The 69,393-nt window shown below is 59.1% G+C and overlaps 2 protein-coding genes across 2 annotated transcripts; both read right to left on the bottom strand.

Annotated features, from left to right (window-relative positions):
* Positions 1-7,479: 7,479 nt before the first annotated feature.
* On the bottom strand, positions 7,480-43,155 carry FOXO6 (forkhead box O6). The gene is made up of 2 exons (XM_065650678.1): positions 42,718-43,155; positions 7,480-12,244 (listed from the first exon to the last, which is right to left on the bottom strand). The coding sequence occupies exons 1-2, from the start codon at positions 43,153-43,155 to the stop codon at positions 10,832-10,834; spliced, it is 1,851 nt and encodes a 616-aa protein (XP_065506750.1). The 3' UTR covers positions 7,480-10,831.
* A 58-nt stretch (positions 43,156-43,213) lies between these two features.
* Positions 43,214-44,922, bottom strand: LOC135997601 (basic proline-rich protein-like). The gene is made up of 3 exons (XM_065650305.1): positions 44,619-44,922; positions 43,948-44,437; positions 43,214-43,790 (listed from the first exon to the last, which is right to left on the bottom strand). Exons 1-3 carry the CDS (start codon positions 44,920-44,922, stop codon positions 43,580-43,582), a joined length of 1,005 nt encoding a protein of 334 aa, XP_065506377.1. The 3' UTR covers positions 43,214-43,579.
* Between the last annotated feature and the right edge of the window lie 24,471 nt (positions 44,923-69,393).

Below are 69,393 nucleotides of genomic sequence, written 5' to 3' on the forward strand. Positions count from 1 at the left end.
GGTACGGGGCGGCTGCTTAAGCCAGTCCCAAACACACAGTAGATTCGGCACCTGCAAATTAAAGTTGCTTCTTAAAATGTCTCAGCACCCACCCCAGAATGGGTCATACTGGGAATGCCATGGTCTCCCCCAAGACCTGGGATATAATCCCCTTTCCTGCTGCTCTCAGCCTTGATGGGACCTTAGCAGTGATGTGGAGACACAGGCTACGTGAGACCAGGACACCCAGCAAACACGGAGGTGTTTAAAATCCTCCTTAGTGCCTTGTTTTGCATGAGATGCCCCAGTTCTGGAGACAGAAGATCAGGCGCTGCTGCCCAGGACAGTGTTTCTTGCTGCGTGGCCGGGGCTGATGGTAGAAACAACGCAGAAGGAGCATTTTGGCTGGAAAGGACCTGTCCAGCCAAGCTCAGGCAAGAGGGTCCGACATGCTTTTGGATGCAGGAGTAAAACCCTAAATTGTGGCCTTGGCAGCCGCTATGGTGGGAGCAGAAGATGGCCAAACTCCATCTGTACCAGGCCCGAGCTCTGCCCAGCCTCAGCCCACAGCCACCCCGCTCTGACTCCATCACATTTTACAGTTTTGGGGTTTTTTTGGTGGCTGACACTGTCCTGACATTTGTTTTCATTGTGCGAGAGCCAAGGGGGGGTTGGGGCCTGAAGTCCTCCTGGGGATGCAGTGAGGGTGAGCAGTTGATAAGACCTCACGATGTCTGTGACACAGTGAGTTCCAGCGTGTCCCAGGGCTGGGACAATCTCCACCACAGCCCCTGTGGCCGCGGGGCTCGTGGCAGCAGCAGGAACCTGGAGCACCCGAAGATGATGCTCACTGGGAGCATCCCTGCACCCCAGTGAGAGCAGGGGAGGGTTTCTCAGGACCCTTTTCAATACGGGAACCAGCTGGGATACCCACAGGCCATCAGGAAAGGCAGAGGCTGGAGCTGGAGGCTTGGATGGGTATCAGCATCAGACCCCATTAGCTAACGCCTTCGTGGTGGCGTTGAATTCCCTGCACTGCTTGCGCTGGAGATCAAGGCTGGGAGGAGGGAGGGTCTTTCTTCACTTAGGTGCTGGAGAAACGTCTCCTCCGATGATATTTCACCTTACCTCTCCTTGCCACATCTGTCAACTTCTGCTAATTACCGAGTTTGCTATCACCCTCCGCACTGATGTGAAGGGTAGGAAAAAGAGAAAAAGGAGGTTAAGGGATTCTACAATTATAAATGATGTCTGGCAGGCTAAGGTACCATATAATGCATTATAAGCACTTAAAAAGCTAACCCATTCTGTCTTCTTTCTTTGGCATAAATAATGGCTTTTTTATGAATAAATCATGCAGCCAAGGTCTCTGAAAATAGCAGGAACCTGGAGCAGAATGTCTCCATCCTCATTTTTGCTAGGACAGCAGAGAAGTCAGCAATCCACTCCATCACTGCTGATAAACCGGGGTGAGCGCAACTCCCGGTAATGAAATAGGGAGATAAAGTTTCGGGAGGGTGAGCGGGGCAGGGGGATATTTCTGCCAAAGCACCGATTGCACCCGGGCTCCAAATGAAACATAATGGACTCTGAGGAGATAAGCACTTTTTTTCTGCCCCATGAATAAAGCAAGACCTCATAACTCATAGACAGGCAAAGCTGCCAGCAACTTAAAAGTGTTTCCTTCTGCTTCTGGTTTGTGTTTCCTTTTAATGAAGCTCCTCCAAAGCCGGGGGGGGGCTCAGAAGTGGGGCTGGAAGCCGGCCCGGCCTTGGCGTGCGCGCAGTCCGGCTGGCGGCGGCGGGGAGGCCCGGCTGGGCGGCCGGAGCCACCCAGACCTCGGCACAAAGGGCTCGCAGCTGCTCTGCGTGCCGGAGAGCCCGGCCCGGCCGGGAGGGGGGTCCTGGGCCCCTCCGGGCAGGCGTGACGGCAGGGGAAGGGCTGCTTTCCCCTGCCTGCCGTCCCAAACGGGGGTTGAGCAGGGGCGTGGGGGCTCTGCTCAGCGCCGGCTCCCACTGCACTCTGCTTTTTACCCCCCGATGGCTCTCTGGGGAGGGGGACCCGCAGGCGGTTCCCTTGCAAAGGGTCCTTCCCGGCTCCCTGGTCTGCCTGGAGATCATAGAATGATAGAATGTCCTGACTTGTAACGGACCCACAAGGATCAGGCCTTATTCCTTGCCGGGACATAGTTTCATAGAATCACAGAATCATTTTGCTTGGAAGAGACCCTTAAGATCATCAAGTCCGATCATAAGCAAATCTAGCGCTAACCCATGTCCTGAGAACCTCATCTCCGTCTGTCCAACCCAGGACAGAGCTGTGGGAGAGGCAGGTGCCATGTCTATGTTATTTATAGAATCATTTTGGTTGGAAGAGACCCAAAGATAGAGTCCAACCATAGCAAAACTCTAGCACTACTCCATGTTCCTAAGACCCTCATGTCCGTCTGTCCAACCCTCCAGGGATGGTGACCCCAGCACTGCCCTGGGCAGCCTGTTCCAATGCCCCACAGCCCTTTGGGGAAGAAATTGTTCCCCAGATCCAACCCCAACCTCCCCTGGCGCAACTTGAGGCCGTTTCCTCTGGTCCTGGCGCTTGTTCCTGGGGAGCAGAGCCCGACCCCCCTGGCTCCAAGCTCCTTTCAGGCAGGTCAGAGATCAGAAGGTCTCCCCTCAGCTCCTGTGCTCCAGCTGAACCCCCAGCTCCCTCAGCCGCTCCCGTCACCCTTGTGCTCCAGCCCCTCACCAGCTCCGTTCCCTGCTCTCAACTCGCTCCAGCACCTCAAAGCATCGCCCGTGCTGCTCTCCGCAGTCTCTGCGTTCAAACCTCTGCAGCAGCAGCAGCGCGGGGCGGGCAGGAAGACGGTGAGCCCGCAGACTCACTGACTATTAATCAGGCAGCCACAAGCCCTGAAACCTGCTCTGGGGGCTGGGGATTAAATTGTGGCTTCGTGAGGGGCCGCAGGGCATGGGCTGTCCAAAGCTGCAGGGGCCGGGGTTGTGCTCGGGGCCGGGGGTCAGCGCTGCGCAACGCCCACTGCAGCAGCCTGGCACAGCAAAATCCAGCCTGTCCTTGGAGGAGGATTAAGGGTAGATGGAGGGGAAAATGGAGCAGAAAAAAAACCAACCCCAAAACAATTAGTAAAGTGATCAGGGCTGTAGTGAGCAGGGCCAAATGCTGGGGCACCTTTGCACAGCTGGGCTGTCCCCTTGGAGGGAGGTTTGGGAGGCAGCGCTGCACCCTTGTCCTCCCAGGGGACACCTGCGTCTCTGGGGACATTATGCCATGCCCTGGGCTGTGTCCTACTGCGACAACCTCCCTGCGGGGTAAATGGCACCTCCCTGTGCATGCACGTGCCCATGCATGTACAAATACCTGCACACTCTGTTCAGAGATCCTCTCTCCAATTATTTTGGGGGACAAGCTCAGTGAGAGCTCAGCATATGTGGGCTGAGCCCAAATGCACCCCTGTGCATGTCACTGCGGCTGTGGTACACGCAGCCACCAGCACCTCCACACCAGCCACGGCTCCGACTGGAGCTGGATTCCCTTGGAGCTGCCCCTGACCTGGCTGCTCAGCAAAACTCCCTCGGGGGGCTGTGAAACGCAACACGGCTGATGCGAAAGCGTCCGGGCTGTGTACATATAGGTGCATGCTCACCCACACCCCGTGCAAAATGTACATTCGTCCTCCCACAGCCACCTCCCCAGGGAAACGCGCGTTTGCACAATCTGTGCTCCTGCAGCGCGCCTCGCACGCCCAGCAGCACCCTGGCCCTTGCACAAGCTCACGGGCTGCAGACAGAGGCTCTTCGTGTTTTCCAAGGTCCCCACTGCTTTCCCAGCAGATCCTTCCTTCTCTCCTCTCTTGCTTTTGCTGCAGGGGAATTAAGATTTCCTGGGGACAGCACAGGCAGGTCACCAGCAGCGCAGCCCTCACCGAGAAGGTGCGGTGGCGGATGGAGCGGAGGAGCAGCTTGCACCGTCCTCGTGCCATCTTACCCGTCCTGCCTGCGCAGGCAGCCCCCAGGCCAGGTGGTTGAGTTGCTTCCTTGGGCTTAATTCAGCAAAAGCAGCTTGTGATGTTTCTCCTTCTCCCTGGGGTGGGCTGCTCATTTTTGCCCCACAAGACAATGCCCTCTTTCAAAAACAAAGAAATTATAAAGTACATATGAACATATGGTAACATATATTCTAGGCTGCCTATGTGGCCAATTTTCTGTATGTTACCATATGGTGCCGCGTATTTAGCAAAAATATAACTTGACTGTTTCTCTTTCCATATGGGGATTCTTTTGCCTTAATTAATAACATTGAGCAAAAACTCTTTCTAAGGTTTCCAAGATTTCTGCAAGGGAATATCTTATGACAGACACATGCTCCTGAAGGCTTTCCTCCTTATTTGTCTATAGCCTTCTGTCCTCATCCTCTTCCGTGTGCTCCAAGGGCGTCTGTGGATACATCTGCCCGTGGGATGGCGGGGAGGGGGATGCTGCGCTTGGCTCCCGTCCCACCGGCGCCTGCGGGAGCCCCTGTCCCCTCCCCAGGACCTGACATTCAGCTCAGGGATAAAGCAGCGATGTGTCTGTGCGCTGGATCCCTCCAGCTCATCCAGGAGCTTTGTAAAGCCCAGTTAATGAAACACAGGAGCAACGGGGAGGACACTGGAGCAAAGAGAGTGTTCATGGCCAGGCAGGGACTACTGTCTTCAAAGGAGCAGAAAGCGGTGCGCTTTTGCAGCTCTCCAATTAAGCGTCTCAAGTGCCAGTTATCTCATATAATAGTAAAATATGTCAAAGTATCCTCTCAGGACAAGCCTGCAGCCATTGCCAGCGAGATGAAACCAGCCCCGGCTCCGCCGAGGCGGGATGGGGTGGGAAGGGCTGCAGGCACGGCCCCAGCTGCTGGGGACCCTCCCGCTCTCCCAGCCAGAGCCTGTGAATGGGGACAAACCTCTGCGCAGCTCCAGATGTGTCCCTTAGCCCCACAGGGACGTCCCTGCCTCGCGGGGTGGAGAGGAGCTGGCGAGGGGACAGCAGGAGATGCTCGATCACAGAATCAGAATAGTTTGGGTTGAAGGGACCTTCAAAGCTCAGCCGGTGCCACCCTTGCCATGAGCAGGGACATCTGCACCAGCTGAGGTTGCTAAGAGCCCTGTCCAGCCTGGCCTGGGATGTCTCCAGGGATGGGGCATCCACCACCTCTGCCTGTCCCTGGGGTCTTGGTGGGGATGCTGATCTCTCTTTCGTCCTCCTGAGGATTGAGCCCGGGTCTCTGCCAGCTCACTGCCACCTGGTGTGCCCTTCACCTCCAGCCGATGTCCATCCTAGCTGAGGACCTCTCCAGTGAATCCTTGCAGACTGGGACACAAGGAGAGCAGACGGAGCGGTGGTCACCGGCACTGCCAGCGCAGCCTGTCCCTTGGGATGGCTGCGGAGCGGGATGCTGCCAGCACCTTGCGTGCAGCTGTCCCTGGCTCAGGACGGTGCAGATGCTGCGTGGTCCTGCTCCACCATTTCCTCCCCTTCCCCAGAGCAGGACGGCAGGTGGGACACGTGCAGAGCAGCCCATCTTCAGAGTCAGATGGAAATCATCCTTAGCCTGAGAGTCACACTGGGGAGAACATCTGGTTGACCGCTTGTCCATTTGCAGGGCGGCTTTGAGCTCAGATCCACAGACCGGGACACCAGCACATCGCCAACACCCTGGCTTCCTAAATCTGCGTGATGGGCTGGTTGCATCCAGGGCATCCATGTACCATGACAGAGGGAGTGGTGGGATCCAGTTCTCTGCCCTGAAGTTGTGATGCTCATCTTCTCGTCTGGTGCAATGAGGTTGAGAAGGGGGCAGGAGAAGAGAGGAGAGGACAAGAAGGCAGAGCAGAAGAGCTGCCAGAGCACAGAGAACTGGAGGTGGAGACCTGGGAGGGTGAGAGCACAGCGAGATGGAGTTGAGGACATGAGCGGTGCTGAGCATAAGGTCAAGGGAAGGTGGGAGAGGTGAAGTTTGGGTTTTCACCATGTTCCAGGTCAGAGCAGCCACCGACCCATCCTGTCCGACCTCTTGGCACAACATCAAATCCCACCCTCACTCACGCTTGCATGAGGGCTCTCGGTGAACCAAGAGCTGAGCCTGCCAGGCTCCTGGTGACGGCGGTGGCATTAGGAGATGGCTCTGGGAGAAGGTCAGTGCGTGCAGAGCAGACAGGAGCTGTCAGCACGCAGCTCTGCTGAGCGTCTGGAAGGAGGACAACCATGGAGACCAAAGAAACAGGCTCTGCGCTGGAGCTGCCGGCAGATGCCCGGCGTTGGGGCCTTGCTGTCTCCCAAGCTGGACAACCATGGGCCAGGAGAGGCGGCTGAAGCACGTCCTGGAGTGTTGCCGTTGGCCTTTGGTGTGGGGCAGCGCGCACGGGAATTTCCAGGGCCCTGGATGAAAAGTGGAGGTCGGCCTCATCTTTTAAAAGGGGAAACAGGACGACGTGGGTAATTACAAGTCCGTCAGCCTGACATTGATCCCAGGCAAAATAATGGAATGGCTGATATGGAATGCAATGAATAAAGAATCAGAAAGGGTGATATAATTAATGCCAATCAACAGAGATTTGTGGAAAACAGACCCTGTCAAACTAACTTGACATCTTTCTTCCTGTTGTGTGTGTTGCTTTTTTTTTTCTTTAAATCCAGGATCACAAGTTTCCCCGGTTTGCTGAGGACACAGAGAACAGTGATGGGTCACCTGGGCGCCATGTGATGTTTTCTTACAAAACCAAGGAAACCCAAACCACCATGTGGGGTGGTTTTGGACTGGAGAGGTGATGGGATCCCCTTTTGGGGGCTGACTGAGGGATCTTAGAGCAGAGACCCCTCTCTGAACCTGAGCCCTGAACCACAGAGGTGTTTTCCCAAACTACTCTGCCGCAAGACCCTAAATCATCTCCCAAAATAGGAGCCGCAGCCTCCAATCGCTTTGGTATTTTTTTCCAGGGCAGGAAATAAACTCACCCACAAGAAAGTGAAGTTTCAGTCTAAACAGATGCGACAGCTGCTGAAAAAGGGGATTTCCAAGCCAGTGGCCAGGAGCTGCACCCAGAGAGTGTCACCGGGAGCGAAGGGGCTTGGGGCAGTGGGTGCAGGGCACGAGCACCTCCCCGAGCTGGACAATGTCACCCGCACTGTGCCGGGCAGCGGGGACATTGGGGCAGGTTGTCAGTCTCAGAAAATACTGGTAGAAGTCAGTAAATAGGTATATTTATAGACTGCCCAGGACAACGTGCAGAGGTCGGTGTCCAGGTGGGACAGCCCAGCCACCCCAGTGCTGGCTGCGACCTCATTTTCACCAAATGTCTCATCTTCTCCTTGGTGGCTCTCCCCACGTCCCCCCCAGCTTCAGCGGCCCAGCACTGCCCCTCCCGTCCCAGCCCAGGCACACGTAAGCATTGAAGGCAAAAACCACACCTTGTAATATTTAAAACAATTTTATTCATGAAAATATGCTGTACAATGCACTATACACAGTTCTTTACATTGCCACATACACAAACTCTAATAGCACGATCAAGAAAGTTACCATTGCCTACGATAGATGCGTGGTGAGAGAATGACGCCTGTCAGAGACCCCCCCCCCAGCCTGTACAGTTATAAATATGAGGGAAAGGACGGACCGAAAACCGCCGTATGAAGCAAACCGGTGGGGCCCCTTCGGCGTGCCCTCAACGCCGGCTCCTCGCTCCGCGCAGGGCTGGGGACGGGCAGGAGCAGGGCTGGGAGCAGAGGATGCTCCTTGTCCCCAGAGGCTGTTCTATGGGGCAGGGGGGGCCGGGAGGGGGCGCGGGTGCTGGAGGGGGGACGCTGAAGCTGAGTGAGGTGGGACGTGAGGTGGCCTGTGCTCGGGGAGCTGTTTCTAGAGCTAGAGCCTGGCGTCTCGGCCACCACTGAGATAAAGCCCAGGGTTCCCCTTCCCTGCGCTCACAGCAGCTCCAGGGGGCACCCCCAGGACCCGCCTGCCCCACGGGCCTGGGGCACGGCCCCGACACCCCCGTGCCATCACCACCAGCCCAGCCGGGCACCCCTCGGCTCCGCTCCCCTCCACCGCGCGGGGCCAGCCCGTCTCGCCTCCCCCGGGGTCCCAGCCGCTTTTGGGGGGGGGCTCTGCACCGCTGCCCGCCGCCCGCCGTCCCTCGCACCGCACGACGACTGTACACACGACGCTTTACCAACACGACTCCACCGCACACAACGACAACCCCACGGTCACGAACCACAAAGACAGCTTGGCAATGGGATGTGCCCCGGGGGGGGCCCGGGGGCACCACGCGTTGGGGCAGGGGGAGGCAGGTGGGGAGGAGCGGGGCAGGTGTAAGCAGGGGGGCTTTTCTCTTACAGCTGGTGCGGCTGCCCCTCCGCCACGATGGTCGGCCCATATCTGTGACACCGGAGGGGTTTTTGGGGAGTTCCTGTGCCCGAGCACCCCATCTGCAATGCCTGATGGCGGGGGTGAGCCCAGCCAACCCGTGCTGGTGCTGCTGGATGTGTGTCTGGAAGAGCCGGGACCCCTTCCTTTCCGCCCCTGCTTGGGGGGCAGAGCCCCCGCTTTGTCGGGGGGCAGAGCCCCCGCTTTGTCCCGGGGCAGCCCCCGCCGCCCTCCCCGCCTCTCCTCACCAGCAGTCCTTCACACCCGCCTGCAGAGCTGGAGTGCCGGGGATTAAATAGCCATTTACATCTGGTTTCCAACCATTTAAATATGCCTGAAACGAGAGGTGGTGTATAAAACGAATGCAGTAATGATCCTGACCAAAGAATAATCCTTTTTAAAAAAGCATTCAAGAAAGATTATATATAATAGAATATATTAAATTCTGTACATGATCAAATAATGTAAACATAATTAATTAACCTGTAATAATGTCTTTAGAGACTATGCCCGCCGTGTGGCCAGGGCGGAGGTGAACAGTGGCACATGGGGCTCCTGTCACACTCTGCCACAGACACGGGGGTCAGGGGAGGAGCAGGGGGTGCCCACCCAGGGGTCCCACCCTGCCCCAGCTCCGAGCAGCCGACCTTCCCCGACGGATCGGTGGGACCCAGCACCTGCACCGTGGTAGAGGAGGTGATGCTGGAGCGAGACGGGAAGAGCTGGGCCAGGAAAATGTGCTGGTTCAGTGGACTAACCCTCGCTGCAACCCAGGGGCAGGGGGCTAGAGAAAGTCTGTGCTGGCCAGGGGGAAGACGGGCCATGCAGAGCCCGGGCGGGCCAGAGCAGCAGCTCCCCCAGCCCCTCCATCCCCATCCAGCCTGGCTGCCCCACTCCAAAACCCTGTTGCACCTGTGACGGGCAGCCCTCGCCCCACTGTGCAGGGTGGCCCTGGGTCCCTGGTCCATTGCTGCCCTGCAGAGCTGCCCTGCCCTGCCCTGACACACACCAGGACCACATCTGACCCGTGGTCCCCATCCCCATGGAGCACTGGCCCTTGGCAGACAGGTGCACCAGGGCTGACCCCTCCTGCTGACACCCCCCCAGATCAGCTCCCCTGGCATCCTGGGGACAGACAGCGAGCCCCTGGGGACAGTCATGCTGGCTGAAGTGACTCCTGAAGCCAGCAGTGACTCCCCAGGGGCCCCACGGCCCCGGCCGTGAGCCCAGTGGCACCTCCCTGAGCTCCACACACCGGGGACGCAGCGGGGGTCACCCGGGCTTGGGGCAGGGGGGACCCCACGCTGCCTCTGGAGGCCTGGCCACCGCCCCCATTCCCTCCTCACACACGCACAGCCCCTTCTGGAGGATGACCCACATCACAGCCCCGAATTCCACCCCATCATCCATCACCCGAAGCCATGGCCAAGCCAAGACGGGACATGCAATGAGGCGCAGCCCCCGGCATTGCCCACAGCTTCTCTCTTCCTCTCCCTAAGCTCGACCCTTTCTTCCTTGCAATGCAAAAACTCAATGGCAAAAGAGTGCATGAAATCAAATAAATACGCCTCCCTCCCCGGCCCTGTGAGCTCCCCCTGAGCCTCCAGCATGGGGGACCCCGGCCAGCAGCTCGTCACTCCCAGCAGGACCATCCCGTGCTGGGCTGTGCACCCCATTTGGGGCTGTGCCCACGCCTGCTCCGGGCAGGGTACCACAGTTCTCCCACGGGCAGGCGTGACCGTGGCACTGGTGGGCACTGGGCTGCCATCATGCTGTCCCCAGGGCTGCAGGTTGCACAGCCCTCCCTCCATCACCAACCCCCTTCTCACTGCTGGGTAACAAAACCTGCCTGGAGCCACGCGAGGAGACCCGCAGTGTTTGCTTGGCAGAGCTCAGACCTCCACCAGGATTTAGGGGTGACAAGCCCCACCTCGCCCTGGGGGGTTCCCCGCTCTTGACGCTTTTACTCAGAGGACTCATTTCCCGAGGCGGCTCAGAGAAAAGGGTCCCTTTCCAGAAAGATGCCCATGCAGGGGGTTTCCATGCCACCGGCCGTCACCGCTCCATCACCCAGCCCAAGGACAAATCAAACTGGCACCATCACAATGGGGCACTGGGACTGCCTGGAAAGGCTTTTCCTTTCTGTTCCCCTCCCTGGACCTGCCTGGCTCCGGCTGCCTCTCCCGCCCGCCTGCCCTGCGTCCTCCAGAGGATTCCTGCGGGAGGACCCAGCAGATCGGGCACACGTGGGGCTGGGGGCCCTACTCCATCTCAATATTTGACCCTACGGTTTGTGTTTCATGTTCGGCCTCAAGCTCAGACCGATGGCTCTAGCCCATCTTAACAAACAAAGGCAGAAGAGAAAGGAGGAAAAAAAAAAAGTTAGTCTCAATGTTCCCCTCGTGGCTTCTCAATGGCGAGCCCCCCCCTGGGGCGGGGGTCACCCGGGCACCCAGCTCTGGTTTGTGGGTTGCGGACCCCCGGGCAGCGCGGGCACGTTAAGCCCGTTCTGCGGCGGGAGAGCTGAGTCGAAGTTGAAGTCCATCTCGTCACTGTCCATAAAGTCATTGAGGATGATCGACTCCACGTCGCACTCCAGGCTCCCGTTGAACATGTCCAGGTCCAGGTCTGCTGGGAACCTGTCTTGGCCCAACACCGGGGGGTGGACGGCCCCCGGGTAGGGGCCCTGCAGCGAATCCAGCAAGCTCATGTGTGCCCCTTGGTTATTAGCGTAGGAATGCAGGTGCCCGTGGTGCGGCATGGCCGTCATGCTGCACGTGTCACTGGGCAAGCTCATAAGGCTGACAGGATTAGCTAAGGCACTGGTGTTGACCGCAGGGTGGTGACCGGCTGGTGACGGGTGGTACAGAGCATTGCTCTTCATGAGAGAGCCGTGGTGGGACGGGTAGGAGGACAAGCCCTGCTCCCCGCTCCCGCACAGCAGCGGGTTGTGTCTGTGGCCACGGGCCGGCACCATGGGGCTGGCCTGGGGCAGGGGCAGGTCCCCCGGGACCATGCTCTCCTTGTGCGCGTAGGAGATGGAGGAGAGCAGGTCCTGCAGCGAGGCGTTCCTGTAGGAGCTGACGGGCGAGAAGGTGGCTTGCTTGTTCTCCTGGATGGTCTGCATGGGCAGGCGGCGCATGAGGCTCATGGCCGGCTGGCTGTAGATGGTCCCGCAGTAGGTGTTGGTGGCAGCCCCCATGGTGGAGCACTTGGAGTTGAAGGTGAAACTGGAGCTGCGCTGCCGCAGGGCGGCCGGGGGGAGCTGCTGCGAGGGGCTCATGGTGTAGCCGTCCTGCAGGTCCTCCAGCATGCTCTCCCCCAGGCTCTCGTTCAGGCTGATGGTGCCAGTCAGGTCGGTCAGCCGGGGCAGCTCCACAGAGCAGCGGGCGTTGAGGGAAGGAGACATAGTGCTGGAGGGGCTGGGGTACATCAGCGGGGAGGAGGGGGTGCCATCATCCTCCTCCAGCTCATCCGGCTCGTGGTTGGACATGATGGGCGAGAGGCGCCCGCTCAGCGTGCTGGCCGTGGAGTTGGCCCGCGTCCTGAAGTCCGCCCAGGCATCGTACTCGTCGCTGGCGTGGGACGCGGGGCTCTCCGACCACTTGGCTTGCTGGGCAGAGGGGCTGTCCTCCCCGCGCTCCTGCGTCACCTGCAGCTGCTTCTTCTTGCTGGCCTTCCCCTTGATGCGCAGGAACTTGCTGTTGTTGTCCATCGAGACCGCCCGCCGGCGCGGCGTCTTCCCCGTCTTGCCGCCCTCGGGGTTCAGCATCCACCAGGAGCTCTTGCCGGTGCCCTCGTTCTGCACGCGGATGAAGCGGGTGTGCAGGGACAGGTTGTGCCGGATGGAGTTCTGCGGAGACAAGGACAGAGGGGACGGTCAGCAGCGGCTCCAGCACCCTGGCCCGAGGGGACAATGTCTGCAGGGCTGGAGGGGGCACAGGACATCTTGGGGGACCTGGGCTCCATCCACTGGGACTTGTGCTCCCCTCTGGAGTACAAGTCTTATGAGGAGCGGCCGAGGGGCCTGGGGAGTTCAGCCTGGAGCACAGGAGTTGAGGGGAGACCTTCTGATCTCTGACCTGCCTGAAAGGAGCTTGGAGCCAGGGGGGGTCGGGCTCTGCTCCCCAGGAACAAGCGCCAGGACCAGAGGAAACGGCCTCAAGTTGCGCCAGGGGAGGTTGAGGCTGGATCTGGGGAACAATTTCTTCCTCATGTCCAGCCCGAATCTCCCCTTGTTTAGTTTAAAACCATCACCCTTATCCTATCACAACCGGCCCTGCTCAAAAGTCTGTCCCCATCTTTCTTATTGGCCCCTTTTAAGGCCTCTTGCTGCTCATCTTCTGCGGCCCATGGGATGCCGCTCCAGCTCCCTGTGCCTCAGTTTCCCCACAGTCCAGAGGGGAAAGGCAAGACGCAGAGCCCAGCGAAGAGCATCCCGAGAGGCATCGGTCCGTGGCGCAGAGACCCTTGTTCCAGCACAGCCCACGGGCTCGGCAGGGGCTGCCAGGAGGGCAGCGGCTCCTCCTGCACCCGCTGAGCTGCGGGAGAGGCCGAGCAACGAGGAGGGGGAAGAAACCAAGGTGCTGGGGAGAAAGTTTGGTGCCGTTGCCGACGTACAGCAGAATACTAATGAAGAGGCGAGTGAGCTCCAGCCTCATCTATCATATTATGTAATGGCTTACTTCTCTGCACTTCATTTATTTGGAGATTGCTCCCAGGCTGGCTCCTCGCCAGCAGCCACCAAATCCAAGTCTACAGAAATCAATCTCGCACTGACTGATTAAGCCGTGTTTAGAACTAATTGCTCCTTCGTGTGTGGGGAGAATAAATTACGGGCTTTAATTTCACATCTTTAAAATGCAACTGCAGGTATGGGCTAGCCGTTAACCCCTTCCTGCATGGCCCCATGCACAGCCGGGGAGGGGACAGGCTCAGGGAACGGGCTGGGACATGTGCTGCCGTCCGAGATGGTGGCTGCCCGTGCCAATGCTCATTGCCATCAACCCCCAAACTGCCCTCTCCTGAGCCATGGGATGCTGCAAGCTCCCATCCCTGTGACTGAGCCGCGGTGCGAGCGGCAGGGGACAGAAGCAGAGCTCGTGGCCGTCACCGCGCTTGCAGAGCCAGAGCCACCAGCCAGCCCAGCCCTGTGGCACCAGCCCCGCGGCACCCACACACAGAATCACAGAATCACGGAATCACGGAATCACCAAATCAATCCCAGAATCACAGACTGGCTGGGGTTGAAGGGACCTCTGTGGATCCCCAGCCCCCCTGCTCACGCAGGGTCACCAGAGCAGATCGCACAGGTCGGTCCAGGCGGGTTTGAATGTCTCAGAGAAGGAGACTCCCCAGCCGCTCTGGGCAGCCTGGTCCGGGCTCTGGCACCTCCCAGCAAAGAAGTTTCTCCTCATGTTCCGATGGACCCTCCTGTGTCTCAGTCTGTGCCCGTTGCCCCTCACCCTGGCGTTGGGCACCACTGAACAGAGTCTGGTCCGTCCTCTGACACCCACCCTGAGATACTGACCCATTGATCAGATCCCTCTCAGCTCCTCTTCTCCAGAACAGCCCCAGCTCTCTCAGTGTCTCCTCATCAGAAAGATGCTCCAGACCCCTCAGCATCTTTGTGTCGCTCCACTGGACTTTTCCAAGTAATTCCTTGTCCTTCTTGAACTGGGGAGCCCAGAACTGGACACATAGAATCACAGAATGGTTGGGGTTGGAAGGGACCTCTGGAGATCACCTAGTCCAGCCCACGTGCTAAGGTGTCACCTGAGGATGCCCCAGCAGGGCTTGCTGGGGGGATGTCCAGCTGCTGCTGGGCCCTTCACGTGATTGGGGACCCCCTGTACAGCCCTGTCCCTGCTGCCAGCACCCCCGGGTCTGCTCAGCCCGGCAGGCAGGAGATGCTGCAGCTCCCCATGGCTGGGACTGAAAATGGAGAGAGGGGCCGGTGTTTGGGGGTTTGGGAACAGCAGGGCTGGAGGAGGGTGACATTGAGCACGGTGCTCACCTCCTCCTCCGCCACTCCCTCCCGCTTTGCAGCCCCAGCGCAGGGCACCCACCATCACCCTTGAACCCAGGGCCGGGCTGGCGGGGGGAGCCTGGAGGGGTCAGGCTGCCCGAGGGAGAGGAGGGAAGAGGAGGCTGCTGCTTCTTCCGCAGCGGAGCTTCATTAAGAGCCAAAAGACAGCAGCAATTAAGCTCGAGGCGCGGCGAGCCCGGCTCTCTCCTCATTAGCACCCGACGTGCTCGGCGGGCCGGTGGCTGGGGGTGCAGGCGCAGGGCAGGGGGCTGCACGGGGGCGGACCAGGAGCTTATTAACACCAGGCAGGCAGGGACCTGCTTCACCCACCACCGCCCCGGTAGCCCCACGAGCCCCTGGAGCCCCCCAGCGCTCGGGGTGGCAGGGAGCAGCGCAGGATTGCACACCCCAAAACATGGGGCTCAGCTCCCGGCCAGTGACATGCAGGGGACATCAGGGCTGGCAAAACCTCCCCAGCAGCGGCTGGTGGATTTTGGCAGGGTGCAGAGGGAGCGAAGGCTGGTGTCAGTCCAGGGTCCCCACGACGCCCCCAGCACTGCTCTGCACCCTGCGACCTGAAGCCCTGCACCATTTCTCACAGCAGCCACAGGCTGAGATTTGGGCTGTTCAGTCTGGAGAAGAGAAGCTCCGGGAGACCTTATTGTGGCCTTTCCGGACTTAAAAGGGGCCGATAAGAAAGATGGGGACAGGCTTTTGAGCATGGCCTGTTGCAATAGGACAAAGGGTGATGGTTTTAAACTAAAGGAGGGAGATTCAGGCTGGACATGAGGAAGAAATTGTTGGCCCTGAGGGTGGTGAGAGCCTGGCCCAGGTTGGCCAGAGAGGTGGTGGCTGAACCATCCCTGGAGACATCCCAGGCCAGGCTGGACGGGGCTCTGAGCAACCTGAGCTGGTGCAGATGTCCCTGCTCATGGCAGGGGGGGCACCGGGGGAGCTGGGCTGCCAGTTGTTGCAGCTGGACCCAAGCCCAGCTCAACTCTGGTCAACACCAAGGGGAGGGTGAGAGGCTGGAGCCCGTGCCAGCCCCTGGCCACCGGCTGCTGGAGGCTTTGCCAACCTGGCAGACCCTGGTGCCATCCCGGTGCCCATCTGCCGGGGGCTGCCCCTGCTGCGGCGTCTGGCATGGGGATGGGGGGGCTGGTGGGAGCCGTGGGCACCCACAGAGCCTCCTCACCCCCCCAGGAGCCCTTCTCCACGGAGCCTCATTGTCAGGGGAACAGCCAGTGTGAAATCGGTCTGATTAGCAATTAGTCCCATTGTAAAAGGATTAGCTGGACCCATTGTTTGGATGAGCGACTTGACTATAAATTTGCATCTGGCAGTGATGATGATGATGCTGCTGCGCTGGGAGCGTTTCCCGCGTCCCTCTGACCAGACGGGCACTGTCTGGTGAGGCTGTGCCTGGCACAGCTGTGGGGTGCACGGGGAGCCCTGAGATGGCCATGGATGCCAGGCACAGCAGTGACACCTGAGCACCTTGCTGACCCCCACCGCCCGCAGCGCTCCAGTGGCCACTGCTCCAGCCTTGGGGTGCCCACGGGTCTCAGAGCGCATCTTGCTGGACATCTCCTGCCTGCCCCGAGGAGAGCACGGCAGGGAGGAAACAAACTCAAGTGAGAGCGGGATTGCACAAACCCTGGTCTGGGTCAGAGCTGCAGAGAGCAAATGCGGGGGCCCCGCTGACCTGTCCCTGTCCCTGCCACATCCCCTGCGCCCACCTGTGGTCTCCGTCACTCTCCCTTGGCTGACACCCCTGCCTGCTGTCCCCGTGCCACCTGTTTTTGTTTCTGAACAGCCCCCCAGACGCCAGCCTCCTTGTTGCACATCCTACCGCTCCCGACAGCAGCACAGCCCAGTCACGCTTGCAGAGACCCCATGCGCTCCCAGCGAGTCCCAGCCCCACGCCAGGGTCTGTCCGTCTGTCTGGGCTGCTGGTCCATCCAGCTAATGAGCCCGTTACCTGGCGGAGGTTTGCAGGGTGGTTAACAGGAGGAAGCAGCAAAGGGCCACTAACGAGCGCTCTGCCGGCTGCTCTCCAGCAGCACGAGGATGGCTCCGGGGGTTAATTGATGCTTATTCACTTTTTGCACATAAAAATTGCCAGTGCTGGAGGAAATATTCCAGGAGGCAGAGGCTGCTGGTAGCCCTAGTGGTGCCCCATCATGGGGCATGCCACCCAGGTGTGGCCGTGGCAAGGGACAGTCACTGGTGACACCTTTGAAGACATCATACCAAGAAATGGTGCTACCCACGTGCACCAGCACTTAAGTGCAGGTCAGCCATCACCGCGGCCTCCTGGCACCGTCCCGTGGGGATGGCCAGCCCTACTCCCCACCATTGGCGTCACCATCCTGCCCACCAGCCCTGGCACCGAGTGCCACATCCTGAGCACGGCCCACGCCTGCCTGCGAGCAGATGGCAGCTGGCACGCCACGGCACAGGGATGCCAAGCGCCCAGATGCTCGCGGCACCTCCCGCAACCAGGACGGACCCGCACCCCCCTGCCGTGCCAGAGGCAGGGAGTGGGATGAGACCCCCACCACCATATCAGCTGCACCCACCGCAGCCCTCCATGGGTGGATGAGCCCAGCACCGACTCCAGGAACTGAGGAGAAAGCCGGGGCAGGGGCAGCTGGACGGCTCTAAATCCATGAGGAGGTTGCTCTGGCTTTGCACCGGGCTCCCCAAGGACAGGACACAGCCTGGCGCCAGCTGCACACCGGGCTCAGGGGGGCTGTGAGCATCCCCTGCGATCTCCATCACCCCTTGTCCTATCGCAACAGGCCTTGCTCAAAAGGCTGTCTCCATCTTTCTTATCGGCCCCTTTTAAGTCCAGAAAGGCTGCAATAAGGTCTGCCCGGAGCTTCTCTCCTCCAGGCTGAACACCCCAACTCTCCCAGCCTGTCAACATCTCCCCGCTGGGGAGCTGGAGCTGTCCCCCCTCCCCGGCACATCCTTCCCCAGGACATGGATGCAGGGGGGGCCGCAGGGGCTGCCCCAGCCCCCGGGAAGGGCACGTTGCGGGCAGAGGGAGGGCACCCGCCTCCCCGCCGCGGGGGTCTCGCCGGCGGCTGCCGAGCGGAGGCGAGAGTATTCGGGTCAGCGCATCGGCTGAGCAGAGCCGCTCCGACGTGCTGCTAATTGAACCAAATGCCCATTAGCGGCGTGACGGGCCGCGTCCAGCCCAGGCCCCCGTCGCAGGTGGCTGACACGCAAGGAGCTGGAGGCTGCTCAGCGTGGCCGGGCCAGAGCATCGCCCGCCTCCTCAGGCAGCACGGCCAGCGTGAAACCCAGCCGGCATCTCATTAGGAGCCGCTAATCAAGGCATGCGCTGGGGCGGGGGGAGACGGGCAGCTGGGGCTTATGGGGGACCCCATGCTGCGGCTCCCCCCACCCTGCACAGCACCTCTCTGGCCACCCCATGGGGCAGAGCCTGGCAGGGACCGCGCAGGGGGTCCAGGCTTGTCCTGCCCCACAGATCCACCGTGCCATGGGGCAAAGGAGGGCTCCAGGCCAGCCCCGTGCTCTGGGGTGCAGGAGTGGAGAAACGCGTCAAGAGGAAACGGCCTCAAGTTGCGCCCTGCAGGGGGGGTTGAGGGTGGATCTGGGGAACAATTTCTTCCCCAAAGGGCTGTGGGGCATTGGAACAGGCTGCCCAGGGCAGTGGGGGAGTCACCATCCCTGGAGGGTTGGACAGACGGAGATGAGGTTCTCAGGACATGGGGCAGTGATGGGGTTGGGGGAACGGTTGGACTCCATGATCTTGAGGGGCTTTTCCAACCGAAATGATTCTGTGGTTCTATGATGGCGAAGCCCATCCCCTGCCTGGCCATGAAGGTCCTGGCCCACCTCTGCTACACTCCCTGTGTCTCGCAGGGTCTGACCCGCAGCACAGCCCGTTCTGCACGCCCCGGCACCGTGTTCCCCGCTCGCCGCCCCGGCGGACTTGGCAGCTGAGTTTGTGTTTCGCAGTTGACTCGGTGCCTCCCTCCCCCTCCTGACCACGAGCCCTGCAAGCCATTCCCAAACCCACCGGAGAAGTGACTGACGCAAATCAAACCTCACACCATTCCCCATGCCCCCCTGGCAGCCCCCTGCACCCAGCGCTTGCTCCACAGCCCTCATTTGGGGGTGTCCCCTGGGGCATCCCCCCCTGCAGCCTCCAGGCACCCGGCTCAGTGCGGGGGAAGGCAGAGAGCCCTGGGGGTTGCCAAGCCATGGCTGGTGCTTGTCTCAGCCCTTCCCACACGTTGGGGCTGCACAGCAGGGTGAGACCCCTTCATCCCTCCCGGCCAGGATGGAGCTGGTGGAGGGCAGGTCAGCACATCAGGAGAGTCCTTATGCCCAGGCTGGAACCACCCCAGCGGTGGCAGGGGTGGCACCGAAGCAGGGGTGGCACCGAAGTAGGGGTGGCACCGAAGCAGGGGTGGCAGGCGTGGCCGAGCATCCCTCTCCCAGCCCTGGTTACCGCTGCTGCCAAACAGCTGGTTGCTGCCACGTTCTGCAATGGGAGTGTTGCGGTTGCCATGGCAGCCGGTTTATTTTAGCCAGCTGCCATCACTCCATGTCCCCTTCAAAACCAGGAGCATCCTCCCTACCCCGGTGTGTCCTGCCTTGTCCCCATCCCCAGGTACCTCGCTGAGAGCCTGGGGACCACCCACAGCACCCACTCCCCATGGGACAGACGGCTTCTCCCCACTATCCTGGGGAACAGATGCAGTACCATCATCTTCCCCACTTCCCGCTATGGCCAGTGAGGCTCACACCAGCTCAGCCACCGGGTGCCACTGAGGTGGCTCAGGGGATGGGTCACCCCAGCCGAGGGGGAAGGGGATGGGTGTCTGGGGACAGCATCACGCCTGGCACCAGGTGATTTAAGCACTGGGGGGACACCTGAATGTTAAATTCAGCTCCCTCAGCCTGCGTAAAGACACTCCCTGCTCCGGCTTGCTTCTCCCTTGGCCAAAGCCTTGGATTTCTCCTGGTGGGGCCAGCACAGCCCCAAAACCTGTTGTGAATTTGCTGGGGCTCAGAGTGACACCTCCTGCTCCAGCCACGGCCCTTCCCATGCTGGGTTGGGACAGGAGAGGACAGAAGAGCCGGTCCCCCGTGTGGCTGGTGGGGGAGAAGTCCCCTCGCCCCGTGGTGTCTGTCCCAAGCCATCGCCCCGAGGGGACCCCGCTGCCCCCCCAGCTGGGACCATCCATCCTCGGTGCTCCTGGGCTCTGCTGGGGGGACCAGCGGGGCCGCAGGGGCAATGGAGGAGCCCTGGGGATGATGTGTAATGCAGTAAATCCCTCTGCATCCCCGGCAGAACCATCATCTCTGTGAATCCCCCAAGCATCGCCTGCCCCCGCCTCCATGCGCTCCCTAAAGGGCTCATTAGATCACACCAGGGCAGCTGCAGATAACGAGCAGGGAGCAGGCAGGGAGCAGGCAGGGAGCAGGCAGGGAGCAGGCAGGGTTGGGGAGCTCAGGGACCCTCCTGTAGGAGCCCTGGTATGGTGTCACTGTCCCCACAGTCCCCTTTCTTTGCTAAAGGCATGGGCTGCACTTCTGGGGTGCAGAGCGTGGGGCTGAGCCCAGCCAGGGAGGTTTTGGGGGAGCCCAGCCTTTCCCCCCGCAGGAGCTGCACAGGTGCAGTGTCACAGGGGTGGGTGCAGCGCCCAGCTCGCCTTGGCACCGGGTGCCACCCGGAGACACGGCACAGGCAGAGCTGGGTGGGTGCTGCCGCGTGTCCCGATGCCAAGGTGATGGGCTGGTTCTGCACAATGGGGTCCCTGCCTGCACCCAGTGCCAGCGCAGGGCTGGCGGGAGGCAGGGGACAGCCAGGACCCTCTGCCCACCTCCCGCCTGGCCCCAGCCTCTCACATATCCCGTATCCCTGCCCTGTAATGCGGTGCCAAAAGAGGGACAGGGGGCCAGGTACCAGCCGAGCTGTGGCCGTGTGTCACACATCCCTGAGCCAGCTGGCCCTGGCACGGCCGCCCGCTCGCCCTCGGGCTGCGGCAGAGCCAGGGGCTGCTGGGCCACCTGCCCTGGCCAGATGGCAGGAGGACCCGGCGATGCTGCCGGGTGTGCCACCGCGCAGGGTACCCGTGCCAGAGCCCGCTGCTCGCCCTGCTCACGCCAGCCCCCCGGGGATGCTGCGGAGGGGTTGGCAGCAGCAGGGGATTGCTGTGCACAGGGCGAGCGTGGGGTCAGACTCTGCCTCTTTGCAGCACCCCGCGAGAGCCCCAGGCAGCACCCTGCCCTCCCGGTCCAGCACAGCACCCAGCCAGCCCCCGCATCCTCTCCCAGCTCCCAGAAAATGCCACGGCATTAAACCACGTGCTGAGAAATCCCCCCAGCACAGCTCCTGGTGAGGCTGAGCCCACACACCCCCCTCCCCAAGAGACCCCCGCAGCGAGGTCGTGCTGTGCCCCCGCACAAGCCACTCCAGAGCTGGATTAGACCTGGAGCCTCCCTCAAGGGTCCCAAGGGTGCTGGCGAGCTGCGAGGTGCCAGTGTAGCCAGGGATGCTCTGCAAGGTGCTGACATCCAGCCGAGAGCCATCAAGCCCCCCTCTCTTTGGGGACACAACACGCCCCCACTCAGCACCCCAGTCCCAGCCCTCCTGGGCCCCTCTCCAACCTGCAAGACCAGGTGAGATGCCTTGGAAAGACCCTCTGCACCATCAGCCACTTATCCCATAATACTCTAATTACACCCCAGAGCTGGCCACCAAAATAGCTGCAGTAAATCACTCGGAGCTGCCATGTAATTTTTGCATGAAATTACAGTATTTTTTCCCCTGGGTTCAATTTCCTCCACACCAAGTTCTCACCGCAGCCAAATAATTAAAGCAGCCGCACTCCCTGTTCCTCGGGTACCATTTTAACTCCCCGCTGGCTGCCCCCCCCCGCCACCCGGTACTGGGGCTGTCCCTGGTTGGGGACATGTGCCCCAGCACCCTGTACCCGCACTGAGCGCACCCAGAGCAAATAAGAGCTGCTCCTGATCCAAAGGCAAGGCGAATCAAACCACACCTAGGGACCCCGGGGAGACGTAGCACCCAGGAGGGATGCAGAAGGTGTCCCAAGCAGGATGCTGAGCCCCCGTGGGGAGGTCCAAACCCCACCGGGCAGAGGAGACGTTTTTTCGCAGGAGAGGATCCCCACGCCTCCTCTTCATCACCTGCAGGAAGATGAAGGAAGCAGCGGGGCTCAGCCTGCACCGTCCCGCTTTGCACAGCACCCGTGGGAGACAACTGTCCTGCGAGGTGCCACCAAACACTGTCTGCGGGTCACTTGGCCACCTGGGAGAGATTGCAGGTGCCAGTCACACGTCACCCTTGTACCACTGTCCATCCGAATGCACCAACCTCGTGTGGCACCACGCTGAGCTGAGCAGCAGCAGAAACCCCAGACCCCAGAGGGTTTTGCGTCCAGCCCCATCCTCTCCCCTGTCTGTTCGGTCGAGGCTGCCCTGCTTTTCAGCCCGAGATGCACAGCAGAGCTGGACTGTACCCAAACAGGCATGGAGAGCTGGGCACAGAGCCAGGCACTGGGGCACGCACGTCCCCTGAGGGCTCGCTTTGCTCCACGTCTTCCCCGCCTGCCCCGTGGCCCCGTGTCACCCCTGGGGACCAGCCCCGCGGGGATGCTCGGAGGAGCAGCGGGTCCCTCTGCTCTGTGTCCTCCAGCTCTGGTCATGGGTCACTGGAGCAAAGCCAAACCCTTTCTAACACGCTGTGTCCCTTCCAGGACCCCAGCAGGTCTGTGCTGGCTGCTCGAGCTGGGACGGGCTCCCCAGGCTCTGCAAACTCCCCAGCAAAGGCAGCAAACCCTGGGCAGACGCACGGAGATGCAGTTCAAGGCAGCCCTTGGACACGAGGGGCTGGTTTGTCCCCCCCACCAGCACCAGCCGACCCCACACCAGACAGAGCACCACGCCAGCACACGCTGCAGCACAGAAACCCTCCCAAACCCACACAACTCCCTTTTTTCCACTTCCAACTTGGTTTTTTTTGTGCATGCATGGGACACAGAAGGCACAAAGCCCCGTGTCACCGGCACAGCCCACCCGGGACAGGCAGGACTGGCCACTTCAGGGAGCTGAGATCCCTGTGGTCACCCAGCTGGCAGGGGTGAATGCACCATGGCTGGTGCATCCTGTGAGGATGGGGACAGGGAGGCAGGGGTATGAGCTGCTGTCACAGCTGTCACCATGTCCCTGCATGGCCAGAAACACAGGGGGAAAAGTCCTCACGCTGGTGTCCCTCCTGGCCCAGGCAAGCCCAAAGTCACCAGGTCCTGATCTGTGCGCTATGTCCTCCTCAAGGGAAAGACAACCCAGAGATGCTGGCACGGCTGAGATGTCACCGAGTGTGGTACCATCTGCTGTGGGGAACAGAGGGACACCAAGCACCCCCAAAACAGCCCTGTCCCCCAGGTCACACGGAGCAGGCGGGCACTGGTGACAACAGAATTGCTGCCTGCTCGTCCCACGCAGGCAGGAGCTCAGCTGCCCGCTCCGTGTGCTCACACACACACACGCGGACCCCGGGGAGAGACACATTGGGACAGAGCTCCCGGCAGGGCTGAGCCCGCCGTGCCTGTAATGCAGCCGAAATACCTCGGTCTGTGCCCGGGGCTGCACCGTGCGGTCCCCAGCAGCACGCAGACCCTGTCGGGAGAGACAGCGAGACACTGGGGGGGCAACCAGAGACCCCTCGCCCCGAGCATCCCACACGACGTGCTCATCGCATCGTGAATCCCCCAGCACACGCTCGCGAGCCGAAGTCACGCAATCAGAACAAGGTCACTGCAGGACCCTGGGGACATTTCTGCAGCTCCAGCCCCATCGGCTGCAGGAAGGAGGGATGATGCTGCCCCCCTGCAGCAGGGGAAACTGAGGCACGGAAGGGGCTGTGGCAGAGAGAGCCGCTGGCAGAGCTGTTCCACAGTCACTGCTCCAGGAGCTGGCTCTGTCCTGGTCGTCTGCCACCTCCATGTCCCAGAGCCCCAGCTGGTGCCCCAGGACCAGCCTGGCCCTCCCCAGACATCATGTCCTGACCCTGCTCACTGCTCACAGGACCTGTGGAGATGCCGCAGGGTGGTGGTACCTGGGGGGGGCCCTGTGTGTCTCCCCAGGGGGGATGCTCTCAGGGGTCACCAGCACAGCACACAGGGCAAGGGGCTTGCAGCTGGGGGTGGCTTGAGAGCAGGAGAGGGTCCTGGAGGAAAGGAGGGATGGGGGCTCCATCCTGCTCTGCCACACTTAGCCCCAAGGAGCATGCAGGGCGGTGACCTGTGGGGACAGCCAGCGAGCTCCCTGGGGACTCCTGGCCCCCACTTGGTGCTGGACAGGAACCAAAAGCAAACATGTTCTTGGAGGGAGATGGAAAAAGCTCCATTTTCCCAGGGTGGCGAAGGAGCAGCCACCAGCCCAGGGCTGCAGGACACTGGGGATGGCACCAGCCCGCAGCGGGTTGTCACACACCTCCCCTGTCACACGTCAGGGGCACAGCACGCACCCACCTCACACATGTGCACCCCCACCAACACCTCCCCACGATACCCACGCACCCCCCGTGCCCCACATCGCCCACGGCCGCGTGCTCGGGCGCACGCCCCGGCACGCACGCCGGCTGCGCGGTGACTCAGCTGACCCGCCCGGCAGCAGCTTGCTTTGCACCTGCTAATTACGGCCCCCCCGCCGCCCCCGCCGCTCCTCGTGCCGGGGTCTCGCCAGCCTGCGCTTACTCACGATGTGGGGAGGCGGGAGGAGGGGAGGCCCCCCCGTTCACACCAGCTGGGGGGGCTCACCAGCCACCTCTGTGCCCCTGCAAGCGTGGGGGCTTGTGCCGTTCATCACAGGTTAAAACCCTCCATGGCGGGTGGCTCCTGCACCCCAACACTCCCCACATACGGGGGGCACAGGCACCCAGCACCCGTGGAGCCCTTTTGGGGTCACTGGGCTCCCTGCACAGCCCTGCCTGCAACTCCTGCACCGCGGCCAAGCAAGGCACAGGGCAGCCTATGGACTCCTGCTGTCACCCCGCACCAACACACTCACTCATACATGCAGTTGCATCCATGTGCTTGCACCCAGGGGGTTTGGAAAGGGGGATCCCCCCGCTCCAGGACATCCCCCTGCCCTGGGGGCTCAGCAGAATGGGGCTGTGGGATGCCCTCGGTGCAGGCAGCACAGGCAAGGGGACAGCACGCCAGCCCTGTCCGAGGCGATGCAGCCAAAGTGGGGTGGGCAGGCAGGGCTGCCTGCTCCTCCAAGGCTGCTGGGCCACTTCCCTCATCTTCCCATCCCTGGGTCTGCAAAGAGCAACCCTGGGGCCTGCCAGCCTGTCCCCACCGCTTGGTCACAGCCACCCAAAGCCACCACAGGCCACCGCACAGGCACAGCCCTTCCACCGGTGCTCTGCTTTCGGGTGGGGAACAGCTGGGCACAGCAGAAGGTGGTGGGTGGGCTGAGGTCCTCCCCTACCTGCCTGCCAGAGCCGGCTCGGGATGCTGGGTTACCCAGGAAACGGCAGATGACATCGCAGGGGAGGCAGGGAAACTCTGCCCGAGGTGTTCGGGATGCCATCGCCGTTGCCAGGGAAACGACGGTGACATCCCGCAGGTAAGCGATGGTGGGGAAGGAAGCAGGAGGCCCGGCGATGCACCCCGGCTTCGTCTCCCTTCTCGTCCTGCAAGGGGGTCCCTGCCCTGTGCCAGGTGGGCACGTGCCCTGGGGGAGCCTGATGGGTTCAGCCCCCACCTCAGCACCCCCCAGGGGCACTGGCAGGGTGATGATGGGGTGGCTTCCCCCTTGGAGACATTGTCACCTCACCTGGGGCTGCTCTGCAGCACGGAGAGAGGAGCTGCTGCTCCCCATCCCTGTCTGAGTGCTTTGCTGCCTGCTGTCCCCCGACACTGCCTGCTGCCCCCGACACTGCTTGCTGACCCCCGACACTGCCTGCTGACCCCGACACTGCCTGCTGACCCCCGACACTGCCTGCTGTCCCCCGACACTGCCTGCTGACCCCGACACTGCCTGCTGGCTTCGTCTGCTCACAGTGATGCCTGGGGACACAGCGATGCCCAGGGACACAGCGATGCCCAGGGATGCCCAGGGACACAGCGATGCCCAGGGACATGTTCCCCTGCCGGCAGCTCCCCAGTGTCAGCCCATCCCTCAGAGCTCTGCCGGGGGTCTGGCCGGAACCCCAGCCTGGGGAGGGGGCAGCGTTCCTGGGTTGCCTTTGCATTAATCACAGTCTCTGCTTTTCCCTCCAAGGGCTCAGAATCACTGGGGATGCCCCAAGATTTCCCCTGATACCCCAAACTTTCCCAGCTGTAAATCTCAGCTGCTTGCCCCCACCAGGGATGCACCATCACCCCAGGCAGGGTGTCACCCCCTGCCCCGAGTCCTATTTGATCCCACAGGGTGCCAGGAAAGCCACAGCGGCAGCTCAGCATGGTGGGTTTGGGGCTGTGCGTGCACACCCGTCAGCTGCAGGCAATGGGTGGGCTGTGGGGATGTGTCCAGAGCAGGTAGAAAACCAGTAAGACCAGGGCAGTGAGTCGGTGGAGCCACACCAGGGGCTGCTAGGGGGCAAATGCAGCCTCTGCCCCCCTCAGCACAGTTCCAAAAATGACTCAGCAACCGCAGGCAGCCTGAGCAGAAGGCTCCCCAGCCACACCTGGGGAGGCAGCGGGTTCCCTGCGGGATGCTGCAAAGCAGCAGCAACACAACAATCCCCCTCCTGCCCATCTCGGAGGAGTTCACCACCTGAGGCAGAGCAGTTTTACCTGTAACGGCAAAAATTACATCAGCCAGAGCAGCCGGTCCCGGTGCTGCTGGAGGGAGGAGCTGGATTGACCCCAGCGCTGTCACAGCCCCACAGGGACACCCGAGCCCGGGCCATGGGGGCTGCGTCCCCTCCTGCTAGCGGGACCGAGAGGAGGGTGGGAATGCTCCAGGTCAGGTTGTGCAGCATCCTCAGGGCCATTTTTTAGTGCGGACAGTTTTCTCTGGAGCAAGAGACCCTAAAAACTGGCCCTGGCTGCAAACCGGCTGCGATGCCACGGGCTGCCGGGCTCAGCCACCTGCTGCCGCAGGCACTCGCGGCCCCGGGACCCTCCTCGGGTCCACGCTGCCAGTGGGGTCTTGGCTTTCAGCTGGAGGAATCAGACACTCGGAAACAAAACCACCCAAAAAGAGGGTGTCTGGTGAGAGGGGGAGGTCATAAAATGTCCAAAAAGGGGCAGGAGGAACTGGTGCCCAGACCACCAGGGACAAATTGGCTCTGGATGCAGGGAGAGGATGCTCTGCTCCTGCACCGCAGGGTTTGAACCCATCCACAGCCCCTCCGGTCGTTAATTTTCAGTTTTTCCTGGAGTGGGATGAGGGGATGGGGTGGAGTGCCGGGAGGGGGCTGCAGGTGCGGAAGCGGTGGGAAGCCCTGGCGCTGCAGCAAGGCACCTGCTCCCAACTCCTGGCACCTGCGCGCCCATCCCAAGGGCTCTGAGCACCCCGGATCGTGCCCCAAAATCTCCGAAGGGGGAGGGAGGTGACACCCCCGGCAGCTCCATGGGGCTGTGGGCACCTGCCAGCAGTGCCAGCCTGGGCCCGACCCCACGCCTGGCGTGTCGGTGCTGTCAGAAGAGGTTGTGTGGAACAGGACGCCCCCAGCCCGGTGACGCGGGGGCTGTTTCCCCGGGGGAGCTGGCAGCCCTTCAGACGACCCCCGCCCCGCTCCCCCGCGCTGCCGGCCTCCCGGCTTCGTGACACTGAGCTTTAATTGAATTAGACGCTGCTGCCTGGGCAGAGCAGCCTGCAAACCATCCTCGAATTCCTGGGCACGGCGCCCGCTCGCTGTCTGCGAGCCAGTCCCCGTCCCCCCCGCAACCCCATCACCTCCTCCCCCAGCGCTGACCCAGAAGAGCGGAGCCTCCGACCCCCCCGGCTGGGAGCAGGGGGGTCTGGCCGGTCTCAGCGGGGCTCGTTACACAAATGAGCCCCGGCGAGCGATGCGGTCGGAGGCTGCAGCACCTGGGGGGAGCCCCCCGCGCCTCTCCCCAGCGGGGTCAGCGGCGGCCGGCGAGCCAGCCCGTCCCCGCGCCAGCTTCCTCCGCTACAGAATGTACCGAGGGCCCCGCGGCCCCAGCCAGGGACACGATGTGCTCCCCGCTCCAGGCCCTGTTTTTCCTGGCCGGGCTCCTGCTCGGCTGGCGGCGGGGCGGCCAGCGCTGCTGCTCAATGCGGCTTTTGTTCGCTCCCCACTCGCCTCCTTTCACACCTCCAGCCCACCCTTTCGGCCCCTCCATGTGCCCGCAGACCCAGCCGTGACCGTCCCCAGCCGTGACCGTCCCCTGGCCTCTCCCGCGGCTTCATTGCTGCCTCAATGGCTTTTTCCTTCCCCGTGAGCCTGGCCAGGGCTGCTGGCAGCGGCCGAGGAGCTGCCGTCCTGCTGGCAGGACAACCCAGCATCTCCGAAACCGCAGGCAGCATCGGGTACCTGCCAAAGCATCAGCTCCCGAATGCCATCCCCAGGAGGGACAAGGATGTTTTGCACCATCTCCTGCCCACGGCCTCGTCCTGCTCCACGCACAGCCCATGGTTAATGGGTCCATCCCTAACTCGCCCGCATGTGGGGTGCAGGGTACATCCCATGCGGACATGTCCCCTTGCAGGGGACCTTCAAGTACTCACACCCACTGGAAAATGGGTATTTGAGGTCCAGTACAGCAGCTTATTTCAGATTCCCAATCTTGAAACATTCCTGTAGTAAAACCAAAGTAATCCAGCAAACCCAAACTGCCGAGATGTCATTTAACCCCGCGAGAGCTGCCTCCTGGCTGCCCAGTGCTGCTGGTTCTCCTGCCTTCCCCTTTCAGCCGATTTGCAATCTGGGCTGGTTGACCCAAATTTGCTTTTCCTTTGTGGAGAACACCTCCCCACCAGCCAACATGGCTCAACTGACTCGAAACCCAGCTCCCCACGCCCCAAACCTTCACCAGCCCAAAGAGCCGTCCCCATGCCCGCTGCCTTGGCACAGCACGGCCGGCACAGTGACCCCGACACCGCGCATGCTGGGAACGGGTACAAATACACATGGGGATGAACCCCAAATGCTCAGGCGCAGCTGGGCATGAGGCTGGACCTCCTGCCCCACAAACCGGGGCGGTGGGGCTGTATGGGGTGAGGATGAGTAGGAACCACATCCCCAAGAGCATCCCTGCAGCCCCATGTGCCACCACTGCCTTCCCAGCCCCGCGAGGGCACGACCGACTCCCGGGGCTTGGCAGGGAGGCAGAAGGGACACGATTGCCCAGGTAGAGCTGTTCCAGACCCTCGTCACCCCCAAAATCACTGGTGGGTCTGGCTGCCGAGCGGTACGTCCTCATGCCAAGCTGTGCACGTAGCCCTGCACCGGGGTGGTTGGCCACGGGGCTGGGAGCCCCCGGATCTGCAGACCCGGGGACCCATTGGCGATGTGAACCATCCGCATGATGGCACCATAGCCCCCCCCCGCCCAGAACCATGGCAATCACCCGGTGACCCCCCACTCCATCATTGCATCCCTCACATCCAGCCCAGGAACAGCCAAACCTGCTCCCACCCCGCATCACCCCACTGGTGGCATCACTCCGGTGTCCCAAAGCTCCTTTTTATTTTCACGGCTGCTCTCCCCCCGCAGCGGGTGGGGGGTCCTTGCATCCGTCTGGCAGCTCAGCCCTTGTCGCCGCGGGGGCAGCGGCAGCAGCGCTGCAGGGAGCTCCCCGGGGAGGCCTAAGTGGATCAGAGGGTTTGAGCAGCAGACGGCTCCCAGACAGAGCTGGATCCTCTTCAAGGCGGCCACTTGCGGCTACAAATGCACTTTCTGCCTGCAGCTCCCCAGACAAAAGTTTCACACCAGCTTTATTGCGTTTAACCCCTCGCTGCTCCCGGCCCCACAACCCAATCCGGGCTGGATGGGGTGTTAACCCCCCTGGGGCAAATCCAGCCCTGCAGGAATGGCCAGAGGGATTGGGGTGCTGGGTGCTTGTGCAGAGACCCCCCCCCCCCAAAAGCTGGGGTGTCCTGAGCCAGGCAGTGAAACCCACTTGCCAGTCCTGCTCACCCAAGCATCCCTGAACCGTGACAAGGAGGAAACTGAGGCACGCAGCGTGGGGGAGCAGTGGGGAGGATCGGGGACACCCACCTGCTCCTCCATCGCCTGTCTGTGCCACCCGCCACCCCTGGCAGCAGGTGGGAGGTGACAGACACCCCTCCGTCCCACCCCAGCCTGTCCCTTTACGGTACCCCCAAAGCCGCTGCTTGCCAAGAGCTGTGGTGGGGAGCCAGGTCCCGGGGAGGCTTTGCTGGAGTAAAGTTGTGATTAATTATTCAGAGCGCAATGATAATTACAGGAGCCCCCTGGTTCTGTCTGTGCAGGCAGGAGCAGGATTTGTGCCACGGAGACGGCTGGGGACAGGGAGAGGGGTCCTGGGGACCAAGGTCATCGCTGGCCCTGTGTCCCTGGGGCCGTGCCACCATGGGGGACCCCAGGCATCCTGCCCCACTGCTGAGGAGCCACCTGTGGGTCTTGGCTGGGGGTGCCATGGGGCCCCCCACTGGACCTCTGCAGCTGGGTACCTTGCTGGTTAAACTGGGGGCACTGGGGAGCCAGGCTGGCCCCACTGCCAGCACTGCCCACCCCGTGTCTCCCCTCCCTGCCCCGTGGTGGCTGCAGCACCCCACACTTTCCAGCCCTGCAGCCCACGTTGCACAGTCCCGCACCCCAAATCTCCCAGCACTGCACCCCGGTCTCCCCACAGCACTGTGCCCCACGTCTCCCCATCTTGCTCCTCGAACTCCAGCAGTGGGGTCACCCCCCCAAGCCCCGTATGGTCACAGACACGCGTTCCTGCCTCCCGGGGACCAGCAGCAGGATGGGCACAGAGGTACCTGCCAGGACCCTGCTGAGTGTCCTGGGGTCCCCCGCGCATCCCCCCACGCCAGGCCCCCACCTCAAACCCCACAGCCGCCACCGCGAGCCCAACGCGGGGCTGACGCTGCCGCAGACCCTCTGGCCTCGCAGCCCCCCCGCACAGCCGCTCCTTGGCCGGCGCGCGCCGGCTCCAGGATGGAGAAAAAACAAGAGGAGGGTCAGCCAAAAACTACACATGGAGGGCGAGCGGATCCTACCGCTGGGATCCCAGCGCTGCCTGGCCGTTAACGGGGCGCGGGAAACCCCGGCCAGACAGTCCTGGCACGTAGGAGGACACCTGAGGACACGTCACCTGGAAGCCAGGGATGCTGCGCGGGTACCAGCAGCCCCGGTGCTGTGCCCGGTGCCACACATCAGCATGGGGCGAGTGGGGGACACGTGTGTGCCCTGCGGTGCTGTCCCAGCAGCAGCGGGGAGGTGGCTGGACCACCTCTGAGCAAGTATTAATATCTCCCTGGCACGGCGTGCACAGAGGGGCCCATCCTGCAGCTCCAGAGGGGTCCGAGGCGGCACCTCCTTGGGGTAAGCCAGGCCCCACGGCGTGTCCGGGTTATCTCCCCTCGGCGCGACATCTGACGCACCCGTCTGGCATTTTCTCATTACACTGAGAGCTGATGTTTTGCCACAGTGCTGGAAAAAACCCTATTTTGCAGGCTTGGCAGCGCGCGGTGGGAAAGCGGGGCGAGCGGGAGTGCTCTCCCAACACCCATCACACCCATGTGGGCCAGCGGGCTGGGGACCCCCCACCCCATCGCTGCAGAGGGGGGTCCCCAAGGGGCAGCACTGCACCCCCAGCCCCATGGGGTAACATCCCAGCTGCCCACTCTGTGCCACGGGGAGAGGGGGGACACGGGTTCCCCCCCAGCTGATGCTCTTTGCAGTGATACCCCATAACCCGCAGAGCATGGAGGGGTCGGGGAAGCAGAACCAAGCGCGCCGGGGCTCGTGGGCATCGTGTGGGGTGCAGAATGCAGGGTACAGGTTCCGGGATACAGGGTGGGGAGTAGGGTTTGGGGATCAGATTGTGGCATGCAGGGTTCAGGTTTTGGGGTGCAAGGTGCAGGTTCTGGGGTGCAGGTTTTGGGGTGTAGGGTGGAGGTTCTGGGGTGCAAGGTGCAGGTTGTGGGTGCAGGTTCTGGGGTGGAGGTTTTGGGGTGTAGGGTGGAGGTTTTGGGGTGCAAGGTGCAGGTTCTGGGTGCAGGTTTTGAGGTGCAGGGTGGAGGTTTTGGGGTGCAAGGTGCAGGTTGTGGTTGCAGGTTTTGGGGTACAGGGTGGAGGTTTTGGGGTGCAAGGTGCAGGTTGTGGGTGCAGGTTTTGAGGTGCAGGGTGGATGTTCTGGGGTGTAAGGTGCAGGTTTTGGGGATCAGAGTGTGGCGTTCAGGATGCAGGTTTTGGGGTGCAGGGTGCAGGTCCCGGGGTGCAGGTTTTGGGCTGCAGGGAGGTGCAGGCCGATGTGGGACCCTGTGCGCCTCGGGCTGACATTCCTGCCGCTCCCACCTACACCCCAGCAGCTGCCCCCCAGCCCAGCCGCCTCCCCACCATGCCCGGGCAGGCCACGCTCCCTTCCAGCCGTGCCGGCCCCGTGCCAAGCCTGGCACAGCTCCCCATCGCCGCTGCACCCGTCCCAGCGCCGTGCGCGGAGCCCGGGCACGTCTCAAGCTGCCTGGCATCGTGACCCTCCCCGGGCCCTGCCCCATTCCCAGCTGCCTGCCCCTGCTCCCCGGGGCTGCCCGTGGGGCACATGCCCAGCCCTGCCTGCTGCGGGCAGCTGCCTGGAAGCAGCGACCGCAAGGACGTGGTGGGTGCCGGGGCCGGCACGGCGCTGGCTGGGTGGTGGCTGGTCCCCACGTGTGGGCAGAGACACCGTTCAGCCGCCGCACCGGGACCTCCCGGCATCACAGGGAGGAAATTCAGCATCCTCCATCCCGCCGTTTGGTACCCACAGCCCCACGGACAAACCATGAAAGGCATCAGCCGGGAGCTGCCATCTGCTTCTCATGGAATCAAAGAATCATTTTGGTTGGAAAAGACTCTCAAGCTCATCGAGTCCAGCCGTTCCCCCACCCCGGCACTGCCCCATGTCCTGAGAACCTCATGTCCATCTGTCCAACCCCTCCAGGGATGGTGACTCCAGCACTGCCCTGGGCAGCCTGTTCCAATGCCCCACAGCCCTTTGGGGAAGAAATTGTTCCCCAGATCCAACCTCAACCTCCCCTGGCGCAACTTGAGGCCGTTTCCTCTGGTCCTGGCGCTTGTTCCTGGGGAGCAGAGCCCGACCCCCCTGGCTCCAAGCTCCTTTCAGGCAGCTCAGAGATCAGAAGGTCTCCCCTCAGCTCCTGTTCTCCAGCTGAACCCCCCAGGTCCCTCAGCCTTAAAAACTTTGCCCTAAAACTATGAAATTCAGCGGGAAGCAGAGCAGCCCCGTGGTCCCATCGCCCCCGCCGCAGGCAGCCAAGTCCCACCTTGTGCCCGGGCACAGGCGAGAGCGGACGAGCCGCGCTCCTCTGCCGCACACACGCGTTCACCAAGAAATCGAACCAATGGGCCCTGCAATTAATACCTGCGATAGAATAGAGCCGATTATAATAATTGGCACAATAATTGCGTTACACCTAGGGAAGGGTGTCAGCAGAAAGCCCTGCAAAAGAGACTCTTTGTCTTTGCTTTTTTGTTTTCTCTCCAGCTTGCAGGTAATAGCCAGGAATGGGCAAACCCTCTTTTAATGGACTCTTAATAATGCTGTAATTTCCCTTTGTGGGGAAAGTTTTCCAAACAGTCAAAGATTCAAAACAAAGCAATGATTGTTCCTATTAGCATTAAATTCTACTCTGGGAGAGAGAATAAATCAAGCAAGGGGATTCAATTCAAAACAGAACTATAAAAAATCCAATAATGATTTTTTAATATTAATAAGAAAAATATATTGTTATGCACCCTTAGCATTTAAACTTCTAATCCAATCAGCGCAAAGTGCAGAAATAAATCATAGCCGCAGAGGAGAAGGGAACAACCATCAAGCAGGCAGCAATAAAATGCTGTCTTACATCCCTGGGACAGGCATAGGTTTGACAGCCTCAAAAAAAAAAAAGCCGGAATTTATGAGCCTGTCGCTCCGCAAGCTTGTTAATTCCTTCCCTGCATTTCCGTACGCGCCCTGCACCTGGGGCAGGGAGGGTGCATGGGCCGGCTGCCACCAGGCGAGTGGCAGGCAGGAGGTGACAGTGGGGACCCTTCGCTGCCGTGCTGCAAAGCTGGAACTTGACCTGCCTCATCCTCATCCTCCTCAAAGCCGGCGGCTCTCGGCAGCTCCGGCTGTGCAGAGAGACAGGGTGGCTCCAGGGCCCTGCACCCGCAGGGGGAAGGAGCCAGCGGACCCGCTGCTAACAGAGGTCCCAAGCATGGGCACAAGCAAGAATGGCCCCAAGAGTGGTCCCAAGCACAGTCCCAGTTGTGGCCTCCCCAGCTCTCCCACCCGTGCACGCTGCATCGGATGTTTCCGATCCTGCACTACTAACACACCTGAGAGCCCACGCAGGCTCCGGGGATGCTCGAAAGCTCAGCACACACCGACGCGGTGCCCACCCCTGCCAGCAGCGACAGACACCTGTGTGGAGCCGATGGCAACCCCCCGGGCCACCCTCTGCTCCCATCCCCGCGTGCGGAGGGGATGGCGCGTGGCCCTTCCCATCGCACAGGTTTGCACAGCGGAGCAGCAAAGCGCACGTCTGCGTAACCCCCCATGGAGCCGGCCGTCCCACTGGGCTGGGAGATGGTCCCCGCTTTGCCAGGGTCTCAGTGCAGGAACAATCCCGGTAAGGCTCCCCCTGGTTTGCGCTGTGCCGTCCTTGTTGAACTCATTACAGATAATGGCCCCACAATTCACCGCTGACGCAGCCGGGCTACTCCCCCTGATTTATCGGCTCCGGCAGATGATGCGCTGCTACGGGGGCCAGTGATGAGCTTGGGCGAGCGGCGAAATGCCACGAAATGCGGCCGGTTGGGTCTCAGCTCCCAAACCTTGAACCCCAGCACTCCTGCCGAAAGCAGCTACATCCAACGGGAGGGAAATGCCGAGCCGGGGCTGCGGGAGCAGCAAAGCACCTGCCGCTGGCGGTCCCAGCCACGCGACGGCCGAGGACAAAAGGCATCTCAGCCACACAGGGAGTCCCCGGCCGTCTGGCAAACTGCTGACGCCACGAACCAGGGCGAGAGGGCGTTTGGGGACAGGGGGACGGACACATTGCTCCTGCTCACGAGCACCCCAGGGCTTCGTTCCCACCGGCTCCCAGTGGCTGAGCTCCTGGGGAAGGCTGATGGGGGGGCAAAGGATTAATGACAGCTATTACAGGTCCAAACCTGACATGTCATGGAGCTTTTCTGCTCCACTTTTGCTTTGGCTGATTTGGGCAGAGGATCAGGGAGCAGGTGTCAGGCTCGTCCCCATGCTCCCCAGCTTGGTCCCATGCAACCAGTGACATCTCAGGGAGGCAAAGCTGCTCCCGGAGGAGCAGAAAGCACCCAAGGCCTCCTGGCGCTTTGCGGTGTGTTTTAAGGAAAAAAAGAAGACCCTGAGGAGGGCGGACCTGCATCCCACCATCCCTGCATCCCACCGTCGTTGTCAGCCTGGCTGCGGGAGGAGATGCCCATGGTCCCCAGAGCAGCACGGCCACCAGCACATGGAGCAGTGGCTAGAAAGTGTTTGGGGACCTCAGAGAGCGAGCAGTGCCACCACTCCTGGCATTGCCAGGCTTTCCCACCGGACACCGAGCAGGATCTGGCACTCTGGCACGCAGCACCCACCCCATCCCTCGGGGACCTCGGCAGCGCCAAGGCTGGGCACGGAGCTGGCACAGCCCCGCCAACACCCGTCTCCTCCACACCTCGGGGCTGTCCCCGGCTGCAGCCTCCTCCCAGTCCCGTGGGAGAGGAGCCAGACTCCCCGGGAGACACAAAGGCTGCCCGGGAGGGTGAGGGTGTCTGGCAGCACCAGGCGCCCGCCACAGGGCTGCAGGGATGCGCCTGCCCGGGGGGCACCCGGAGCCCGGCCAGCATGGGCTGGGCGAGCAAAGGGGGGCTTGGGGAGCAGGGGGGGCTGAACTTTTGAACCAGCAGGCAGGAGATCAGTGCATTACCTTAACGCGAGTTAAAAATAACCGTCTCGTCTCTCGAAATGAGCCTGTCTGCAATTACAGCTTGGCATGTCTGCTCCGGAGCGTCCCCGCGCTGGCACCGCGCCAGGTGGCAGGCGGCTCCCAACAACCCTCGCCTTCCTCCTCTGGCTTGGGATTGGGGTTGGTTTTTTTCCTTTGTTTTTTGGGGGTTTTGATTTTTTCCGCCCCCCCTTCCCAGCAAATCAAAGGTGGCTGATCCATGTCTTGGCTTGTGCTCCTCATCACCTGCATCTTCAAAAGCACCCAGGCCCATGGTACCCACCACACCACAGCAAGGCCACGTTGTCCCCTGGTCGCCCGGGATGGGGGGACACTGCCACCAGCCTATGCAGTGGCACAAGCCAGCCCAAGGCTTGTTCAAGGGTCCTTCCCTGCGCTGCCCTTGCACGCCCGATGCACATCTCACTGCAACGTGCAGGCACGAGCACACGTGGGAGCGCACGTGGTGAGCCCCGTGCACGTGTGTCGCGTGTGCCCGCGTGTCGTGTGTGCCCGCACCGCACCACAAATGCACAAGCACAAGCGTGCGAGGGAACACGTGCAAATCCAGACGTGCGCACACAGGCGGCGGACGCCCTGCAGTATCGCTGCCCATGGGTCCCGTGCTCTGCCCAGCCCCGCGGGCAGGCGCAGGCAGGGGTTTGCCCGCAGAGGGGTACCCTGCTGGCAGAGCCACCCCCTCGCATGCCCCTGTCGCCAGCACCCAGGGCTGTTTGGGAAAGCTCCCCGCAGGCCCCAAGGACAAAGTGCCACCAACCCCGGTCCCCGCACCCCAGCGGGCACCAGAGCCCGGGAGCATCCCCACTGCTGAGCCCCCCACACAGCCCAGGGGGTGCTGGGGAGGGGAGGAATGAGCCCCCCCCTGAAAAAAGTAGGCACCAACCATACAGACCCCAACATCACCCTGTCCTGCTGCTACCCCATCTAGGGCAGCCCCCCGCTGCTGCCCCCCACCCAACGGGACATCGTGGTCCTGGGGGATCAGACACCCCATGGCTGGAACCAGCGACAGCTCAGGATGCTCCAGCATCCTGGAGGGATGGCACCAGCCCAGTTTGGGGGTCCCCGCACCCCGCTCCCAGCACCGGCCGCCTCCTCCTCCTCCTCCCGGCAGTGGGTGAAAGCGAGCTTTGTGCCGGGGCTTTCAGTTCTCCTGGCTGGCGCCCGGCCAAGGCACCACATAATAATGAACAGATGCTGTCCAAAATGAGCTTCAGCGGCAGACAGGCGAGCCGCTCCGCGTGTCCTACCGTAACCCAAAGTGCCTTTCACCTCCGCACTCATCAGGCACCTTCAGCGGGAGAGAGGAGCAGACGGGAAGCGTTGGGCTAATTAAAAGTACCGTGATAGGGGAGCAGCGAGCCCACCACCCATGAGTGCAGGAGGGCGGGGGGGATGGCGGCTGCCTCCCTGCAGGCAGGGACAGGGTGCAGTGGGGTGACAAGGGGGAGACCCCACACTCAGCTCCAGAGCATCCCACAGGGGACCCAAGGGCACGGTGACACCACGGCTTGGGGTGGACCATGGGGATGGAGCCGGGGGTGCGACTGTGCCTGGACCCTGCTGTGGTGGTGGGGAGGGGAGAGCCATCCCCTCCCTGTGTGCTCCTTCTGCAAGGACATGGTGGTGACAAAGCCCAGGGGACATCCCAGTGCCAGCAACATCCCAGTGAGGATCCCACTGGGATGGGAAGCCAGGCCACGGAGCTCCAGCTCTTTCCCACATCCCACCTGGCCTGACCCACTGGGGAAACAGCATCTCTGCAAAATATTCATGAGACTTTTTAAGCACAAAGACAAACACCAGGAAACCCGTTTCCCAGCCCAGGATGCTGGTCCCCCCATCACAGCACTGGGCAAACAGGAGGGAGGGATGGATGTGCATAGGGACCCACGCGCGGGGATAGACGGAAACAACACCGGGCTGCGAGCGCCCTTCTAGTCCACAGGATCTTAACTGCAGTTTATATTCCAGTGGTTATTAAAAATAAAGGGGGGGGTGCGGGGAGGAAAGCTAAGAGCAGAGCAAGCTGTTCATTTGGAGCTTTTCCCTTGGGTTTAATAAAGCCCCACTCACTGCTGTAGTATCATTTTTATGCTATCATAAAGCTGGACCATTTAGCAGGTTTGTGTTACTTCAGCAGTTAGCGCCGCATGAAAAGCGATTCCAGAAGAAGGGAGGGGAAAAAAAAATTAGAAGGAAGATGAAAAACTCCAAAAGGAGAGAGAAAAATGAAGCAGGAAGGAGAGGAGCCCGGGGGATTCCTCAGAGCTGTGCCGCCGGCGGCACATCACGGCAGCTCACGGGGGAGCGAGCGGTTCCCTGTCCCTGCGTGGAGTCGGGCACAGGTGAGGAGTCCCCTGCTCCACACAGGGATGCTGAAGGGTCGGGTACCACAGCCCAGCATCCCCGGGGACCCAGCCTGTACTGCGGAGAAGGGTCAAGGGTTCCCTCGCACCCCAGGGACATTGCACCTGTGGGTACAGGAGAGCTGCGGTGGATATCCAGGGGTGTTCGGGGATGGGGCAGGCGGGTTTCCCCGAGGTAATTGAACCAGTGGCCTCCTCTGGGACAGCCGGGCTCTCCCGGCCCCAGGCAGCTCTCTGGGGAGCACCAGGCTCTCCGTGCTGCTGGAAAAATCTCCATATAAGGGGAAGATGGGGATATGTGAGCCGAGCCAAACTGCCCCAATGGGAGCCCTGAGCGGGCAGCAACACGCTCAGCCCAGTGCCCTGGGGCTGTGTTCCCCGGGCCGGCTGGCAAGCACGCTGCTAATCCCAGTGCAAATGGAACTGAGCCTGCTGCGCGTCCCCAGAGCCACGTCACCCCAGAGCCACGTCACGCCATCCTCCCCGAACTCCCTCCTTCACCACTGTGCCAACAGCCATGGCACCACCCGCTCCCTCGCTGGCACCCGGGCTGCCCTCTGCCAGGGGAACGTCAACCCCGTTAGCCCCAGGTGCTGGTTTTGAGCCTCTCCAGCCACACTGGGCAACATCCCAGGTAGATGTCCCCATCCAAGAGGGGAAGGGCAGGGGTTCAGTGGCATCAGTGACAGAGCACGCAGAGCCAACGGGATGCTCTTGCTGTGCCCGGCGGGGTTGTGCTCCGGGACACAGACGTGGCTCTGTCCCCCCCGCCACAGCTCAGAGGTCCCCATGCCCTGTGGGGAGGTGATGCACCTCAGTGCACCCCAAAGCCTTGGGCAGCAAGGGGCACTCAGACCACGTTCCCACTCAAACACCCTTTCCAGCCCTTTTTCTCCCTAATTCATTTCCATCCTGCCCTGCAAGGGGAAGGTGGTAACTTGGTGAGGGGGTGTCTCTGTGTGACAGCCCCGAGCGCTCCCAGCTCCCCACGGCCAGCGGGACCCGGCGCTCCTGGTCCCCCACTCTGGGAGCAGCCGTCGCACCACCGACCCAGCAATATAAAGGAGGAGGAGGTGAAGGGGAGGGCTGGGAAATTAAGGTTTTCAGCACTGTCAGAGCCGCATCAAACAGGCATCCACCAGCTGATTGCTTGATTGTTATATTTTGGATGTCAAACCAGAGCAAGCAGAAACCTTTAAAATGCATCAGTGCCGCTCCCTCTTTGACGGAGGGTGTTGGTTTCCCATTAACAAGTGGAAAGCGTGAGCTGGAGCAGAAAACTTCAAGCGCTTTGGAATTGATAAAATAACAACTCCCTAATTAAGCAGAACTGTCAGTCAACAGGCGCCTGCTGCCCTGCATCGGGAAGCAGCAGGTCCGGGTGCACAAGCCCAACGTGCCGGCCCAGCCTGCTGTGGTACGGGGGGATGCACATCCCGGGGAGCAGTGGCCAGAGCATCCCCCACCGCCGTTAGACAGCGCTGGGTCCTGGTCCCGATGCTGAGCATGGCCACAGTGTTTCAACACTGTGCCTCAGTTTACTTCGCCTTGAAACCATGTAATGCAACCCACAGCTTGGTGGGGAAGGAGAGGCCTGACCCCAAAATGCACCCCGTGCCGGTATCCTTCCCTCCGAGAGATAACTAAGCAGCCTGGATGTGTCGGACGTGCCGAACACCACAGCCAAGTGTGGGTGCAGCATCCCCATGGCCGGTTGGATGCGGGACGGGGTCCTGCTGGGAAAGTCCCTCCAGTGCTGGACCAAGGCGGGGGGTTGGACAAGTCCTGCCAGACCATCAGCAGCGCAGCCACCACACCGCGGGGATGTCGAGGTCCCAGACCTCCGCCGTCCTGCTCTCCCCAGCACAGGGAGGCTGCAAAGGAGCTAATTAAAGGAGCAGCCCGTTACCCAAGACGCCCCTCTGACACCACTGTGCTGGGTAATGAAACGCTTTAAATCCGCCATGCTCTTCCCAGACCTGGGGCAGGAGGGACGTGGCATCTCCAGGGGCTCTTTAATAAGCCACCAGCAGCTCGTTACCACAAAATTGACTGCCCAGCTCTGGGTGCTCCCTCGGCACAGGGAGTGCCAGCCTGCCCCAGGGAGGGATGTGCAGGAGCCACCAGGGGGTCCGGGGCAGGGGACAGCCAGGAGGGACATGGGGCTGTGGGGAAGGTGCTTAACCCCTGACATGCCAGTGTCTGACGAGGCAGCCAAGCAAAGGAGGTCCCCGCACACCCCTTCACGTCCCAGCTGGGGACTGGTCATCTGCAGCATCAGGACAGGCCCCAGGGTGCCCTGCCCGACGCGGTGAGAGAGCGAGAGCAGCGGTGCAGCCCGGGCAGCGGAGCCCGGGGAAGATCGGCAGAGCTGCGGCGGAGATGCTCGGAGCCAGAGACAGGCCAGGGAGGTGGAGAGCATCCCATCCCGGGGTGCACCCCGGAGAGCCCACCCGAGCCAGCAGCGCCTGCGAATGCCCCTTCGTGCCCAACAGCAGCCGGACCCCGAGCCCAACGTCCTCCCTTGCACATCACAGCATTCGGGAACACAGCCTCCTCGAGAAAACCTCCAAACCCCGCACAGGGTGACGGGGCTCCATTGGTAGCATCCCAGGCAGTGCAGGTACGGGGACACAGGCCACACACCATTCCTACACCCCAAGGGACACCAGGAAGGGCATGGTGGCAAGGGACAGGGCTGAACAACCCGCGTTGCTCCCACACGCTCCCTGGTGGAGGCCTTGCCAGAAGGTGTTGGCCCAACCGTGGCTCTGGGACACATCAGGGACCCCCCCCAGGTGACAGATGACACCGAGAAAGGCCACTCCTGCTTTTGCAGGAGGATGCCCTCGAGAGTCACCTCTGCCAGGACTGATGCAGGCAGGCAGCACTGCCATCACAGCCTGTCCTCACCCAGCGGCCAAAAGCCAGTGCTGGCGTAGGCGGGACCTGAAGCCTGTGCCACCTTGCACACCCGCACAGACACACCTGCGTGTTGCCACTGTCCCCTGTGCACGCCCTGACATGCCCAGAGAGGACACGGGTCACTCCTCCATCCCACACAAGCTGCAGGTGGATCCAACCCCAGCACCGACTGTGACAAGAACGGCTGCTGGTCCCACTGTCCCCAGCTGGGATCCTTCCCACCCGGGGAGCTCTTTGCTCCATGGCTTTGGCTCGTGTGCCAGCGCCATGAGACATGAGCATCCTCCTTCCCCGCTCATGCCCGGCCACGGCTGGGCACACAGACTGAGCACAGCTCCATCCTCACTGCCCCAGGCTGCCCTTCAGGGACACCGAGCTGGGGGTCCCCAAGCATCCCACACACCCCCAACACACACACACTGTCTGGGAATCCCTTCTCTTCTCATCCCAGCCCTCCCAGCCACTGTTCTGGAGCACTGACAAACCTCCCCAACATGTCCCCAGACCCCATCAGTGCATGTCCCCCACTGTCCCCAGCGGGTGCAAGTCTTGGGGAAATCCTTCTCCCTCAGCGCACACCCAAGGCCACACAGGTCTCTCTGCAGGTGGAGGTTTGATCAGCCCCCACACAAACGCCACCTCTGCAGCCCCTGACACCTCCCGCAGTGAGCCGCCGCACCAGGGGGACACCAGCTGTCCCTTGCCCACCCATCGCGAGCAGGACAAGGCGGAGAGGATGCCCAGCCTCCACGCAACACCAGCACCCACAGCCACAGGTGACAGACAAAGTCCAGCCTCCCTGCCCCAAAAACGCCCTGTTTGCAACCAAGAAGACCGGGTCTGGCCACCTCTGACAGATCCAGGGCACATTGGGGCCAGGGCACATCGTGCCAGGGGCACAGGCTGTGTTAGAGCCCCCGAAGCCTCGTTACACACTAATCACACTGGAGGTGACAGGGCTTAGGGGAGGGCTTAAGAGAAACCATCTCCTTTTTACTGACACCATCTGGACACGGGCGATCTCTTCCCCCTCCCAGTGCGGAGCTGGGTGAGCGTCAGCCGGAGGGGCAGGGGCTGCTGTGACCCCCCAGGACCCGGCACCCTCCGTGCTGGGCTGGTCGGTGCGATGCATGCCCAGCTCACACTGAGCAAGAAAGGGATTACTGCCCACACCAGGGATTTCTAACAAGCCCACAGTGCCAGGCGGGAGCAGAGCTGGGGAACGCCAGTGCGGAGCCGTGGGGGCCGTGTGCTGCCTGCGTGGCCCCCAGGAGGGGGATGTGGCCCCAGGGAAGGCAAGGGCTGAGCTAGAGGAGACACACTGGATTAAAAGTGCATCTTTTTACCTAGAATTGGGTAAAAGCCAGCCCCGAGACACCTGTCTGGGGACAGCCCTCCCTCCAGCTGTCCTCCCGGGTGTGCCAGCGGCACTCAGGGACCTGACACTGCTGGGGTACGCGCAAGCAGGGACAGGCGGAGCCATGGCAGCGTAGTTGTCATTCCCTGTACCCCAGTGCTCACACACCACGACCACCCACTCCGCCGCCACCCCCCTCTCCCTGACCTCCCCGGGCAGGATGGCGGCACCGCGCTCCAGCTCTGCCGTGCCACCCAGCCCGAGGCCAGCTGGGGACAAGACCACCCCCGGTTCCAACACACAGCACCGCGACGCACCGGCTCTCCCCAAAACTTGACCAAGCCATTATCCCCCCAACCGTGAGGAAAGCGAGAATCCCCCCAGGCACCAGCCAGAGGGAAGCATCCCAGCACCAGTGCACCTTTGGGAGCAGGGGGGAAAGTTGCATTGGGGTTCGGCTCGGGGGGGTCAGGTACCTTCCAGCCAGCGGAGCTGTTGCTGTCTCCTTTATCCTTAAAGTAGGGGACGTATCGCACCATCCAGTCGTAGATCTGCGAGAGGGTGAGGCGCTTCTCCGGCGAGCTCTCGATGGCTTTGGTGATGAGGTCGGCGTAGGAGAGGTTGCCCCAGGCGTTCCTCCGGGAGGTCTTGGCCTTGCGGAGCTGCCCGACGTCCGCGCCGGGGGGCGGCAGGGAGGCGGCGGCGGCCGCTCTGCGCTCCGCCGGGGCCGCCGCGTTCTCGGCTCCGTCCCCGCCACCGGCCGCCAGAGCCGGGGGTCCCCCTGCCGCGCCCCCATCCTCCTCCTCCGCCGCGAAGTCGGGGTGAGGGAGAGGCCAAGTGCAGGACCGGGGCCGGCTCTGCGGCTCGAAATCCGGGTCGATCTCCACCTGATGCGCCTGGAGCTTTTCTTCCATGGTCCCCTCCCCGCCGCTCCCCTCCCCACGAACAACCTCCTCCCCGGAGTTACGGTCGGTTTCCACCCCAAAAAAAAAAAAAAAAAGGAAAACAACAACAACAACAAAAAAAAACCCACGAGAGGGAAAGGAGTGCGAAGAAGGGCTCCAAGCTCGGATGGAGGGGAAGAAGGGAAGGAGGAGCCGCTCCGTGCGCCCGGGTCCTGGCGGGGCGCAGGCGGCGGGGGTGCAGCCCGAAGTCCGGCGGAGCTCTAGGAGGCGGCTCTGCCCGGCTCCGCGCCGGGAAACCGGAGGCTAACGGGAGAGACGAGCCGGGGGGGATGCTGCATATTCATCGGTCGCCTCTCCGGCCCCGGGCCAGACGTAGGGGGTTGGTTTTTGGTTTGGGTTCTTTTTTTCTTTTTTTTTTTTTTTTTTTTTTTTTTTACCAGCCGCGGAGCTCCGAAGTCGTTCCCGGCACAATAGGCAGCGGAGCGGCTGCGGGCGGGCAGGGCGCGGGGGCTGCCGCATCCATCGGCGGAGGCTGCACCGGGCTGGCGGCGCGGTCAGGCAGCAACAGATGAACCGGAGCGACCGGCGGCGGGCGGCATCCTCGACCGGGAACCGGCGTACTCCGGAGCCGGGCGGCGGGGCACCTGGGCGGGGAGAAGCGGGATGGAGTTGGGGGGGGGGAGCGGGAGCCTTTGGCACGGCGGGCGCGCAGCCTCCCCCCGGGGCGGCTCGGGGCCGCGGCGGGCGGCCCGGCGCTAAGTCCGGCGGCGCGGCGGAGCCATGCTGGCGGGCGGCACGCACCTGACAGCGCCGGGCGAGGGCGGCGGCGGGGCGGGCGGCGGGCGGCTCCCCGCCCCTACGCCCCCCCGCTCCGTTTCAGCGGCCGCGCACCTGCCCGCCGCCGCCGCCGCCGCCGCGCTGCCGCCACGGCGCGGGCGGGCCACATGCTGGGGCGGCCGCCGCTCGTTCGTTCGTTCGTTCGCTCGCTCGCTCGTTCGTTCGTTCGTTCGTCCGTCCGCTCCCTCCTTCCCTCCCTCCGCCGTGCCCGTCCCCGAATGCGGGCGCCGCCGTGACACAGGGGGAGGGCCCGGGGGGGCGGGGGGAGGGCGGAGGAGGGGAGTGCCCCAGCGCCGCGCGGGGCAGCGGCGGGGCGGGACGGAGCGGAGCGGAGCGGCCCGGCACCGCGCTCCCGGCACCGCGCTGCCCCCCGGACCGCGAACCCCCGGCGGCGGCGGCGGCCCCACGTGCGCCCCGGGCGCCCCCCATTGTTGCCCCGAGCCGCCGCCGCCGCCTCATTGGCGGGAGGTGCCCGACGGACACGCCCCCTGCGCCCGCCTATTGGCTCGGCGCCGGCGGGACGCTCCGCGGAGGGGGGAGCGGACCCTCCCCGCTGGTGACGTCAGGGGTGCCGGCTGCATCCGCGCGTCACCCCGGGCAACGCCGGAGGGACACGCCCCTTTACTACGGGTCACGCCCCCTCGTCCGCCGCGGCCACGCCCTCTTCGGGAGACCCCCGCACGATGGCCCCGCCCCCTTCCCGGAGGACACGCCCCCTCGGCGCAAGCCCCGCCCCGAAGCCGCGGCCCCTCCCGCCGCGGGGGCTGCGCCCGCGGGCAGCGGCAGCTCGGGGGGTCCGCCCGGCCCTGGCTGCGCTAACCGCAACCCGGCCCCACCCGCGGTCCTGGCCCCGCTGCCGCTCCGTGCCCCGGCACAAGCGGCCCGGGCTTCCCCGGTGATTTCGCCGCGGGGGCGCGGTGGCTGTGAGGTCAGACCCATGGAGCCCACCCGGGGCTGGGGCGGGTGCCTGCAGCCCCCCCTGCTCCGTGCAGGGCCTGGCAAGGGGCAGCGGAGCCTGCCATCCCTCTGCCCCACTCACACTGGGGATGCCACCCTACGAGCACCCTGCTGGTGACACGACCTCCCCTCGCACCCACGGGGGTGCAAACGTCTCCATGTGCACGGACACGCGTGTCACCCTGCGCCCACTGGGGACACACACCTGCCCCTGCACCCACTGGGGACAAGGGTGGCAGCAGCAGCTGTGTCCCCTACGCACCACGTACCCAGGCTGGCTCCCCTGCATCCTCCCCAGCGACCAGCCCCTGTTTGCCCCACGCTGCCCACTCTGACCGTCCCCACTGCAGACCCGTCCCACTGTGCCTCGCTGGCCCTGGGGACACTGTCACCGAGCACCCTGGCTCGCTCTGGGGCTTTGTCACCCTTGCTGCCACCCGGTGTTCCTGTAGCAGTGTCTTTAACGCCACAGTCACATGCGATACTCTTCCTGCAGCCCCATTCATTGTCCAAGGGGACGGGCTAAGGTTACCCAAGCAACTATGAGCTGACGGTTCCAGCCTCGAAGTGCTTGCCCTGACAGCTCTAATAATATAATAAAGTATAATATAATCTAATAAATATAATATAATACCATAAATATAATACAATATACAGGAGGGACTTGACAAGTGCTCTGTCTCACACAGCCTGCAAGCGGTAGCACCGGCTGCAGACGCCCCGGCTGTCCCTGGAGGCGCATCCCAGCTGGCTGGGGGCTGAGGTGCCGCGAGAATGGGGACCTGCTGGCCAAGCACCACATCTGCTTGCTCCACTGGGCCGGGCTGATGTGCCTGGGACACCAGATGTGCCTGGGGTACCAGATGTGCCCTGGCCAGCCTGGCTGTGTCCGCACAGGGTGCAAGATGCGGGAGCAGCCTTGGGAATGGCCCTGAGCCCCAAGCTGCCCCGACCCTCCAGACCCCAGGGTGGAACCAGCCTCCACATCTCCCTCTGCCTCCCTCCTCCCTGGAGCATTTTTGCTGGGGTCTATCCCACATTTCCCTTTATACCCATGGTCTCTTGCCCCATCCCCGAGGACCTGCAAGGCAGGATTGTTCCCTTCTCTCTCTGCAGCCTTTTTGCCCACTTGGAGACCAGCAGCGTTTCTTCCCTCTGTCTTGTCTTTATTAGTAAAGCCCTCCCACATTTCTCACCCGCTCTTCCAGCCTTGTTGTTCCAGCCCAGGCTCAGCTCCCCGGTGCTAAACTGAGCAGGGAGGTCCCAGCCTGCACAACCCTCCCTGTGCTGCTGCCATGGGCTTCTCCAGCACCATTCCTCTTCCTCCTCCTCCTCCTCCTCTGCTGCAGTGGGTCCATCTCCCTGCAATCACCCTGAGTCACCTCACCCCTTGTGTGACAGCACTCAGACCTCCCTGCCTGCGTTGCCAGGTCACCACAGTGCTTTATCAATACCTAATTCTGCAGAAACACTCTGGTCTTGTTCGCCTGGTGCCTCAGTTTCCCCACCTGTAAAACAGTATTTACCCTTGCAGACAAGGGTGGCTGCTTGTGGTGAAGGTGCCAGGCAGGTGTTGGATGACTTTGCAGCTCCTTGCGCCTAAAAGCAACCAAAGCTGCCCAATACTCCCCTCCCTGGCTCACCCAGGGTCTCATCCCTGCTCCCCTTGCTTGGCCTGAGGGTACAGAGCAGCACGTTTCTGGGTGCATGTGGCCCCAGCCAAGGCATGTACAGGTCTGGGGCGCACAGAGGTTTGTGTTCAGCCCTCTACCCCGCACCAGCAGCGTGGGGCTGGCTTCCAGCATCACCTTCCTGAGCACCTGGTTAATTGTCACTTAACCGCCTGGCACCAGGCAGGAGCATCTCTGTTAACCAGCTGCACGCTGCCACTGTCCCCGTTAAGCAGCAGGCCCTGCTGCTCATCCATCACTTTATGGTAAGAGGCAGCAGAGCTGGGGTTACTGAGCTGCCTCCCCTCTCCCCCACACCCCGGGGTGTTCCCTGGTCCCTGCTGCCAGTTGTGGGATGAGGAGGAGGAGGAGGAGAAAGAGAAGGGCTGCTGTTCCAGGCGTCTCCTCGCTGACTGGATCCTGGGCAGGGTGGTGCAGCCCAAGCCCCTGCTCCACCATCTCCCCTGCAGCTCCGGGCACAGCCAGGGCTTGGCTGTCCTTGCCTGGTGCCAGTGTCACCTCCTGTTCCACCAGGCCAGCAAAACCTCCGTCTTTCTTCCACCTGATACCCACAACATCCCCCTCTGCCCTCTTCCTCCCCAGATTTACACCCAAGGGGTGTTTTGAAGCCCACATCTCCTTCCCCATCCCTGCTGGGGGATGCCCCAGGGTCCAGAGCAGAGCCCTAGGGGTGGGGATGGAGCTGCAGGAGCTGGTGCGGGAGCTGAAGCGGGACCACGCTGGGCATTGCCCCGCTGGAAGGCAGATGGTGATATGTGCCCACGCAAAAAAACACCAGCAGGCTCCAAGGACTGCATTTGTGACCGATTTGTCTTGCTGCCAAGGAAAAAAACCAGCTTTCAGCATCACAACGCAGGGTACCCGGCTGTGAGGGAGCTCCCCGGCACTGCGGTCTGGCCGGAGGAGCAGCAGCCAGGGATGGGGAGAAGCACCTGGGTGCCCATCCCACCCCACAGCCCATCACTGTCCCCTCAGGCCACCCCAGCACCCCCGATCCCAACGGGGATCAGCAGACAGGTTTTCCCATGGGGTGCAGGGAGCTGGGGGGGACGAGCACCAAGCAAATCCCAGCAGCGCACAAGGCGTCTGCTCCGCATTGAGAGGCAAAGCCTCGTGTGCAGCACGTCCTGTGAAATGAAAATTCACCCAAATGCTAATTCGGGCCTTTGAAACGCCGCGTGTGACGATCCGGTGTCGTCTCCTCGCAGAGCGCCTGGGTGTCGCGGTGCAAAAGGATCTCAAGCGGAGCGTATTAAAAAATACTTTCACGGAACATAAAGTGGAAGTTAAGCGAATGAAATGATAAAGTCAAAATGAAATATTCTTACTTTCCTGAAATGAGCTTGGTGTTTTGACATGATCGGAATAAACATTTTGACACTGCTGAAACAAGGAAGTCAAAGTGATTCTGCTAGACTTCTTCCTGGAGAAAATGGCAGCAAAATCGACAAGTTCCCAGGGAAAGATCTGGTTTCAATAAACCCCAGTTTTCTGATGGAAAACCATTCCAGGCAAAGTTTTCTTCCAGCACAGAGCAGGTTTTCAGGAGAGAGCTGGGTCACCCGCTTGCCAGGCACACAAGTCATGTCCTGGGGAGGGAAATCTGTCTCCATCCTGCTGGGAAAGGGATGGGGAGGGACAGACAAACCCCCGTGCACCTCAGGGCTGGATTCTCCGGCGTCTCATAAGGACCGATGCTGAACCCTTAGTCTAGGAAAGGGGCACAGGCCGTCCAACGGCAGCAGGGTTTGTCTCCTCCTTCATGGCCATGTTCATGCTCACGATCACATCAAACCAAGTGCATCATAATGGGACTAAATTTTCATCCTTTTACTTGGGGAAAATTCAAGAATGAATGATTGGCGTTTTTTTCAGTTGGAAACCAAAATCATTGCATTTTGAAAGGCTGGAGTTTTGCTGAAAATCCAAGAAGCCACTTCAGGAATAGTCTCGTGTAGATCGATAGCTTCATTTTTTATGTGATATGAGTTGAGTGGAAAATTTCTGACCAACCATGGGTGTACGCTGTCGGTAGTACATTTTGCTCCAGAGAAGTGCTTAGGGAAAAATCTGCTCTTTAATAACAGTAATGCTTAATAATAGTTTTCAATGCTAATTCCATGTGATTAAATATACTTTTGCTCAATAGAAATCAGTGTATGTCACGCAACAAGTTCATGAACCCTCTAATCTCACCTCCTGGCACAGCTACCGTGGCCAAGCACAAAGGTAGTAAAACCTCTCCAGTCCAAGACACTATTCCCTGTCTCCACACCAAAAGTTTGTGTCGGTTCCTCTGGGCTCAGCATCACCCTGACAGCCCACAGGCTCTTGTCACAGTGTCCCCAGGCAGAGTCCCCCATCATTTAAGCAAGGACGATTTTGGAAGCAAAAGGACACCCCATCTCCAGCACCTCCCCAGGAACCGCACCGGGGGGTCCCCAATGTCCCCGCTGGGCTTCACGCTGCACAATGTCCTTCACACCGGGGGCTCGGTTACCCCTGAACCTGCAGTATCAATTCCTCAGATGAAGATCAGTCACAGCTTCTTCAACAGCTTCAGCCTCTATTTGCATTTAGAGGCGAAAACATTCCTCTCAGAGGTTGCAAGCTAATGCAGCATCCAGGAATCCCTGCATGATCCCTTCCTCGTTAGTCTCATCTGCCTGAGTGAACCGAAAACTGTTAAACACATTGAGTGTGTCAGACCAGATATTATCAGAAATAAGACTACCTTTCGCTGGCACCCACAGCTTGCAGACACACAGCAAGGAGTTATTTAAATCTTTTCCAGCTGTCTCCCATGTTTCCACAGAGGCTCAGCTCTGACAGGTCTTTTAACCCTTCTGCTGGGTGATGTTATTCGGTTTGCTCTCTCCTCTCCTGGGATTCAGGACTCACGCTGGCCTCACCCAGCTCCCCATGGTCCCATGGTCCCTGCGGGCTCCTCTCCACCATCACCAGAGATGTCTCCCACCACCCTCCGCCTTGCTCGCGCGCCCAGAGGCTGCCCTGGCTGGAGACGGCGCTGGCAGCCACAGACAGCCACATGCAGCCCCTTCCCCTCCAGCCTGGGATCCCCCAAACTCAACTCTGCGCTTCACATTTCAATTACAAACCTCAAAGCCTCTCGGTCGCTGGCCCACGGCTGCGTCGTCCCTCCCCAGCCCGGCTTGGCACGGTCCCCACCGCCTCCTCGTCGGAGCGGGGCTGCGTGGCTGCCTTCCCAGAGCACATACTGAATCTGCTGCTTCGCGAGCCTGCCTTGGAGCGGGAGCAGGAATCGAGAGTAAAACCCCAGTTTGCACGGCCAGGGTGTTTGAGAAGGGCCATCTGGCTGGGCTCGCGGTCCAAGCTGAATTTGCTGGGTGGTTTTGAAGGTCACTGAGCAGGGGCTGAGCGCGCTTCCATTTTTCACATATGAATACCTGCATTTCCAAGGGAGAGAGCAGGAGCACGTGCCTGTAGAATAGTTTGGGTTGGAGGGCCCTTCCCAGCCCCCCCAGTGCCCCCCTGCCATGAGCAGGGACATCTGCACCAGCTCAGGTTGCTCAGAGCCCCGTCCAGCCTGGCCTGGGGTGTCTCCAGGGATGGTTCAGCCACCACCTCTCTCACCCACAACCCCCAGTGCCACAACACCCAGCCGGAGGTTTAATAGGCAGAAATGGGTCTGAGAGGCATTTCTCACCTCCAAAACACACACCTTGACTTGAGGCTCACGCCCGAGAACATCCCTCACTTGCCAAAGCCCCAGCTGGGGTCCGGCATCCCCCTTCAGGAGCTCATCGCGGCCCTTTCCCACGGGAGCGCGGCTGCTGCCCGGGCGGTACCCGCGCCCGCGTGGGAGGGCGGCTGGATGCCGAGCGCCCGTGGAAGCTTTGCCGGCGCGGCTGGAGCACGGGGAGCAACCCCGAGCAGAGAACAGCCGGTGCGAGGCGGGGAGGAGGGTGCGGCCGAGCGGGTCAGCGCAGGACCCGCTCCCTGCTCGCCGTGCCAGAGGCTGCCGGGAAGCCTTAGGCGGGTGCTGGCGTCTCTGCGAGCCTCACCCCGGGCTGGCAGCGCTCCCTCCCGCCCCGGCATCCCCGCTCGGCCCCGCTTGCGGAGGGGCCCCACCGGCTGCAAACCCCCCGGCGGCAAGGGACCCAAAGCACCCCCAGGGCAGAGAGGCTGAATAACATGTGTCTGTCCTGTGGAAAAGTACAGATGCCTTTTTTTTTAAAAAAAACAAAAAAGTGTTAGGTGTTTTGGTTTGTTTTGGTTTTTTCCCCCTGTTTGTGCAGGTATTGCTCAGAGGATATTTTTAAACCAGCACAGTGCTCGGGCTGAAGTTAAGCAGCATCCAAACGGCCTGTGCGCCAGCATTCCTGTGGCTGGGGCCAGCGGGGACCTGCTGACCCAGCAGGAGAGGTCGGACGGGAGAGGACATCCCGTTCCCTGCCCCTGCCCGCGGGGAGGAGGAATCACCGGGCTTTCCAAGAGCTCCCAGGATGCCCCAAAGCAGGGAGCATCTCCTGCTCTGGTTGCTTATCCATGCACAAAGCACCTGTACCATGACACCCCAAAAGGCGAACCCATCCAGCAGCAAGCCTGGCCCCCCCCCGCTGCTGACGCGTGGCCCAAAACCCGGGGCTGTGCTCATTTGCCAGCTCCTCTGCAGCAGCTTTGCAAACAAACAGCACGTCCTTGGCCTTCGGGTCCCAGCGCGGGAGGTCCCACCCGGCACAGAGGAGCCTGATGGATGTGGTCACCTGCTCCCTGATTGCCAGGAGATCACAGCATGTGGCAAGAGGCAGCTGATGGCTCCGAACAGAAATCGGGAGCACTGGGAGCAAAGGGTCCTCCAGATCATCTTCATCGTGCTGAGAGCTACAGGCAGCACAGAGAGGGGCACGGGGGAGAGCAACGAGGAAGCTCAGCAGAGAGTTACAGCCTTCAGCAGGTGTGGGAGGACACCAGAGAGGAAAACACCAGTGGGTTGTGTCTGCTGAAGGTGGCGTGTAACCCCCTAGACAGGGATGATGACAGCACTGCGCTGTATTTCATCTGCACAGACCCCAGCAGCAGCACAGCTGCCATCAGCCTCCCAGATGTTTCCCTGCACAAGGAGCAGAGTCACAGGAGCCCCAGGCTGTACTGGTTTAGGGGGACGTTCTCACTTTTGCTCCCATAGGAAAGATGGATGTATTGCATCGAGGTGGGAGTTAAGCAGTTCTTTCTGCAAAAAATCTCAGCATTACCCGGAAGTTTACATCAAAGGCACCCTGGACAGTGTCATCACAGCTGGTGCAAGCAGAGCTGTGTGAGCGCCTGAGGAATGGTGGAGCAACCACTGCTCAAAGCACAAATATTTGGGGTTTGAGCCCACGGCCATCACAGGGGCAAGGTCCCTTTGGTGCAACGGTTTGTACATGCAAGTGGGCAGTCACGTCCCAGGCAGCCCGAAAGGGCCAAGAAGCTCTTCAAATGCTTTCGGCAGTGTCCCTGCAGCAAACTCCATCTGCCTGTTCGTGCAGAGACGCGCTGGCCCTGTGCCCGGGGCGGGTGGTGCTGCACTTTCTCCCTTCCACGGAGCGGCTGCCGCCAAGATGATTTCCCCACACTGAGCATCTCCACCCTGACTGGTGTCATCTCCTCCCACTTCCCCGGGGAGTCTTTTGGAGGGGTGGCAGGTGCTGTGGTTTTGGTGCGGTCCCAGAGGGGACAAATCATCTCCCTGGATTGTCACCTCCTTTGGAAATGGCGTTGACATCTTTGGTTGCTGGCATGTCCAGCCAGCCTCAGGATGGTGCTTTTAGCCCTCTCCTACCAGGGTTTTCACTGGTTGTCCTCAGGATCTCCCACTCAACCCCCTGCGGCCACCTCCCCATGTGCACATCTCTGTCTTGGTGGAAGAGGACATGCCTGGAGATGCAGACCACACTGTCGGAGGTGCTTACAAAGGAGCTGAAGCATTTGGACCTCCCTCAACATGCATTAGACTGCAGCTAGATACCTCATCTGGTCATAGATCTCCCGATGGACATCAGTAGAATCATAGAATCATAGTATCATAGAATAGTTTGGATTGGAAGAGACCTTCAAAGGTCGTCTAGTCCAGCCTCCTGCCATGAGCAGGAACATCTTCACCCAGATCAGGTTGGTCACACCTCCAGAGTCCCATCCATCCCAAATTTTCCTATCATATTGTGTTGCTGCAGGTGATGGGGATTTCTTTTTCTGTACAACCTTTCCCTTATTACATTTTCTCTCTGGATTCCTTAAAAAGCCATTTCACTGCTGAAGGAATGTCTTGGGAATGGCTTTCTGCTTTCACTTCGTGAGTACTCGAGATTGTTTCCATTTTCTGGCTGCTTGGGGGATTTTTCACACCTGTGATTGATAGTGTGCCACATACAGCAAGCCCTGCATGAGCACTGAAGTTGCAAAGCAAAGCAACTCCAACCCACAGAAATGCCACAAGTGAGATAGCCCATGAAACCACAACCATGCCTTCTTATACATATTCAAGCTGCAGGGTATTTAATTATGAGATCCCAGATTATTAGCATGTGCTCCTGCCTTGTTTGGTGAAGGAGGAGTGATGCATCTTGAATGACAATGCTGCTCAATAGTTTCTTTGCCTCAGTGCTTGTTCTGTGAATCACAGGCTTGTTCATGTCCAAGCCTTGTGCTGATCAAGGTGGAAGGGGCTTGTGTCACTCCTGCTATGAGCAAGACAGGAACCACCAGCAATGCCTTAACAAGAGAAACTGCCAAATGTAGCAGAGTTATTTCTGCCTTCCTTCATCCAACCATCTCTGATTGTCTTATCCATGCACCCATCTTCCTCTGGGAAATTATTTTCAGTCCCAGAGGTAGGTCCTGGGAAGCTCCTTTGGGAGCATTTATAGAATCATAGAATCACAGGACAGTTTGGGTTGAAGGGACCTCCCCAGCCCCCCCAGTGCCCCCCCTGCCATGAGCAGGGACATCTGCACCAGCTCAGGTTGCTCAGAGCCCCGTCCAGCCTGGCCTGGGATGTCTCCAGGGATGGTTCAGCCACCACCTCTCTGGCCAACCTGGGCCAGGCTCTCACCACCCTCAGGGCCAACAATTCCTTCCTCATGTTCAGCCTGAATCTCTCTCCTTTAGTTTAAAACCATCACCTCTTGTCCTATCGCAACAGGCCATGCTAAAAAGTCCATCCCCAAGTGGGTCTGGCAGTGTGGGGGGATGCAGCCCCCCGGGCAGCCTGCACCAGGACATCGCCGGAGAGGATGGAGGTCACTGGCTCCTGTGCAACCTGCCGCTGCCATCTGCCTGACGGTGCCGCCCCTTGGGCAGACCCTGTGCTGGCAGCTGGGGATCGCAGGGGCTGCAGCCGGCGCTCTAAGCCAGACCCTGCTCCTGCGTGTCCCGGCTGGGATTCCCAGTGCAGCCCCGTCCGTCTCCAGAGCCCAGGCTGGAGCAGCCGCGCCAGCCTCGGCAGCTGCCTGGGCACCGCTGGCTGTGCCACCGTGCGTGAGAGCCTGGGACCCGTGTCCTGCCTGCTTGGCACCCCGCCTGGGGGCCAGCGCGGGGCAGGAGCCAGCTGTCTGCTCCCAGCATGGAGCTGGCCCCACTCTGCTCAGCGGAGAGCAATCTAAAAATTGTTGGAAGGCTTCCACTGAAGAAAAAAAAAAAAAAAATGGTGTCAGTGAAAACTTGTTTAGCCAAGTGGGTTTCCCTGGCGCAGGGACCACGGCTGGGCAGCTCCGGCTGTGCCGCGGTCCATAGCCCGTGCCAGAGTGGAGCTGGCACGGCAGAGCCGCGGGATCAGCGCTCGGGGCTGTGCGGGTCCCCACACGGGGACAGGGCGCAGGGGACCTGGCAGCACAGCCGGGCTCTGCCAAGGGCTGCAAGGGTTTTCTAGAGCTCAGCATCCTCCCAGCAGCAAAGGCGGAGGAAGCGCAAATCCCTTCCAAAGAGCTCGCACCCCTGGAGCTCCTGCCCATGTGCTGCCTGTCCTGCCTGCACCACCCCATGTGGAGCCACCCGCACTGCTCCTGTGACAGGGGGGCTCCCAGCACCACCATAAATCACAGAGCTCACTGCTGACCCAGCTGGGCCCCCAGAAACACATGCCACCCCCCCATGCCAGATTGGAGGACAGGTCCTTCCCTGGGGACAAGGTTCTGCGCCCATGGGTGACCTTCCATGTGCTCCAGCTCCTCCTCTGTGCTGCTCCATGTGGCCTTCAGGCTGCTCAGGCCGGGGAAAAAATCCTTCCCTCGGTCATCAGTGGGTTGGTGAGACAGCAGCTGGGGCGTTTTCTTCCATGCAGGACCCACTGGGATATTTCTTTGCAGGTGGGAGGTCTCCCATCTGTTTCTGCAGCCTCGCGTGTTGGACACCATGTCCCAGCGATGCTCCCACACAAGGTGCTCAGGTGCCTTCTGAGGTCTGGAAAAGCACCAGTGCTTTTGTAGCCGAATACACCCCTGGGTTTTGTTTCAATAACTTCTGGCCATGCTTCCTCCTCCCCAAATCTGCAGGCAGTTCACCAGGAAGAGCCTCCCTGAAGGGTCCGCTAAAAAATGCCACCTGCTTCGCTGACATCCACTGGATCCCTCGCCTCCCTGCACCCCTGCCCTGAGCAGATGTCCTGTTTTGCTCCACGACCCCCTTTGTCTCACCCTGCTGTCAGCGAGAACATTCCTGCAGACAGAGAACCTGCAGCATCTCCTGCCTGCAGCAGCCTGGCTGGCACCCGCGCCCCGGGGCAGCGGTCCAAGCAGCCCAGGAGGACGGGCAGACCCCAAATCCACCAAACAGATGGCTCGGATGCGAGCAGCCAAGAGGCCATGTAAATACATGTCGTGCTTGGAGGACAGGGTTCTCATCAGCGAATATCTGGCTGGCTGGCTGTGCGTGTTTTGTAGGCAGGGGAATGCTCAGCTGCTAATCCACATAATCCTGCTCTAGGCTGGATTGGTTTTAAAAAATAAATGAATGGCTGAGAGCAGTTTTTGGTCCATCTGATTCAGGTCCTGGGCTCCGATGGGGAGAGGCAGAACCACAGGAGCCTTATTTACATTGATTTTCACTGAATGTGCTGCCTGGATCAAGGAATTAAAGGACTACAAGGTAAGATCAACCTGCAAATCAGGCGAGGGCATCCCAGTCAGTACATGGGATGTAAAGATCTGATTAGCCACTTGCCTGTACTTTAACCCCCTTTTAATGCACCATTTTCATATTCAAATCCAGTGCCCAGGCATGCATATGAATGAAACAGGCTACTGTGTCTAATTTTTGAAATTTTGGTAAAAGAGCAGAGCATCACTGGAATAAATCACAGGACAAGGAGCAGAGGGAAGACTGTCCCTTGGGTTTTTTTCCCCATGGTTGGGGTGATGCAGCCCTGGGGGCTCAGAAAATCTGCCCAGTGCTGGAGCATCCCACGGGACAGCAGGATCCTCACGAGCAACCGTCAGGCAGGTGCCAGGGAAAGTCCCTGTCACCCCGGCAGCTGGAGAGCATCGAACAGGCGCTGCAGTGACCAGCATCTGCTCCGCTCAGCTGGGGCAGCACCTGGGTTTGTGTCATACGGACCACGGTCTGGCTGGTGACACAGCTGTGGTCACCCTCTCGCCCACCCCAGGAAAACCTCACGAAGGCAGCACCTAATCTAGCTGACCTGTCTTGCATTAAAGAAAATGATGCATTGTCTCCAAAGCAGTTTTTGCTTTGCTCTGAGGAGAGGGGCGGCTGTGACCTTCAGTGTGTGCCAGGAGCAGCCAGGACCTGAAGGGACTTGCACCCACGGTGCATCAGGCGCCTTCAGTTAAGAGCCAAGTTTCTGTGATGATCTCAGGGCCAGATTCACAGCGGCGGCTGCTCTCAGCCCGCGCAGACACACACCCCAGCCTGCTGAAACTGGCAGGAGGCGGGAGCCAAAGGGCTCTTTGCAAAAATTCACCCGTGGCAGTCACAGCCAGAGACAAGCCAGCTGCTCTGCCTCGTGTCTCCAGGTTCCCTGGTAGGGTGCCGATGCCCGCATCCACCCATCCCCAGTGTGGGAAATGCCTGACCCAGATTCAAGCTCATTAGCAAGTCAAGTTCCGCATGAAAAGCAGGTTCTGGATGCTGCATCTGACCATGAGTAACTCTACGTGGTTGCACAACACCTGCTTGTGCCATCTTGCTTCCCTTTCCATCCTGACGAAATCTGAAGCCTGGGTACCACCCTCGGTTGGTGCAGGCAGGTCCCCGTGGCGCGTGGGTAATGCCGTACCCAAGACATCTGCAGGACTGGGGGGTGTCTGCAGGGTGTGACCTCCCCATCAGGCTGAAGAGGGTCCTGGGCTAGAGAAAAAGGCAAAATTATAGGCGGGTAAGGCAGGAGGGAATAGGAGGTCAATCAGAGCTAGGGATGGGGAGCATCATGGAAGCAGACCTTCAGCGGTGGACCCTCGCTAATACTGGAAAGTTAGATCCTAAGACTGAAAAGGCCACCAAATATTATTTTAAAGGGGTTATTTTCATTTGCAAGCTGTATCATTAAAAGCTTCAAAACCTGGCAGAGAAACCTGGTAGCACCTCAGCAGATAACACACATTCTGCGCTGCTCGGAGGCAACTGCGCCTCTTAACCTGCTCTTCCCCAGCGATCTCACAGTGGTGTTATCTGAATTTCCCCCAGCTGTTCCATTATCTGATGAGAGAGTCCTGAAGCTGGTACTGTTGACTTCTTAAATAATATCCAGAGCTGCTTATTGATTGTAATGTGCCTCCCCACTGAAGGGCTTGTGTGTAATCAGTGGCTCTGTGCAGTGTCACACCAGTGCTGCCGAACGCCAGTGGCAGGTCCTGCCAGCACCTGGCTCGAGCATCTTGTCATCAACCGTCTGCGTGCTGCTAACATCCAGATGAGATCCCGTGTCTCCCTTGTCACCCCACCAGCCTTTCTCCTTCATGGGGAGCATGGGTGAGGATGCAGAGCATGGAGGAGAGATGCTCGTTTCATTGCACACCAAACCAGAATCTTTTGTCCCCTGCAGGTGACATGAAGGGGTCCCTCTGCCACTGGCAGGTTGTGGACCTACCACCACTTGCTCTGGGCAGCCACTGGTGAGGCCAAACCTCAAATCCTGGGGGCAGTTTTGGGCCCCTCGCTATAGGAAAGCCCTTGAGGTGCTGGAGCGAGTTGAGAGAAGGGAACGGAGCTGGGGAGGGGCTGGAGCACAAGTGTGATGGAGCGGCTGAGGGAGCTGGGGGTTCAGCTGGAGAACAGGAGCTGAGGGGAGACCTTCTGATCTCTGACCTGCCTGAAAGGAGCTTGGAGCCAGGGGGGTCGGGCTCTGCTCCCCAGGAACAAGCGCCAGGACCAGAGGAAACGGCCTCAAGTTGCGCCAGGGGAGGTTGAGGTTGGATCTGGGGAACAATTTCTTCCCCAAAGGGCTGTGGGGCATTGGAACAGGCTGCCCAGGGCAGTGCTGGAGTCACCATCCCTGGTTTTGCCCAGTTTTTTTGTGCTGGGAATGCAAGAGCCTGGGGGGTGTCTGGGGACAGGAGGCAGGTGACCGGCCTCCCCCAGCATGTGCACGTAATGGAGTGGCACGAAGGCAAGTGAGCTAAATATTAAACCCTGGCAGATCAAGCCAGGAAAGACTTGGAGGAGCAGCTTGCTAATGGTGTAAAAGCTGGTAATAGAAGCTTTTTCAAATATATCAGAAGCAAAGAGCCTGCCAAAAAGACTGCAGGGCCAAGAGATGGTGAAGATGTAAGAGAAACACTCTGCAAGGAAAAGGTCACACAGATGAAGTATCTGCATCATCGTTCTCAGGGAGAACTGCACGAGATCCCTGTGCCAGAGCGGTACTTTGGGGATGGGGATCTGGGAAATATTTCAAACCGAAACATCAATCAGAAGCAGGAACAAATCACCAGAACGAGGTGGACTTAACTCTGGAGATCTGAGAATCCAGTTGAACTACTGAACTGCAATCATCCTTCGTCCCAAAGGAGTGGGGAGTGCAGATGTGCCACCTTCTGCAAGGGCTGGAGAGGTGACCCAGGCAGACCAGAGCTGGTGGGGAGCACAAGGTTTGTGGGGAGATTTAGTATCAATTTATTACACTGAATGGCTGTGGTGAGTAAAAACAGATAAGTTTTCAGCAGATGAAACTGGAAATCTGCTCTCAGCACTGCAGGACTTGTGCTCCCATTGCATTGTCTGGTTTTTACGTCCACCCCGAGCCTGATGTCGTACAGACCTGTGTGACTGTGTTATGAGCCACCCACCCTCATCCTTGGCCAGAACAACCTCTACTCAAGCTGGTCATTAACCTTCAGCCCCCAGGGTGGAACAGCTGCTGCCGTGTTCTAGGTGCTTCCCTCTGTATGAGATGAGTTGAGTCTTAGACATCCTGCTGTCTTGTCCTTTCTTGGGTAAACCTAGATGACCAGGTATCACATGTGTGGCTGCAGTTTGGGGACATGAATCCAACAATGAGTAGTTGGGAAATAAAGCTACAGATTAAATTCAGCGGAAACAAATACAAGGCAATGTGCATGGGAAAGGACAAGGCTGCAAAGATCTGTGCAAGGATGGACTCTAAATTAGCTCGTATTACTGAGGGAAGCACCACAGGGAGTGCAACGAAACCATCAGTTCAAGACCCAGTGATGGTCCAAAAGGCGAACTAAATGAGAGGACCAGAGAACAAAACACAACGTATCATTTTGCAACTGGATGATCACGCAACTGATGTACAGAAGCGGAGAGACACCAGCTGGGAGCACCGCGGGCCATCAGGAAGCTAAAGTTTTGCTCTCAAAGGGGACTGGATAGGTCATGGTCATGGATGAATCTCTGCAGATCTGCGTGGAAGGCTGAGAAAGAGGTGAGAAGGGTGAGAACATCGCCAGGGCTGTTCATCCGAGCAGATCAGAGACATCCCAGCTGGCTGGGACCAGAGCACAGAGGTCAGGAGCGCAGATATAACTCAAAGAGCAAAGCCCCAGGCCCAAGCTGCTCTGCCAAATAGCTGAGCTGAAGGATTGCGAGCCTGTGCTGAGAGGCGCCAGTACAAACCACAAGAAAGCCAGGCTGGGCATCTTTGTAGCACTCCAAGCTTGACAATTAATGCATGCAAGCCACTGAATTATAGGCTGGAGACACTGGGAGCCCAAATGGCAGCTAACGAGTGTTGTTGATTGGCTTTCCGGAGGCCATGGAGACACAGACACTTATTCTTAGAGACATGGATCCCCGAGGGACCACGGCGGACACAAGAGTCTATCTCCGCAGCACTCACAGCCTGTCCTGGCGCTGGCAGCAGTCATGTTTCCTCACCATCGCACGGGGAGCGAGGCAAGGATGCAGAGGAAAGGTGGCAATCTGCCCTCACCCCACCAGCTTGTTCAGCCTCAAGCATCCCAACTGGCTTTATCTCCTCTTTTTATGCCATATTTTTATGCCATTTTACTTCCACACTAAAGGGCACAGCTTGCCCTTGTGAGGGATGGGGTGCAAGGCTGAGCAGGTGCCAAGCCCTTAGCAGCTGGGCAGAGCTCAAAGGATGCTCTTGTAGCAGTGGGTCTGGAGGTGCAGATAGAGAAGGAGATGTGGGGCAGTTGGGTTTCCTTAAGGTAGACCAATGTTGCAGAAAAATGATCACAGCATCAAGAAATTGTATGAAAGCAACCCACCATCATTGCTGTGCAAACACGTGTCTGTGCTTCCAGACACACAATCCAGCGCAGGGACGTTTTTTGCAGTCAGTGCATGCTTCCCATCACACTACCAATTAATTGCCAGAAGCATTTGAATCCTTGATTTTGCCCCCTCTTATCAAAACAGAGGCCATGTGTTACTGTCCTTCATCTCATCTCCACGCTGGATTTTTCCTCCCTGGTTATTTCTGTGTTTATGCTCTGCAAGCACCAGCCAGGCATAACCCTGGCACCTCCCGCTGCAGGTCAGCTCCAGCACCAACTGGTCCAGCCATGGGCGACCAGCTGGAAAATCGCTCCCCAGATCCAGCACCACCGCTTCAAGGTCAAGGCGAGCCCTGTCCAGGTCGGGGCTCTGGCTCCAGGATGACCGCATCATCTTGGGAAGCTTGTCTGGTGCACACAGGATGAAATGGTTCATACGCTGGACCAGAGCAGAACCCCCCAGGGCAGCACAGGGCATTTGCGTGGGCTCCTGCAGGGGCTGAGAGAGGGATCTGGGACTCTCACAAGAGCATCACTAGAGATGAATAAATATGTTTGTAGGGACGGATTTATTTGCCAATGCAAAAAGCAAACGCCCAAATCGCACCACTGAAATATGTGACTGGACATCTGAGAATGTCCCCAAATTGGAGGGTACATTTCTCAATGCTTGTAATACCAAGATATTCGTTCAGTGCTGAAAAGGCTGATTTCTAAGGCTGTCATCAGCTTTTTGGGCAAGGAGGATGTTTGTGCCTTTGGCAGACTCTCCAGCCAGGAGGTGAATCTGTGTCCCTTGTGCCCCTCAGCCCCGTGTCCTTCGTGCCCTCACCCCTGCGCAGATGCTGGCAGGAGACACGGGCTCAGATCCTGCCTCAGCTGGAGGTGCAGCAAGGACCATCTTCCTTCCCCATCTCTGTGTGACACTGACACCCTGGCCTGGCTCTGCCTCATTGTTTCCAACTTCGTAGTTGCCATTAAAAAAAAAAAAAAAAAAGCAATCTGAAACATGTGAAAGTGCAATGAGGTTATTATTTTTATTATTTACTTTTCTGGGAATTCACATTCTGAGTGGGCGCTGATTTTCCAGGCACGCCAGTAGAAAGCAGAGGAATCTCAAGGCTTCCTAGAGCTGAATCGAGTCGAGTTTCAGGGTGAGGGCAGGAGCAGGTCAGGTGCACCCTGAGCTCAGACCTGGACCAGGCTCGGGGATGGATGGTGGGGCTGGGCAGGAGCTGCTGGGAGCATAAGGAGCTCTGGGCTTGGTCTAACTGGGACAGACACACTCAGCCCCTGGTGCTCCCGGTGGCAACGGGACTCTGCTGTGTCCTTCAGAGCCCTCTGCCTTCCCAGCCTCTGTCAAAGGCATCTGCAAGGAAATTCACACCTATGCACTTCTCTCCAGCTGCTCCTACAATGGCAATCAGCTGGTGGGAACTCAAAAAATGAATTTGCAGCATACACGCATGCACACGTGTGTTTGTGCATGCTTCAGCAACAGAGATCCAAGAGAACAGCATCTTTCAAAGCAAGAAGGTAACTCGTTATCAAATGATGAACTTACTGAATGACGAATGACGGAGTTCTTACCTGCTGTCTCCGTGTGAGGTTGCCTCCGTGTTTTGAGTTATCGACCTTGTGTTGTGCCACTACATGTCAGCAGTAAATTGCACAACAAAGTCGGCAGCGAGATTCATGCCGTCCTGGTGGGGATGGACCCCACTGACTTGAAGATAAATCTTCCCCAAAAGGCTTCACTGCCTTCCCAGCACAGCTGAACCAGGAGACATGGTACTGTTTTCTCTGGGTGCCTATGAGAACAACATTTTTGTCCCAAGAAATGTACAACAATTATCCTTTACCAAAAACCCATCATTTCACCAAAAACCTCGTGGCTGTGATTTTCTTTAATTTTATGTTTGTTGTTGTTGAAACGATAATTTCCCCTTTTTTTTCCATTTTCAGGAGGCTTCAGCAGATTGCTATTTTCCACGTCCCTTTGTCAGACCCTGGTTACCACAGGACGAATGGGACCTGCCTTGTTCCTTAGATGTTTCTTTGGTAATTTTCCCCTTGCTAACACCTAATTTTGCAAACCTTCTCACATTAGAAAAGCAGCAAAAAGGACCGTGGGCAAAGAAACAAGGTGATGTCATGGGGTGACCCCCGTTTATATGGCAGGTGGTCCTGGGAACGGGATCCCTTTTTATACATGTGGTTGGACCCATCTAGTAAAGACACTTACCTTCATTTTCATAATAAGAGAAAGGTTGTTCCCCACCTTCTCCTGGGCACCTCTCTTGGCAAACATCTTTCATGCATGTTTTAGAAACCCGTTACTTCTCCATATCAGGAGGGATCATCTCAAAAGCAGAGTTTCCAAACCACTTCGAGGTAACAATTAGATTATTTTGGGATGACAAACCTTCTGGAAAAGTTACAGGGACAATTCATTGGCACTTGGTCAAAGCTAAAAAGCACTGGATTCAGTAACGTGGATGAAGGAGAAAGATCCCAGCTTGCACGTATAAATCAGACACGACGGTTATTTCTAAGAAGATGTAATTCAGAATTCAGACAGCCTGACGTTACAGTATTTCTTGGGACAGGCTGACTGAAAGGAGTTCAGGAATCTGAAGTATGGGTGATGAGAAATTATCTTGGAAGCAGCATATTCACTTTATTGAGACTAGTGGTAAGATGCCCATAAATCTTTCTAAGAGCATTTCAGGTACCTTTATGACTCTTGCATAGGATTTATCGCATATTTTCAGAAAAAAAAATAATTTGAAAGGACATTGTCAAGCACTTTTTATAGCTTTTATTTATTTTTTAATCTCCATTGTTTGCAAAGCCCTCCTCAGAGCTGGAAAATGCAATTCTGCCCTGTTACATCTAGCAAACAATGAATTTTTCTTTCTCTCTGGTGTGCTGAGCAGAGCCAGAGGTAGCATGTCTTGGGCTCCGACTGGACTGGGGGAGGTGGTTTGGGTGTCCTCCTGTCTGTCCTGCAGAGCCGGAGGAGCACTGGACATGCTGCCCTGGCAGCTGGGCGGTCAGGCTTTAGCACAGGCGCTTGGTGAGATGGATTTTGCTGTGGGAAGGTAGCAGAGAGCTTCCCAATTGCATTTAAATCCACATTTTTCAGTGGTGTTGAAAGACCTCATGCAGCCCTGACATACCCCAAAGGCCGCCTTGGAAAACTGAGCAGATAAGGACTGACGGTGCTTGGGGGTGTTCGCCAACTTTGGGCACAGCACTTTGGGAGGAGAAGGTCTGATTTTTCACTGATTCCACCCGGACCAGCTCTTACAAATGCTGAAACCAGACCCAAAACACCCCCAGGTTGGATGTTCCCCAGCTCCAACAGAGACGTTTTCCAAACCTGCAGCTCTTCTGGCCAGAAATACAACCCTGGAGCTTTGGCTCCTGCAACATTCTTTGGAAAGCCTGAGTTTACTTAGCCTTCCCTGGCCTTCCTGTTATTAATTGAAATGCTGCTCCTGAGGCCAATCACGTTGTGCTGGTGTCTCCTCTGCCTGTGACCACCTTACAGCCACCTATGGCAAACCTGGACCCAGCGCTCCCTGGTGACACGCAGCGAGGGCCACCAGTGCCTGGCAGGGAAGGGACCGGCTGGGTGACCGGCTGTGCTGTGCCAGCGGGGAAGGGGCTGCCAGCGAGGGCTCCATCCTCCTGGCAGGGACAAGAGATGCTGGGGCTGCAGGATGGAGTGGGAGGATGGACCAGAGAGCATCACTTCCAGCCTGAACCCTTCATGGACCCGGCCAGCCCCTTCCAGCAACCCCTTCCCAGGAACGCTCCCTGGAGGCGAGGCGAAGAGGAAAAAGTTAAACGCATTAATCACACAAGTCTGGCTCTTTTCCCCTTTCTTTGTCATCATCGCTGACCTCTCCAGTTTTGTGGGTTTTTTCCCTCCTTCTCTCTCCCATAAAATGCTTTTCATTCAGTGGCTGATTTTCCCTTCATGAAAACTCATAAAATTATGTAGGAAACTAGAAGGAGTTTTCTTCTTAAAAAGAAGCTCATGCCAGCAAAGTAAAAAAAAAAAAAAAAATCTTGCTTGAGCGATGCAGAGAAAATGAAGGAATAAAGAAAGCAAGCAAACGAGCAGGAAAGCAAGCAAGGAAGGCTGATTTCCTGTGTCCAGAACATTTGCTTTGGTAGAGACAGTGTGACCATGAACATCAGCATTTTCTAGGCTTGTTCCAGAAAGCCCATGAAATCTAAATGACAAAAATAGGCTCTTCTAGCTCCAGCTGTCAATTACTACAGACGTGATGTGCTCTGAGCAGGAGAGTGCAAGGTGGAAACCGCCGCTCCTGTGGCCAATACCCTTTTCCAGGGGGATCAGGATGGAGGAGGAGATGCTGAGCCCGTACACGCAGCCCTGGAGCGGTGGTTCTCCTGCTGTGATGCCTTTTCCAGCAGTTCGGCTGCTCCCAGCTTTGCCTGCAGCCTCTCTGGAGTGGACGCTTTGGCCAGGATGGTTTGCTGTTCTCACAAGACTCGGAAGGACCTTGATAGATATTCCTTGGGCCACCTAGTCTTCTTGTCAAAGGGAGGGTTTGCCCACCCCTGTCCCAGCCCTTGAGGACTGTGTGTCAAAGACATAAAATTGCACTTAAGGAAATGCTCACCCTCCAGCCCATGGATTTCTCCTTTCCCAGGGCACCAAGGCTGATGGCTCCGGAGCTGTGGGTGTCCAGCCCGCTTGTGCTGGTGTGAAAAAGTGTCCCTGACACATTTTCTTTACATGTGGTGTTCCTTAGCTTGGCCTTGCTGAAATCCTCCTGACAGAAGAGCCCAGGAGCTGGTGGTATCAATTTCCCAACCAAGGCAGGTCTCTCCTTGGATTAAAATCACAGCAGCTAAAAAGCTTCCTCTGCAGGTTCATGAGTTTGTTTATTTCTGTTGCCTTTTATCTAGTAACTGATCTATTTTCTTGCATTTTCCACAGTGTCATTGGAAGCTGAGGCTCACAGTGGGCTCAGCAATTAGTGGTAGCACAGAAATATAAGGCAAAAACAAGTATTGCTAATGAGCTGACACATTAAACAATGAGTCACACTTCCATAAGGAGCCCAAATCGAGTTATAACCCTAAATAAACAAGCTGTGAGAAACAGTTTACAAAATATGAATGTGTTACTTATTTAACTGCTGTTGAGAAGCTGTGATCTGAACCCTGAGATGTATTTAAATATCTGAAACAAATATTCAATGTGTGGTTTATCAGACCGACGCAGGGGAGGCTGGCGCAGTCGGGATGGATGGGCCCTGCAGCCGGTGTGGGTACGGGTGACACGAGAGGCTTTGGGGTTGTGTCCTTCACCCTGAGTCCTTCCCCATCCGTGTGTGGGCCAGGCAGGGACGGTCCTGCACCAGGGAGGGAGGCGAAGGCTGAGAGCCAAGAGATGCTGCAGGTGGAAATTTCCCTCCTCGCGGAGGTGTCTCGGGGCAACGTCGGCAATTCGGGATATCTCAAGTCCCTGCAGAAAGTCACCACCCTGTAATGTTCCATTTGGGACCAAAAGGCAAAACTAAAGATAAATGGTTAGTCCTAAATCAAATGCAAAACTTCCTGGTTTGTTTTTTTTTGTTTTTTTTTTTCCGTGACAGTGAAATATTCTGACTTCACCTGAAATAACTTATTCCACTCCACCTAAGGTGGATTTTGGTTTTGTGTCTTCTCAACATGGTCAGTTTTAAAAGAAAAAGTCTTCTGCAGATGTAAAATGGAAACCTTACCTTTTCCTCCCCATGTTCCATTTTGCTTTCAGCCAAAAATGATTTCTTGAAGCGTAGCCAAATTCTGGATCTTTCCCTCCAGAATGACACTGAGAATTTCATATTAGCGGAAATGATCCCTGCAACTCTTGCGCTAGGGGTCCAGAGGCTTTTGGCAGAGGTCTCTCACTGCTCAGCCATCAAACTTTGGTGTTGCCTGGATAATGTCCCATCCCAGGGGTAAATCCCTCTTCTGTTAAATCTCCGCATAGTCATGCTCCCGAAGTGCGAGCTGTATCAGCAGCTGTTTGCAAGCTCAGGAAAGTTCATACACCAGTGCCCAGCTGCCGCATGCCCTGTTGCATGTGAGTAGCTCAGGACAAGCAAATTAATGTCCTGGAAATGCGCTTTTGTCTCCAGTGTCTGCAGAGGAGCCTGGGGTGAGCAGCCCAGCAGACCCACCTGCCCGGGAGGAGCTGCTGTTTGGCCATTTGAAGTCTCACCTCTCTTTCCACACACACAACGACATTAGAGTGGCTGGACTGTGCTGGACCCAAGCTCCATCCAGCCCCTGCGCCATCTCCAACCAGGTCAGCAGCAGGTGCTCAGAGATGCAAGACCAGCACTGAGCCATCCTTTCCCACGATGTTTCTCTGGGCTTTGCCTCCCAGAGCTGCACGTCGTATTTGGGTCAGTCCAGCAGGTCCCGTGGCAGTCCTTGGTGGCCCTATCATCCAGGAATTTGTCTAACCTGCCCCTCCAGATATTTACATTTTCAGTCTTCATGACGTAGTGTGGCAATGAGTTTCACAGTCTAATTATACACCACGCGAAAAAGTGTCACTGAGGCCCATACTGGAAGGCTGGATGTGGTTTTGGTGTCTAGATTTTTGAGAGGTTGTGGAAGGTCTGCCAGCACTGCCATCCCTTAGCGGTGATGAAGAGGATGAGGATGCTAAGGAAGAAAGGAATGTCGCACTGAGAGGGGGAAAAGAGGGAGCCCAGCTCCTGGAGCACACCAGAGAGTTGCATGCCCCAGCCCCTGGGGCACAGACCACATCCCAGGGTGGTTCCAACTCCCGACCCTCCAGCTGGTGGGTATTTTGTCTCCCTTCCTGAGTCTCAAACCCGCATGTTTCCAAGCTCCTTTTCCCCCTTAGGGCAGTTTTGTCTCCTCGCAGCCTGGTGTCAGGAGGTGCGTGAGGCTGTGCCGGGCACCTCAGCCCCTCATCCCAAACCATTCTCCATCCCTGAGCAAACAGCACAGAGCTCTCACAACGGGCAGCGTATCTCTGGTAATTGCTTCAGCATACACCTTGGGTCTTAAGTACATGGTTAGAAACAGATCATTGTGAGACATCTCCTTAAGTCTCATCTGGGAATCGTTGCTATCAACGAGTCCTGCTTTCCCAGTCAAAGATGATTTACTCTGATCTGCACTATTGATTTTATTGTGGGAAATGTGGTGATACCTAGAGAGAAAGAGACAGAGATTTGACTTATGGGAGCATGTGGGGAAGGCTCCAGTCCCCACCATAGCGCCTGCCTTTTCTGCATCTGCACCAGAATTATTTGTAGTGTTTTATGCACCCATCTGCTCCCTGCATGCTCTCTATAAATCTCGCTGGCTCTCACACACACACACATGTTTGCTTTCCATGTAGATTACTTATGATGAGAGTCTAATTAGACCCGGGGAAGCCTGCCTACAGAGCGAGCCTGGGGAGAGCTTAATTAAAGTCAATGGAGAAAATTATAGGTGAAAAAAAAAAAAAAAATTAGGGCAACAAGGAAAAAATATCAAGGAAGAAACCAAGGGGAAAAAAAAAAATAAAAAAAGAACGAGGGAAGTAACAGCACCAGAGAGGGAATGTGTGTGGCTGCCAGGCTGCTGGGAGCAGTTGCCCCAAGCACCAGGTGTTGAGGCCAGGATCCACAGTTCTGCAGCCGGGGGGTGCCCGTGGGGTGCCCGTGGGGTGCCCGTGGGGTGTCTGTGGGGTGTCTGTGGGTCTGTCTTGCAGGGAAAGGGGCAGGTGACAAGGTGGGTGGATGCACACAGCATCCTGCATGGGAGTCAAGGCTGAGCGGAGATCCTGCCCTGCTGCAGAGAGCGGACAAGCAGGGCTGGGAGAGCTCTGGATCTCCTCTCCGTGTGGGCCTTGAGTTGTGCTGGTCTCACCCACATCACGTATCCGTGAGCCGGGCACACGGGGGATGTGTGGTAGATGCACGAGGTCCCGCTCCTTACTGTGTCTGTCCCCTGGTTCAGGGTGGGAAGAGGGGACACAATCTCATTCTCACCTGAGAATTTGTTGCCCTTGGGCAAATTAGCACATGGGCTGTGAAGTGATGGGGAATCCAACGTGAGAGGGCAGCAGGGATGTTGGGGGTCACCACAGTGCACCCAGGGCACCCCCTGTGGCCCCCAGAGCACAGGGCACTGCTCTTCTCCCCCAGCAGTGACACTGTTGAACCCAGTGACTTCTGGATGAGGGAGAGCTTCTCTTTTAGAAAGTCTTGATTTAAAGACCACAAATGATGGAGAATCCGCCACATCTCTTGGCAAATTGCTCCAATGGTTAATTATACTCCCTGTTTAAAAGATGCATCTTATTTTCAATTTAGGTTTTTCTAGCTTCAGCGTCAGCTTCCAGCCATTGAATCTCATTACATTTTTTATCTGCTAGATTAAAAAACCTTCCATTATCAGAAATCTCCTCCCTCCATAAGTATTTATAGACTATGATCAAGTTGCCTCTTAACCTTCCCTTGATGAACTAAATAGGCTGAGCCACTCAATCGCTCCCAGTCAGCCAGGCCTTGCACATCTCAGCTCCTTCCTACAGCTCTTCTCTGAGCCCTCCCTGGTCCTGCACCATCCTGGACCAAGGGTGGACAGTCTCTGGAGCAGGACAGATGAGGAGACGGTGTCCTGGGTGATGCCATATGCAGATGGAGCACCAGGACATCTGGTTGTGCCACTGTCCCCCGGCAAGGTCTTGGTGGAGGTAAAGACACACTCTGTGCTCCCTGTGGTACAAACACGGAGAAGATGCTCCAGCAAAATACAGAGACGGACAGACCAGGATGGCTTTGGGAACGGAGTAAGGATTGATGTGATAGCAAAAGAGAAGCCAGGCACAGACATGACACAGGGAGAGGAGCACCAGCTGGGCAGGTGATCCATGCAGCGGCATTTTGGGTTGTGGGGGGTGTGAAATCACGTCGCAAACTCAGCTGTGGGTGATGCTGCTGTAACAAAAATGCTCAGCGAGGAGAGCTGGGCAAATGGGGTCTGTGTTGCCGGCAGGGAAGGAGCTCTGAACGGCC

Source organism: Caloenas nicobarica, chromosome 23 (genome assembly GCF_036013445.1).
Source record: "Caloenas nicobarica isolate bCalNic1 chromosome 23, bCalNic1.hap1, whole genome shotgun sequence".
NCBI classification, from domain to species: domain Eukaryota; kingdom Metazoa; phylum Chordata; class Aves; order Columbiformes; family Columbidae; genus Caloenas; species Caloenas nicobarica.

What these genes read in the sequence shown, in the direction of transcription:
- FOXO6 (XM_065650678.1), bottom strand. Translation starts at nt 43,155, where the DNA reads ATGGAAGAAAAGCTCCAGGCGCATCAGGTGGAGATCGACCCGGATTTC. An exon ending in ACAGCTCCGCTGGCTGGAAG is followed by an intron (nt 12,245 to 42,717) that starts GTACCTGACCCC and finishes TTGTCTCCGCAG; the next exon opens with AACTCCATCCGGCACAACCT.
- LOC135997601 (XM_065650305.1), bottom strand. Translation starts at nt 44,922, where the DNA reads ATGGGTCTGACCTCACAGCCACCGCGCCCCCGCGGCGAAATCACCGGG. An exon ending in GCCGCGGCGGACGAGGGGGC is followed by an intron (nt 44,438 to 44,618) that starts GTGACCCGTAGT and finishes CCCGCCAATGAG; the next exon opens with GCGGCGGCGGCGGCTCGGGG. An exon ending in CCCTCGCCCGGCGCTGTCAG is followed by an intron (nt 43,791 to 43,947) that starts GTGCGTGCCGCC and finishes CTCCCCGCCCAG; the next exon opens with GTGCCCCGCCGCCCGGCTCC.